At 39.6% G+C, this 72,089-nt stretch overlaps 1 long non-coding RNA gene and 1 pseudogene across 2 annotated transcripts; one reads left to right on the plus strand and one right to left on the minus strand.

Annotated features, from left to right (window-relative positions):
* Positions 1–20,856: 20,856 nt before the first annotated feature.
* Positions 20,857–51,269, plus strand: LOC105498098 (uncharacterized). Of its 2 annotated transcripts, XR_011615828.1 has the most exons (4): positions 20,857–21,003; positions 22,148–22,260; positions 25,392–27,505; positions 51,214–51,269. It is a non-coding gene; the product is annotated as an uncharacterized lncRNA (long non-coding RNA). The 2 variants fall into 2 exon arrangements; XR_011615823.1 differs by lacking the exon at positions 51,214–51,269 and having other exon boundaries at positions 25,392–27,792.
* Positions 51,270–71,361: 20,092 nt separating this feature from the next.
* Positions 71,362–71,844, minus strand: LOC105498097 (small ribosomal subunit protein bS21m pseudogene; annotated as a pseudogene).
* Positions 71,845–72,089: the final 245 nt, after the last annotated feature.

Genomic DNA, 72,089 nt, shown 5'->3' on the forward strand with positions numbered 1-72,089 from the left:
CTTTCTTCTCTGTTTGCACAGGAAGAGGGCAGGTCTGTTCAGGGGAGCGCTGAGGTGTCAGAGACCACAGTCGACTCGACTCTCTAATCTGCTGAGAGAGAGCTTCAACCTCTATGCTGGTGAGAACACTTTTCCAGGAGTGACAATGGTAAAGGAAAGTGAGGAGAAATGTGATGAAGGAAAATTACGAGAGCCTACAATAAGGAGGTAATATAGATGCTGTTCTTACTGACTGGCAGTAAAGAAGGGGAAGTGACAGAATGTTGAAATCTATGACAGAAATAGGACATGAGGAAGGGAACTAGTTCTGTGGAAGAAGAGATTTTTGATTTTAGATGGATTGAGTTGAAGTAACCATGGAACAGAAATCTCTAGTAGTGGAAAAGTTTTAAACCTGAAGCTCGGGATGGAGCTCTAATAAGCACCATGCATTGTGACTGTAGTTAACAATTGTATTGCATACTTGAAATTTGATAAAAGAGTAGCTCTTAAGTGTTCTAACCAAAAAAAAAGAAGAAAAAAAAGATAACTATGTAAGGTGACATAGTATGTTAACTACTTTCATTTGATTACTGTTTGATGGTGATTATTTCACAATGTACATGTACATTAAAACATCAAGTTGCCCACCTTACATATATACAATTTTTATTTGTCAGTATACTTCGATAAAGCTCTTTTTAAAAAAACCAACCTGGAGCCCAGAAGAGGAGATACAGATTTTTGAATTATTTTCTTGGAAGCCATAGTTAAAGCTTTGTACTGATGTGATTCTTGGGAGTAGAAAAGTTAGAGGGAAGAATGAAGTCCTGAGAAACACTTAATGCAAAGGGACAAAGAAGCCCAAGGAGGACAGAGCAAATATGGGGTCAGAGTGAGATTGACCCCTGACTGTGGGAGCTGAGGAGAAAAGTCACTAGGAAAGTTGAGGATGCAAACTAAGTCAATCGCTGCAGAGAAGGAAATCATGGGGCCTGTATCAGACTCCTGTAGTCAGACATTAGGTGCTCATGAGTAAGCTTTAAATTGGCCAAAGAAGACATAATAGAAGAGGCCTGTTATGGGCTGAGTTTTATGCTCCCAGAATTCATGTGTTGAAGTCCTAATACCCCACTTTCTCAGAATGCGACTGTATTTGGGGATAAGGTCTTTAAAGAGGTGATTAAGTTAAAATGAAGTCATTAAAGTGGGCCCTAATCCAATATGATTGATATCTTGATAAAAAGAGGAGATTAAGACACAGATACCCACAGAGGGAAGACCACGTAAAGACACTGGGAGAAGGTTACCATCAACAAGCCAAAAAGAGAGGCCTCTGAAGAAGCTGTCAACCTAAATAACAAATAGAGAGAGATTTCTAAAAGTACTGAATTTAGTTGGGAATAAGCAGAAGGATTGCAATGTGGAACACGTGTGCCATAGTAAACTGGCGTATTTGAGGAGGTTGAGGCAAGGGGAGGCTTTTAAAGGCAAAAGGAGGAGTATATGTACATCACAGGAGCTGACACCAGTTCATTAGTGGAGACAGTGTGTCAGGCAAGTGTTCCTGTGGATCTTGCACGCTGTCCTTGTGACTCATGTAGCAAGCTGCAGTTTAGAAAGTCCTTCCCAAAAACTCCAGAAAGCCTTTGTGCTAGTTCTTGTCACAGACGTGTGTGTGAAGGTCTTCCATTCCTAACCTCTTGACTTTTTGTTTGGGTGAACTAAGTGACTTCATTTTGATATTGACAACTTTCACAAAATCAACCCTGCCAACATCTTGATCTTGAACTTTCAGTCTCCAGAATTGTGAGAAAAAAAAATTATATTGTTTAAGCCAGCCTATCCCTGGTGCTTTGTTATGGTAGCTCTAGCAATTAGATAAAATACCAAACATAATTTACTCATCATTTTTATTCTGGGATCCAAAGAAAATAGGAATATCAGTAGCAGAGAGGAAGATCATAATGAACATGGCCACCTTTCTTCACGGGGGCAACAATCAATGCAGGGGGCCTGTAAGACTAAGGCAGTAGTTTTCAGTTTGTCTGAATACTGTAATAACCTGAGGGTTAACTTGAAGGAAAAAAATCTTGATGCTCCAGCATCACCTCAGACTCCTAGAGAATTTGGAAGTAGAACCCCGACATCAGGACTTCAAAAAATTCCTCAGGTGATTCCAATGTGCAGCAAAATTGAGAATCAGCAATCTAAAGAAAAATGCATCCACCAAAGGCCAGAGGAAACAGTCTGTGGAAGTCCATCAGGCAGCAAAGGCCCAGCCACACTGGGAAGTCCACAAGGAACAGAAGCCTGTGAGATGCAGACTTCTAAGGGCTCTTTGGGTGGGCTTGAGGACTGCACACAGAAGACCATGGCTTGGTCTTGCATGATACAGGATATGCACCTTTTGTTGTCTCCCAGAATGTGGTGAAGTCCTGAGAAGTTGTCAGGAGGAAAGGATATGAGGTATGGATAGAGCAATAAAGATATTACTCAATCCTTGCTACCCTCTAGGAGAACCAAAAATTTGTGGAAAAGAAAGGGAACAAATACTTAGTAAGGGAAGTTTATGGGTTTACATTTAAGTCCATCTCCCATTCAACGAAATAGGAATTAATATGCTCATGTCATAAAAGAGAAAGCTGAGGGGCTCTGCAAGATTTGTAAATTTTCCTAAAGACGTATATCTGGCAGAGTTGTATGTTGAACCCAAGTCTATCTGACTACTATATTTCATGATATTGCCATCACATCATGCTTTCTCCCCGTGAAAGTTGAGTAGCGGTAGGGTAGGATAGGAGGTATGCTGGACTCTGGACTTCTATTGTGTCAATTTAGCTAAACTGGAAATACATTTCCTAGAATTCCCTGCCCGGCATAGTTCCAAATTACTGTGGGTCACAAGAGACATTTTAGTGCAAGATTTGGAAGGTGGAAGTGATGTGAAAGCCATATTCTTGTTTTTCCTGGAGAGTCCTCAACACCGAAGGCCCTGTTGCAGTTCACTCTTATAGCTTATTTTCTGGCTCACTGTGCTGGCGTGGGGTAGCAGCCTGCAGCGACTCAAGCTTCTGCAGGCTCTTCAGCTTCTCTGACTCCTGGCCTCATTCATGTCTTGCTTAGTGATGAAAGGTGCCACCTTCATTCTCATCATTAATGAGGACATCCTCATTGTCCTCATTGATAAGCAGGACATCCTCATCATTGAAGCTGCCAGCTGGAGATGCTGAGAGACCAGTGCAGGTTCAAGCTCATCTTCATGGGTTGCACTAATTCTTGCAGGTTTCAGGTTATCCTTCCTTTTCCCAAATGCCTGTCATTTGGACTTCAGGCTGCCACACCAGACACAGAAGAAGCAGCCTTCTGTAGACTGTTTAACCATTTCTCACAATTATGTAATGCCAAATCCCTACAATAAATCCCTTATTATTTATATTGCCTAGTAAGTCTGTTTCTTTTATTGAGATCAGACTGACATAGGAAGCATGGTTAGGGAAACTGTTTTTTTTTTTTTTTTTTTGAGACAGTCTTGCTTGGTCACCTAGGCTGGGGTGCAGTGGCACAATCAGGCCACTGCAGCTTCGACTTCCCAGGCTTAAGATCCTTATGGAAACTTTGTGAGAGCACAAAGTAGAACCACCATGCTGAGAAATTCTGTCCCTAGATATCCCACACCCAGGTACCTCATCAGAAACACTGTTACATATTCTGGAATCAGAAAGCCATTTTGAGCCACGAGGTTGGAGTGTATATTTCAGTTCAGTGGCTTATGGCCCATGGCAGGTGAACAGCAAATTAGTGACAAAGAGTGCCTCACTGTGCTGGGTCCTGGGGCCATTGTTGGCTTCACAGGAGTAGTTTTCAGAACGCTCTGTAGTCAGAAAGAGGTTGAAGGATGCTTCTCTTCCAGAGGGGGCTGAGCCCAAGGGCACTGCCCTGTGATAAAAGCAGTTCAGGGGCTCACGCCTATAATCCTAGCACTTTGGAAGGCCGAGGCAAGTGGACTGCCTGAGCTCAGGAGTTTGAGACCACCCTGGGCAACATAGCGAAACCCCATCTCTACTAAAATACAAAAAATTAGCCAAGCATGGTGGAAGGTGCCTGTAATCCCAGCTATTCAGGAGGCTGAGGCACAAGAATCGCTTCAGCCGGAGAGGTGGGGGTTGCAGTGAGCCAAGACCTTGCTGCTGCACTCCAGCCTGTGCAACAGGGTGAGACTCTGTCTCTAAAAGTAAAAACAAAATTTAAAAAAACATGGTTCGGGATTGGGAGATCCTCTATAGGCCTCACAGTGAAGCTCTACCATTTCCCCCATGTCAGCCTGGACCTCAGGAGCTCTGAGGGTGGGGGGTAGTCAGACACTGGAAATGACAGAGAAAAAGGGACTGTCAGAGAAGGCCCCTGCTGCTTCCACCGTCCTCCCATCTGTCCATCTACTCAAGGAGGCTAGAACAGGTAAACAGCCCATTCTCATATCTAACATCCCCACATTCCTGCTCTTATGTTCAGAGGAATCATCCCCAGAGCTGTTTTGAAGAATTTTGAGCAACATTCTGTACACCTGTCCTGAATCCTGAGTTCCCATAAATTCCTCATGGTTATCCTTCTAGGACCCTGTAGTACCTTCATCATCACCATCACCAAAAGCAATAGCAACACCATGGAGCTGGCAAGTTATCTCCCAGGCTCTGCCACAAGAAGTGGCTAATTGTGCTCCCTAGGGTTGGCTTCTGGGTCCTCTTGAAACATTCTCATGATGCCTCTGGGGATATTGAGCATACTTTGAGATTTGCTGGTTGAGATGAATGAAGGTAAATATCCTTCTTATGTTGATATTTACCTGCCCCCTAAACATACAGCCTTGGCTGTTCACAGCTGAAGAGCATCACCCCCACTCACAACACAGGTCATCTGTTTACTCTCTGGGAATGTTTAGTGCTCTTTTCCAAACGTTCCCTGTGCCTTCTCTGTATCAGGAGAATGTGGTGTCCTCTGGGACCTCAGACACCAAGGAGACAAAGAAGAGCATTATTCAATCACTCACCCTACTCTAGGGAGGGAAAAGGGCTGGGACTCAGGGTCAATGTAAATATGGGAACCCCTGAGTGAACACAAGATATCACAGGCTGTGTTTCCAGGAAGGCAGATGCTGAGACAGAAATGAACATGTAGGAAATCTATTATGGAGTGATCTCTGTATCACAAACTGTAGAAAGGAAGGAAACAACTTTGTGTAGAAGGAGAAGCTGGGCTTTGATGCAGTCTCCACAAAAGTCTCAGCCAACCCCTAGACAGCCTGAGTCTAGGATTATCTTTCAAAGTAGTCCTGAGTTGAGATTTAGGAACCCTGCCTTTATACCCTAGTGTGGACAGCTACTGGATACAATGCTCTGGAAAGGGAGGATGACTCTGGATGGAGTGGACAAAGCCTTTGCCAAGAGGCTAATAACAGGATTATCTGCTGGCAGCAATTCTAGCAGCTGGGGGAGTAAGTCCATTCCTGACAGGAGATCTGGGTGGTGCATCACAGAATCCACTACGCAAAATGGGAGTCAATTTTGAGCATATTTCTGTGGAGGAGGGCAAAATCCCTGCCTCCTCATGCAGGAGCATGTGGCCTCCAGATGCAGATCGCTTTGGGAACTCAGAAAGGTTAGGGTGGGCGAATCCTGAGACATCATAGGGCATGTGTCTGAGGGCTCACTGGGTAGCTCTTAGGGAGGATACTGGAGGATATTAACCCTGACTTGAAGGTCACTATTGAAGATCATAAATCAGCTTTTCTTCTAATGTTTACAGACTTATCTCAAGTTTAATATAGTTTCCCTGACACTGTCTTCTCTCAGCTCCAGCCCATACTAATCTCTCTCTTTTGCACTGTTCCAGGTTTGTAGACCATGTTTCCCAGTTGTTTATCAGTTCCGTGTCAGAAGAGATCAGTTCACTTACCCTGCTGACTTCCCCTACAACCTCTACGGCTAGCTGATGGGCGCCCCATAATTACCTAGTATAAATATTTGGTGGTTTTACCAACTGAAAGAACAAGGATACAGAGATGTAGAGGCCTTATACAGCTTGGGATTTATGGAATATCATGATAACCCTCCCAGTTGTTTGCACCATTGGGAAATAGGGGAGACCAGGATGACTGATGGACCTAGCTGCTTTCAAGAGGAACCCTGTTTCTAGGAACAAAAGAGAAAAGCAGAGACAAACATCTGTCCCCTTCCTTTCTGCTTAGTCTTCAAACTGGCAGACAGGTCCCTCTGACACTCACTATTTACTTGAATCTGGGGTTGTTGACTTTCTTCCTATACCCTGTGACCTTCGTATTCAGTACACACAGAACCTTTAATTTTTTCCTGTCTCCAGAGTGTGAAGCTCTTGGGCTTGTATTAGCTTTGCTCTAGAGCTCTGCCATTTCTAAAAAAGCAGAAATGAAGCTGAGTCTCTCATATTTGGAAGAATTTGGTCCCTGAGCTCTCCTCCATGGGATACTAGTATCTGGCTTTTGGGACAGAAGGTTGAATAAGCTCTAGAGAAGATTCAAATACATTTCCCAGGGTAATGAGCTCAAATTTCTGGTAAGAAGTGCATTGTGTTCTCAGCACTAGAACATGGGACATACAGCCCGTGGGACATGAAGACCCATGGCCCACATATCTCTTTAGGAGACTAGTCTGGCAGAGTGCTAATCAAAGGGCTTTCTCTCGTCAGCACTTTCTCTTTCTCCATAAACCAATCCACTCCCTCTTCCAGCTCAGGCCCATAAAGAGAGTTAACCTTGCCCTAAGCTTTAAGCCTCATTGTTTAGAAGGTGTTGAGATTCTGAGATGTCCTGCAGTGGTACTTGAGTATGTTACTGGAGTCTGTGATTGACTTGTCAAAGCCTGAGTTTTTTTTTTTTTTTTTACTAAAATAAAAACTCTTTCTTTCATCTTAAGGAAGTCAGAGTAGTTCATAACTTTTCCTCATCCAAGCATCCAGGTATCACAGAGCTGCGGTGTCTCCATCAGAGATAGACTGTGTGGTCCTGAGATCAATCTGTTCACTTTTTTCAAGTTCTTCTTATTTGAGTCTATAGGAGAAGAAGCCACAGCCCTAAACATGCCTGAAGATGTTCTGCTTCCACATTAGCCACAGGAACCATCTGCCTGACCACTTCTCTGTCTGGAGACCCATCTGCCTGACCACTTTTCATGGGATGCCACAACTCCCATGGACACTTATGCTTTTCCTCTCCAAGTTCATTCTTCATTCAGAAGTGAGTTTTATCTTGAGTTTCCTCTTTTACTTGGAGGAACTGGCAAATATGCAGGGTTCTTCAAGGATTAATCTGCATTCTCTAGTAAGACTCACTTGAATTCTATTTGAAAGAGATTCTTTATTCCATCATCCCTCCCTATCCTCACTGTCCCAACATATTCTCTTTTATTCAAGGGAGAGAAATTCTTTGCATGTTGTATTGACCCTGGGCTTCTTTGCCCTCAGATCCATTTTCTACCTTCCCCTTGCACTGCTCTTTGTCATAGGGGATAATAATGGAGTGCTTCTGTGCATGCCAACAGTTTGGTTTACTAAGTCAGATAATACCACTTCATTTAGAATGAATTTAGAATTTAGACAGCTAAGGTCACATGCGACTTTGTGGCCCATGGCCAAGGGTTCAGTCTCTATTAGGACTTAGTAGCAAGTCAGAAGCTAGTTTTCAAAAGGAGACCAGTTATCTACAAAGGTGGACATGGTTGTGCTACAAAACATGTCCTTCACTCTGGGAAATATGTTTTGATATGTCTAAGAACACTGGACAACCAGAAATTTCACCAAAATTGGATTTATTTACCACTCCCTGGCATGTATATGTCCTACCAAGATGTCTAGAGTTGCTGCTTTGTGCTCAGTTGGTCTAATCCGTATGATGCCATTGATATAGTGGATGAGTGTGCAATGTCCTATAAAGAGGAGAAACTCATCAAGGTCTTTGTGATTCTATGACAGAGGGCTGAAAAGCTGATATAGCTCAAAGTTAGGACAATAAAGTGTATCGTAAATGCTTCTGGTGGTCTCAATTAACAGGAATTGAGGTTAAAAAAAAGGCATTTTCCAGGTCAAAAGCTGCATGGTGAGTGCTAGTAGCAAGACGATTTGCTCTGTCAAACAAAAGCACATCTGGAGCAGCCACCACAATTGTTGTTCTTCAAAATATACCTGTCATTTGCACAAACCAAATAAATGAGTTGAATGGAGGATGTGATAGGAATCAATCTCTGTGTATCTTTCAAATTAATCTATAAATGTAATAAAATCACAATAAAAAGTTCACCTGGATCTTTTTTAGCCATTTAATATACTTACCCTAAAATTTTACAGAATAATACAAATCTATGAAAGGCCAGGTTAACTTTGATAAAAAAAGAACAAAGAGCGGTTTTATATTATCAGATACTAAGGTAGATCAGATGTCCAGGGCAATTAAATCAGTACAATGTATGTGTAAGATCAAATAAATAAATCAATGGAACAGAGTAATCATAAATAGACCTTGGGTGCTCACACACACACACACACATAAACTTAAGGCTGACATCACAAAATAATGCGGAGTGCATGGCCTATTTAGTACATGGTGCTAGATTACTCTAAGGAGAAAACAATTTGGACTTACACCTAATATCAAATATAAAGTTGGACTCCAAAAGATCCAAAGCATAAAAAGTAAAACTATAAAATTAAGAGAAGAAAATTGAAGATATCATTGCGATTTTGGAGTCAAGGACTAAACAAAACTCTAAAAATAAATGTTAAAAGCAAAAATTGGACGAGTTTTATAGCATATATATATATATATATTTTTTTGTTGTTGTTGTTTGGTTTTTTTTTTTTTTTTGAGATGGAGTCTCACTCTGTTACCAGGCTGGAGTGCGGTGGCATGATCTCGGCTCGCTGCAACCTCCGCCTCCTGGGTTCAAGTGATTCTCCTGCCTCAGCCTCCTGAGTAGCTGAGACTACAGGCGTGCGCCACCACACCTGGCTAATTTTTGTATTTTTAGTAGAGACGGGGTTTCATCAGATTGGCCAGGATGGTCTTGAACTCCTAACCTCGTGATCCACCCACCTTGGCCTCCCAAAGTGTTGGGATTACAGGCATGAGCCACCGCACCAGGCTTATAGCTTAATTTAAAAAAAATCTGCTCAATAAAAGACACTATGGACAAAGTTGACTGATGGTAGAGTAGGAGGTAATGTTTGCAAAGTCTAAAACAAGCAAGAAACTTATATAGAAAAAGCAGTAGCTCCTATATGCCAAATAAAAAAACCCAGAAATTATATTAACAAAATGAGCAAAGGACACAACATGGTTATTTCATAGAGGAGGAAACTCAAGAGGCTAACAAACACATGCAAAGATGCTTATGCTTATTGATAATTAGAAAAATGGAAACAAAACACCAATTAGATCTCTGAGATCTCTCTTTATCCTCATCTGATTGGCAAAGTTAGAATGCTAAACGGTTGAGTGGGATGTGGGGTTAGGGAATGTTCTTGCCCTGTTGGGGTCACTAGTAACTTTGGGGACCACTCAGCATTACTTGTTCCATCAATCACTCTCTTCGGTATATATCCAGAGATATTCTCACACAGGTCTATGATGAGACATTAAAAAGCAAGTGTCAGTGTTGGTAGTAGTAACAAGTTGGGGACAATCTAGGTATCTATCACTGGGATTAGATAAGGGTAGCGTGGTGGAATAACCTGCAGAAGTTAGGAGCAATGGGCTAGATGTACACATAACAACATGGGTGGGTCAAAACATAGTGCCAAGAGAAAAATGCCCAGTAACATATGTAAATTAAAAAGGCTCAAGGAAAATGATACATGTATGTGGAGGAAATACACCAACACATGAAAATGATTGGGAGGCTGGGAAATGGAAATAGTAAGTAAAGACACAAGGAAATAAATAAACCAGAGAAAAAATTCATATGGACCAACAAAGTGAGTGAGCCATGAATTGAGGGATTAACTCTGTGTCTGAGGTTACAAAATGAAGAGTAAGAAAAACAAAACAAACAAAAAACAAAGGAAGCATTAAGAAGAGAACAGATAACACAGAATATAAAAGCAAGCACACTTAATAAAATAAAATAATTTTATATTCAGTACAAAAACAAAACTCAACTCTACATTATGTATAAGGGGCATATCTCAAAGAAAGTGGCTCAGGAAAGTTAAAAGTAAAAGAATGGAAGGCTGGGCATGGTGGCTCACACCTGTAATCCTAGCACTTTGGAAGGTTGAGGTGGGCGAATCATTTGCGGTCAGGAGTTTGAGACCAGCTTGGCCAACGTGGTGAAACCCCATCTCTACTAAAAATACAAAAAAATAAAATAAAATAAAAATTAGCCAGATGTGGTGGTGCACACCTGCAATCCTAGCTACGTGGGAGGCTGAAGTGGGAGGATTTCTTGAACCCGGGAGGCAGAGGTTTCAGTAAGCCGAGTTCACATCACTGCACTCCAGCCTGGGTGACAGAGCAAGACTCTGTCTCTAAAGAAAAAAAAAAAAAAAAAGAATGGACAAAGCCATATCAAGGCAAAAAGCACCAAATGAAAGTGGAGGAGGTTAAAATATATGAGAAGTCTCTAAGCCCCATAAATCTTTGGAATTGAATATCTTGGCATCAAAATGCCTGACACACAGACTAGAGGAAACAAAAAAGAAACAAACTCAAGCACAATGACAATAACAAATGACACCTGTAGACCTAGAAGATCCAGTGGATAAAAAATAAGGAAGCATATGATTTGAGTGATATGATTAATAAGTTCCTAATACATACATATTGAACAATAGATCCTAGCAACAGAGAATTCACTTTCTTTTTTTTTTTTTTTTGAGACGGAGTCTTGCTCTATCACCCAGGCCGGAGTGCAGTGGCACAATCTGGGCTCACTGCAAGCTCTGCCTCCCAGGTTCACGCCATTCTCCTGCCTCAGCCTCCCCAGTAGCTGGGACTACAGGCGCCCGCCAGCACACCCGGCTAATTTTTTGTATTTTTAGTAGAGATGGGTTTTCACCGTGTTAACCAGGATGGTCTCGATCTCCTGACCTCATGATTTGCCCACCTGGCGCCCACCTCGGCCTCCCAAAGTGCTGGGATTATAGGTGTGAGCCACCACACCTGGCTGAATTCACTTTCTTTTAAGTACTCATGGATCACCTACAAAAACTAGCCATATTTTAGGTCACAAAGAAAATGTTTAAAAATTACAAATGCAATGAATTTTTTTAAATCACAAAATTAGGGGAAAAGATTATCTATCGCCAGCTAATTAAAAAAAAAATCCCTTTTTAAGGATCAGGAAAAATAACTACTGGGTACTAGACTTAATACCTGGGTAACAACATAATCTGTACAACAAACACCCATGACACGCTCTTACCTATATAACAAACCTGCACATATACCCCTGAACTTAAAATAAAAGTTAAGAAAAAAACAAATAAAATAAAAAATAAAAAATACTTCTTTAAATCAACTTTGAGATCAAAGAAGAACATAAAATTGATGTCGCAGACTGAAAATAATAGTAACCAAAACACTACATATCCAAACCTGAAGGATATGACTAAAATATGTTCTCAGGAAAATTAATGAAACAGTTGGAATGAGTACCAAGAAAAAATGGAAATAAATGAACCCAGCATTAATCTTAAGAACTTATAAAAATGCCAACAAAACAATTCAGATGAAGGCACAGACATTAATGAGTAAAATAAAAAAACTCTCACAATGAAGAATATGAATAAACTCAAAAGCTTTTCCATGAAAAGCAAATTGATCAAGAAAGGAGCAGCAATGAATAAATATACATCTGAGCACCCACATTGAATGGATAATTTTCTAGAAAAATATAAATTACTAAATTTTATGTAAGAAGAGACAGTTAAATAAAAAAGTAGTAGTCATGAAAAAATTGAAACACTGTTAGAGAGCCACACCTCTAAACATATCAGGGCAAATGGTTTCACACTAACTTTTTTTTTTTTTTTTTTTTTTTTTTTGAGACAGTCTCACTTACTGCAACCTCCGCCTCCTGGGTTCAAGCAATTCTCCTGCCTCAGCCTCCCAAGTTGCTGGGATTATAGGCACCTACCACCATGCTCAGCTAATTTTTATATTTGTAGTAGAGACAGGGTTTCACCATGTTGGCGAGGCTGGTCTCAAACGCCTGATCTGAAGTGGTCTGCCTACCTCGGCTTCCCAATATGCTGGGATTACAGGTGTAAGCCACCGCTCCTGGCCTCATGGTAACTTTTTAAAAATCTTCAAGGGAAATGATAAAATTTAGTAGCATTCAAATTGTTTTTAAGCATAAAGAAACCTTTTAACATAATAAGAAACCAATATGGCATTGATATCAAAGTTTTTCAAAGAAAGAATGAAAGGCTACAGACAAATCCTCATTATAAATATCTGTGTTAAAGTCTTATATAAGATACTACCAAAGAGAATTCAACAGGATGTTAATATACATCACAGCCAGGTAGGGTTGAAATAATTATTTATTATTAGGAGATGTTAATGTAATCCACCATATTGTTAAAAGGAAAAAAAATAACACTGGGAAGATGTTTTAAAAATTCAACATGTACCTCTGATTAAACAGTAAATGAGTTTTGATGACTCATAGAGTGTGTTGCATCATGAAGCATGTGGCTTCTACCTTCCCTTAAGTCTGCACTCCCAAATCTAGTAAAGGGCCTTTTTGAATCAATATTTATCTTCTTGAGAGGGAAGTGTTATATACATACATACATACATATATACATATATGTGCAGGTGGTATGTATTTTCTATATCTATGGAATGTCTGTTAATGTTGCCTTGTTAAATTGAATAAGCACTATAAAATAATATATATATAGATTATGGTACAATAAATTCAAATATATGCATTAATATATGTTTATATATTGTTTTACTGAAGAATATATAAATGATATTTTCATTCCTTATATGACTTTCAGAAAGTTTCAGTATATTAACAGCAGTTACTTCTCAGTGTTAGAATTTTGACTGACTTTTATTTTCTTTCTTGTATACCACTTCTTTTCCAACGTGTTTTACCAATGTGATTTTTTAAAAATTGAAAAAATAACTTTTTTCAAACCTAGTTTCTTTCCAAGTCATTAAGAAAGGAGATTAAATGCCCTTAATTTTATCTGTTTTACATGTCCACATTTCTACCAGATGTAGGGCCCATTTCAGGTTATTTCTTGCTTGTTCCATCTCAGGCTGCCAAGAAGACAGTAACTGAGATTCCCAGCCAGGCACTTCCGGGAAAGACTAGAAAAGCCTGCTTGGCCAAGATGCCAATGTGGGGGACAATTTCACCAAACTCAGCTTCCTTAGCAGTTGGGTTTTTCCCTTAATGCAGGTGGGGCTGAGACTTTGGCTCAGGAAAGTGGTGTTTACAGTCCTGCAGAGGGGATGAGAGAGCCGCAGGTAAAGTCTTAAAAGTCCATCTGGGGTTGTGGGGCTCTCCAGGCCTGTGAGGTCAATGAGGATATGGGCCTGTTGATCCCCAGTCTCCAGATCTTCAAAAAGTATTAGGCAAGAATGCTATAGAGAAAAGGGGGAGAGGTGGTAAGGTGGGGAGATCCAGTAAAGTACTCTTCAGAGAAGCTCATAAGATCTCCCAGGAGAAGAGAGGCCCAGATTAAGGATGGAGCCCAGCCCCAAGCCTCAGACTGGCTCCCCTCATCCAGACCATCCCAAAGCAGCTCAGAGACTTCTTCCCAGACTTTGTTCCACAAGAGGTCTTTATGAGTGTGTTTTGCTTTATCTTGTCCTACTCTATGAGGAAGTTTGGCTAGATGCTATCCCACTTTTCTAACAAAGATAACAAGTTTTGGAGAAGTTTGCTACCTACATGGCTGGCAAATCAGGGAGGTAAACCTCTAAATTTACTGTTTAGTAAACTGTGCTCTGCACAGTTTACTCCAAATCTTGGATCCTTGCTAGTGCCCAATACTGAGTCCATTTCCTCGAACAAATCACAGGTTCTTACTAGGTCCTAAAGCTTAGCCTTGGCCTAGTGTTTTAAAGACTTTTCTTCTCACCAAGGACCTCTGAAAGGCCACTGCACTCCAACCTGGATGACAGAGCGACTCCGTCAAAAAAAAAGAAGAAGAAGAGGAAGGAGAAGGAGAAGGAGAAGGAAAGAAGAAAGAAGAAAGAAGAAAGAAGAAGAAGAAGAAGAAGAAAATACTAAGGTCAACATTACATGACAAATTTGAAAATCTAGAGAAAATCCCCAACTTTTTGAGTGAAGGGATTCCAACTGTGTTTTAAAAGGGTGAAAAATTTGAAAAAAGCGAATAAAAAACGATTTGACAATGGAGAGAGAAATATACCAGGCTCACAAAGTTTTCTGGGCTAGTTCCAAAGACTAAGTAGCAGATAATTCCAATATTGTTTTCAATTGTTGCGGAGCACAGCAACTATGGAAACTTCTGAAATTATTCTTATGAGGCTAACCTATCCCTGAAACCTAAACTAGATGAGTATAATTTAGAAAAGAAAACTCACTTATAAACAAAATGCTAAAATTTAAAATAAAACATTAGCAAGTTTTATGTAGTTACTACCTGCAATGACTAAGAAGGGTTTATAGGGGAAATTCAAGGATTGCTCCATATTAGGACATCTATTAATACAGTTCTCCACAATAATGGATTAAAGAAAAAAATGTATAGAACGGTCGTAATATATTAACATGGTGGCTAGGAGCACAGGTTCTTCATTTTGGCATCCCTGACCTAAAGTTCCATCTTTGTACCTATTTGCTATGTAAACTTGGGCAAGTTACTTAATCTAAATTTATTTCCTCATTTGTAAAACAAGAGTTGCTATGGAGATTAAGTGAGATAATTCTAGTAAAATTTAAAATCCCAGAATCTGGTCTGTTCACGGTTTTTCTACCTGTATTTACAAGGATTAGTTGTATCTCCTCACTCCCTGGAGCTCTGCATGTGCAAGATACTTCCTCATTTTTCTCAGGGAAGTCTTCCTCCTTTCTTCTTGCCTTACCGACCTGACTCCCAACGCTGACTTGACCCTAGCACAGTGCCCAACACCCAGTATCTATTTCACACGTTTTACTGGTTAAGTGAAAGGGAACAGGAGAGACCAGGGGTTGGCCAGTGATGCTGCTGTTAAGACCAGTTACAGAAGGCTGGGTACGGTGGCTCATGCCTGTAATCCCAGCACTTTTGGGAGGCCGAGGTTGGTGGATCACCTGAGATCAGGAGTTTGAGACCAGCCTGGGCAACATGACGAAACCCTGTTTCTACTAAAAATACAAAAATTAGCCGGGAATAGTGGTGGGTGCCTGTAATCCCAGCTACTCAGGAGGCTGAAGCAGGAGAATAGCTTGAACCCGGGAGGCGGAGGTTGCAGTGAGCCGAGATTGCCCCATTGAACTCCAGCCTGGGAGACAGAGCGAGTCTCAGTCTCAAAACAAACAAACAAAAACCAAACAAGCAACCCCCGCCCCCAAAAAAAACAAAAACAAAAACAAAAAACAATTACAGGGAGAGCCCTGGAGCATTGAGGTGCTTTCTAGAGGAACTGATTCCTAGAGAGGCAGAAATTTCGGAAGGAAAGGAAGCACCAGCCATTGCTTGGTATAATTGCAACCGGCTCTCTGGAAGGAGCTGTTTGCCATGTCCCACCTGTGACCGTGAGTGTCACCACCTCACTGCGCCGTGGGTCCCCAGCCATTGTCGGCCTCACAGGAGTAGTTCCCAGAATGCTCTGCGGCGACGGAGAGGTTGAAGGACGCTCCTCCTCCAGAAGGTGCTGAGGCGTTCCCCAGAGTCACTTTTTCATGGTAAAACCAAAACAGAATGGGTGCAGACGCTCTCCTGTCTTCACAGTGAAGCTCCACCACATCGCCAATGAAGGCCAGGGCGCCAGGAGCACTGAAGCTGAGAAGACGCGGCACCGGAACTGAGAGGCCGTAGGGTCCCTCAGCGAGGCTGGTCCCAACTCACAACCCACCCTGTCCTCGGCTCAGGACGTCCTCGCCTCACAGCACCCCGCCGGCCCTGCACTCTTTCCCACGTCTCACCTCCTGGTCTAACACTGCAGGGGTGCTTCCTGCAGAGCTGTGCTGCGCTCTGGTGAAGAGCTCGGGATACATGGCCCCGCGTCCACCTTCTCACCCTCCTCTAGCTCCTTTGCCACCCTGCTGCTGCCACCACCTCCCATCATAAGACTACAGTTCCCATAGGGCCTCTTACTGTCCTCACGCCCTGTTCCTTGTCGTCACCTTGGAGCATCCTCGCTGCTACAGAAGGAAACTGACCCCAGCGAGTAGCCGCCAGCTCGCCTATTCAGACCACGCGGCTCACCTCTCACAGTGACATTCAGCAGCGCGCTCTGGACCGGGCCCTAGCTGTTGTCCGCTGTCCAGTGGTATCCCCCTGCATGGCTCTCTCTGATGGCAGGGAGCTCCAGCTCTGCTCTTGGGGAACGCTGAGTTTTCCTCCCCAGACTCTCCTGCGTGTCCTCTCGGTGCCAGGAGAACGTGGTGTCCCCTGTGCCTTCAGCCACAGAGCAGAAAAGGACCAGCGTCTCCCCTTAACCGCCTGGCCCCTGAGGGCTGGGTCTCCAGGAGCACCCCAGACACAGGGATCCCTATGTAAAAATGAGACCACAGGTGGGGGCCAGGTATGAAGGAGGGCAGGGCTGGGTGGAAGCCGGTATCACCTGCTGGGCATTAAGGCAAGTGGGATTGGTGGAACTAAATGTTTGGGTAGAGGGTCCACCTCACTTGCCTGAGTGTTTTTAATAGCTAGACAGCACCCTGAGGAGCATTACACAGGACCACCTTGCTGTTTGATGCTCCATAACAATCCTACCCTGCACCTCCTCCACATTCTTTTGTCCTCTGGAATGACAGCAGCCCACCGAAATCTCATCCTCTCCTGATTTCCAGATGTACATGGGCAGCAGGAGTGGGAGGAAGAGCACAGGCTAGGGGGATGGACTCCATTACTATCTCTATCTCTGGGTCTCAATCTTGGTAAGTCAATTACTGTTTCTGGTTCTCAGTTTTCTCAAATATAAAATGTGAATAATCATGTCAACATTACAGAGTTCTCATGGAGATAAAATGTGATACAAGTACCCCTCGCTTTGGATAAATCCAGCAAATGGTAGCTATTATTGGTACCACTCTTCACTGGCATGGTTGAGATAGGCAGTATAGCAAGGTAGTTAAAAGCACATACCTGAGTGACCAGGTTCATATTCCAGCTCTATGTGTTGAGTTACCTTGGGCAAGCCACTTAACAGCTTGGTGCTTTCTCTTTCCTCATCTGTAAAATGGAGATAATAATACTACCTACTTTACAGGTGCTACTTGTAATATTCATAGTGTTGTAGAATATCATAGGGTTGCTACTAGGACTAAATGTTAAACTGCTCTGAACAGTGCCATGTACAGCTGTAAACTTTCCTTAAATCTTCTCCTCTCTAGATATTTATGAATGTCAAAGGGGTTATTCCAGAACTGAGAATAACAGCTTGGGTTCAGACCTGGCATTTAAGCCTTTTATAAAGGCTGGAATTGTTAATTGTAATTTCTATTATTATTATTATGTCATTCCTTCATTGCTCTACTTAGGTCAAGTGTGCCTCCTGGTTAGGCATCACTCCTTGCAGACAGAGACCATGATTTATTTATCTTTTGGTTCACTGAGATATCTCAGTGCCAGTTGCACAGTAAATGCTCCAGAGATTATTATTGTTTTTCTGACAGGGAGAGCAAAGCTATTGGGAAATGATGCCACTGTAGAAATAAATAGAAAAGGGTGCAGATCAGTCATTGTAGCCCCCACACCCACAGGGATAGGGGAAGCACAACTGGAAAGAAGAGTCCAAAGTCTGGCCAGGTGCCACGGTTCTTCCCTGCCCAACCCAGGCCTAGCGACCCAGTCCACTCTTACTAACTCTGTACTTGTATATAGGATTCCAGATACTGTGAGATGCTTCCAGACACTGTGAGATGCTGTCATTGCCTCACACCAGTAATATCCTGAGTCTTCTTTCCATATTGCTGAGATCAAAAGGGAGCCGAATATCACAGGACAGGGTCACTGAGCTCCTTTCTGAGAGCTAGAGCAGAGTGGAGGGTCTGGCTGTTAGCATAGGTGCTGGAAACAACTCTAGAGGGAAGAATTAAACAGAGACCACCTGTCAGTGCGATGGGGAGTTCTTGTTGAGAAAAGACTTGTTTTCTTAGCCCAGACGAGCAGGACACACAACCCACCTCTCACTTCCCCCTCCTGCGTTGTCTCCTCTGTCCTGTACCCTCAGGGCCTACACAGGCCCTACTCCTTTCCAGTCTCATCCATTTGAAAAGTGAGCCCTCACCTTGGACAGTGAGCTATATTGATCTTGTTTCTTCTGTCATATCTACAAATAAGAAAAGTTTCCTATCTTCCTTACAATAATAAGAGCCACTGTCACTGGGTCTTGCATTTGAAATGGTATAGCTTGAGGCACTATGGTAGGTAGATATCTGAGATCCATCCTTGTAGTACATTAGTCTTTTTATGTCTTTATTTTTTCCCAAGCACCTCACAACCACACGGTCTTCTTCATAGGCATTGTGTGGCATGTAAATGATCAGCCAGTCTACAAAAGATACAAAGATACCTGTAGTGATGATGCTGCTCCCTGACCCAGCACTTTAACTTCTGTTCATAAGGGAAGGGGATAGTGCTGTACATGAGTCAGGAATCTGGGTATCCACAGTTGTCCTGGGACCTACTGGCCCTGTTAGCTTCCCTGCTCTGCAAAGGTGACTTTATTCCACTTAGTTTCCCTCTAAACATCCTGTTCATTTTATGTCTGTTAATGGTTTTGATGTCATTTTTCCAGGTGCCAATAGTTTTCTGGACTAAGTATGGATTTTAAAACAATCCCACTTACATCTTCTTACATCCATTTGAGGTTACTTTAAGTCCTCATGGGACCATGATTAACTTTCTCTGCATCTCTCCTTCCTTAGAGGCTCTGACCAGTGTAAAATTCAAGGACCTGCCCTTTGTCATTTACCCTAGGAGAAACAAACTAGGCCACTGAGACATCAGCCCTGAATCTACGTCTTCAAACTCTAGAGTTGCCCACTTGAAGGCTTTTATCAGAGGCTTCTGGGAATTGTTTTTGGGCCTGGATGATCCCTGTGAGAAAGGATGTGGGCTCCTCTGCTTGTTCAGGTCATTGCCTCCTCTTGGAAGATACTGGTCACTAGAAAGCTAATGAGCAGTTGGGTGTTTTGGATCTGCCCCTAGTAGGGGAAAAACCCACAATGGAATAGGAAAAAGCTTGTAGACTGTTCTCTAAAAGATTGTGCAGAAGGAAAGGAGAGCCAGCCGCCATGCTGCTCTATGACCGAGGCTGCAGGGCTGGGCTTGGGGAAATGTTTCATTTGGAAATACAGCTAGGAATTCAAGTTTGGGTCTTAATTTGGAATTGTACTATATTGGGCTAGATTTCAGGAAAAAATGTTTGTCGTTCTGATTAAAAGCCTGACCCCAGGCCTGAACCTTCGATCATTACCTTCAGTGTAATGAAAGACAGTGTCATACATGGAAGAATGGAATACAAAAAAAGGGCATGAGAGTTGTTTAGATTGTCTTCCCAGCCTATCCCTATAGCCATGAGACCATGGAGGAGGGGCGGTTCCCAGGGTCCTGTTTCAGAAGAGAGGCCGTCCTCTCACTAGATCTATATCCACAGTCCTCAAAATGGGATCCATAAGGAAGTGGGGAGAAAACATTGAGAATTTCTGGATTATATTAAACACTTCTTAATCTTAAAAGTTTCCTATTTTTGTGTGTATTTTGCCACATTCACAACATTTCAATATAGGATTTATATCAGTGTATGTATAATACATTGGAGATACATGCTCAGAATTTTTGTTCCCAATAGCACAAGTGTTCAAGTAAGTTTAAAGACAACTGTTCTACACCCTTTAACCACTTTGAAAGTTCTACCATTAGAATAGAAAGTAGGTGTGGACAGTAGGAGCCATAAGTATTGATAACGAGAAAGCCTCTTGGAGGCCAAATGTTCTCTCCCTTTATATTGAGACTGGGCAAGATTGTCAGTGAAGATGAGGAAGATGCAATCAGTTTGATTCAAGAAATATTTGAGGAATAAGATTTTTGTGACCAAGTTGATAATAACAACAGGACTAGAGATAGAGAAGAAATGCTGGCACCAGGCATTACTGAGTCTGGAACAAGGATTTGATTATAATTGCCTGGATAAGTGGCCCTTAACTTTTGACATTTACTTATAGGCTCATTCCCTAGTGGAAGGCACAATTGTGCATATACACACATTTCGTCATAATTTCAGGGAGTTTGCTGGATCTCATGACACTGCTCCAGAGACCACTCTCCCCCAGCCACTTTAAAAACACTCTTGCTTAAAATTACAAGCTAGGTACACAAGCTTCACCTCCCTTCCCTAGTATAGATTGATTAAATATATGATTAAAGAAGAAAATATAACATTCCAATCTAATATAAAACCAAGCTTTCTGTATTATATTAGAATTCCAATAAAAAAGCAAAACAAGTTAGGCATTTGATAGTTTATAATCCAAGTAAAAGATCCAGGGGCATTCTTATTTAATGCAGAGCATCTCCTTCGCTCTCTAGTTGCCACTCTAGTATAAATATGTTTCCCATCATTGCCTCCAGTACTTCCATTGGGGGCCTATGAGCACCTGCGGCCAGAACCAGGAGAATGGTTTACTTTCCCTTCATACTTATCTTCTCCTTTTCTGTCCCAGGGCCTAATAGCAAAGGGATAATTCATTGCCTTGAGAGAGTCAGGGCACGGTCTTCTTGCCCATCAAGCAGGGAGGTGGCAAAGCGGAGATGAATGTGATACTGGAGTGTCCCTGCCATGGCCAGGACTAGAGGGAGGTCAGTAAGGCACTGGACTCCAACTCTTTTCACCCTAGTTCTGGCCCAAATCCCCGCAGCCCTCAGCCAAGAGGCTGGAACTGGAAGTACCTCTCATACCTAGCAGAGTGAGTGTGATTCCTAGAGATCTAAAAGAACAAAGAGAAGAGCCACTCACCTGACTGGACGGTGACAGGAGCGATGAGGGAACAGAGTCAGAGAGATTACCACAGGACCAGGATTCTTACTCTCTTTAAAAAGTTGTAGCCCTTTGAGAATTTTCCAACAATTATCACTGCCCAACTTTGTTTCTGTTTCTTCTCCCCTCCTCCCAATATTTCTTCCCTCGTATCCTACTTCCCTTATTTCCTCTATTCTTTTCCCCTCCTTCTCTTCCTTCTTCCTTCCTTCTTTTCTTTCTTCCTTCCATCAATAACAAACAACACTCCTGCGGACCTCACTGCAACCTCCGCCTCCTGGGTTCAAGCAATTCTCCTGCCTCAGCCTCCCATGTAGCTGGGACTATAGGCACATGCCACTGTGCCTGGCTAATTTTTGTATTTTTAGTAGAGATGGGGCTTCACCATGTTGGCTAGGATGGTCTCAATTTCTTGACCTTGTGATCTGCCTGCCTCGGCCTCCCAAAGTGCTGGGATTACAGGCATGAGCTACTGTGCCCGGCCTCATCTTCTCTTTTTAAAGTTTCCCATTTTGTCTGAGATACATTGCTTGCCTGGGGGCAACGTGAAGCCCAGAAGGCCCATGAAGGAAATGAAGGTGTCCTCTCATATTTCATTGACACCATTTATCCCTCCATTCCTATTCTAGGCCTAATATTATGTTTGAGTCCATATAAGAGAGACATATTTATCAGCAGAAGCCATGATCTCATCTATGGTTAGCAAGACTTGAAGCCTCTCTAAAATCTAAGTATAGGGAGATAAGAGTTCAGCCAGAAATGTAGTAGCTTTGAGTGGAAATGGGGGTTAGGGCAGAGTAGAATTTATGTGGGCTGGACCTAGAATTCACCCTAACTGAAAATTTCTTTCATGTCCTTTTAATAAATTTTCCAGTTTTCTGAGAGATCAAAGCAGAAATGGATGTTAAACAAAAGAAAAGTAGTCAATATTTAGTAAAGGGATTCATAGTGCTTTGTTTTTCCTAGGAACCCTGCTCTGCTTAATACCCATTTGCATAGTATCTGTTGATACTGAGTGAGGAGCTGAATCCAGCAGAAAGAATGCGCTCAAGAATAGCTTCCAGGATGCCCAGGGACAGGTAATTCTGCCCACCTCAGTCCTGCTCTAGCATTCTACCCACCAACGACCAGAAGTAGTGTCCAGAGCAGCATGAGGGCTAAGGCAAGAAGTTCTACCAGCAACTGTCAGGTGCAGCTCAGGTCCTTAGGGCAGCTGTCTGTCTGCATGGACCGTGAAGCCAGGATTTGGCCCTGTGGTTTAGTAGGGATTATATAAAATAGAAAAATGGAAGTAGAAAAGCTCTGTGTCAGTCAGCATTGTCTCCACCCCCATGGATAAGGAGAAAGTAATTTGTTTCTCCTTTACAGACTTGCTCAGATGTTTGTGTATTGATCAGAAATGCTCCATAAAGTGTCAAGTGTCTTCATCCTAATTTTTAAGCTTTCCAACTCATTTTGACTTTGTGGAGAATGCTGAGTTTTGGGCCTTCTGAGATTCGAGTCACTTACTTGGTCTGCTTTAAAGGGAAAACCCCTTTACTACTCAAGATGCATGATTTGTTACACAGTTCCTCATATTGTGACACCATGTCAACACCATATCAATGCTGCTCTTCAGAGGTCTACTCAGACTACATCAAGAGACAAGCAGGCATTTGTCAGAAATGATGATGGGATTGGTATGATATTAGAGGTGTGTATGGTTCGGGGACTCAGGAAGACACAAATCTTGCCCAACTCAAGTCACCTCTGCCCATGAGATGCTCTAGCCAGATACATTCAGAAAGAGAGAGGTAATATGCACACCCTATGGCTACCTGAAGCTTTAGCTCCAAACTACAGTGCAGTGATTTAAAGGGCCTTAACATGCTCAGGAGAGATCAGGTCCAAAGTTCAAGAATAAATTTTGGAAGAGACCCCTTGTAACTGGCTGGAAATAGAATCCACCCTAGTGAATAAAAAATGACTTTAATGAAAGAACTACCTAGAATGATGTGGACAGGACTTAAATAATAGACTACAGACAGTGAGCCATCCAGAGACCAGCCACAGTGGAAAGCTGTCACCACCTTCACAGCTGAAGGAGCAAGGAGAGGAAGGACTGCTACAAAAGCCCAGTGAGAATTGGAGGGGCCACCAGGTGGAATTGTGATTGTGGAGGGCATTGCTCCTGCCAGAGAAAAGGCACCAAGCTAAGCCAACAGGTGGTGGGAGAGTGGGAAGGGGGGAAATACCTTGACCTCTTTCCTTCATGGTCCCTCATCGGTGCCTCCTATTGATAGAGCCAAACTGTAAGCCAGAGAGGCTGACTGATGCAGTCCACAGGGCATAGCCTCCTAGAGCACAGAGCAGCAGAGGATGACAGAGAATGGATGTGGTGGGGGAGTGGAATGGGGTGGCTCTAATGGAGAATATCCAGTGTAGTCCTCAATGGGGTAAAAGAGATTACACCAGTTTAGGAGCTCCTTCCCAGCAAAAGCTTTTATTTCCTCATGTTGGAATCTGCCCATTCCCACCCAGTGCTGCCAGTGTGTGGGGTGCTCAGGTGAGAATAAGATATTTAGGTCAGGCAAAATGTACTACCTTGATTATCTTCAGTCAGTCACTCTAGAAAGGAATACTGACCAAAGAATAAACAATGCAAATTAACACTTTTTCACTAGCAATTTCAGACCCAGATTTTACAGGTAGCTTTTTTAGTCTAGTCTGCAGACCTTCATGACTTGACGAACTTCTTCTCCCTCAGTCATTCTACCCCTGGAATAAAGATGTGAGCATAAGAGGTGAAGCAAACCAGAACTTGCCTAGGCTACTAGGTAAAACCTTTCTCTGCTGATGTGTTTATGTTTGGAGTCTGTGGGGAAGCAGAAGCAGGAAGGACAGCATGTGAGAGTACACACTCCAGGCTTGCCTTGCTGCATGAGTGCGAGAAGAGAGGGTACTGAAGAAATCATATCCATATGCATTTTACCTTGTAATACCTTTGTTGTTTCACCCTCTAGAACTGTGGGCAAGTAAATGTTCCCAGAAAGCTTTCAATCAGAAGTAAAGATGAAAATGGTTTAAGTCAAAGGAATGTTTGAGAAATAACAAGATTCTGTGACCAAGAATCTTCTAGTCCTGCAATGTATTCCCTTTAAATTGCAGGACTAGGAGAAGAGAATACATGATTTTACTGGAATATTTCAAACAAGAACCAAGGCTTAAACTATAAGACATGGGTCTAGCCAGCAGCAGATGGACTCCAAATTTGGTACTCTCTGGAAACATGGCTCATGATTCTGAACATGTTCCTTTGAGATTGTGTTATAATATATGGACATTTTATCCTCTCAAATACTACAAACACACAAAGGTGAAAGGTTTTTTTTTTTTTTCAGGCAATTTTGGAGGTTCAAACACTTTCAGATGTGATCCAGGGAAATCAGATAAGAGCCACTAGCCTATTTCTGTACAGCAGCAAAGACAAGGCAGGATAGAGATGGTCAATTATATTTTCAAAGGACAGGTTCTAGAAAAATATTACTTTTGTAGTGGATGGTAAAAGCTGGCTCTTTTCTTTGTTAATTATGTTAGAATTTTAAGCCATGAGGGGAAACATGGTGAGCTTTTGCCAGTTTATTAACCAAGCTGAGAACATAGGATTTCTCAGATTTCAGAGCTGCTGTGGCTTCTGTTCTCCAGACCGTTCTGCATCCTTTGGAGAGGACATCCCACTGGGGAAATCAGAAATCTTAGGGTATCTTTCAATTTGCAGTAAAGGGATTCTTCCAACATCTTTTAACTCCACAGATACCCTTTCCTCCATAGGTGTCTTGTATCCCTCCCAGCTTCGAGCTTTCCCAGGTTGAGTGAGGTTTTTTTTCACCCAGGAGAATAGGCAGGTGTCAGGGCAGGGGCTGATATATCCTCAGAGCAGGGAGATCTCACACCTGGGAAAGCAGGAGAGCTCATCTGTGAAGCCTTTGGCAAAAGGGGAAGGGTGGGCACTGGTCACTGAAGTGGGCATCTGATAGTTTTCTATCCTCTTGTACCATAGGACCCAGAGGTTCGAAAGAATAAAAAGAAGGGGAACCCATGTAACTAACTACATACACACTAGTGGGTGAAGATTCTGACATTAGCTTAGGCAGGACTTCTCATACTTTAAATTTTGCAGTCCTCTGAGAAATTTTATGCATTCCCTGCTGTGTTTCCTTCATGTCTCCAGTCTGGAGGAAATTGCCTGCAGAATGGGAAGAGTCCTGAGGTAACGTCCCTTGGCAGTGAGCCATGTTCAACAGATCTGTCATGCCTACCGGAGCGGGGAGACTGGAGCTTCAGGCAGCAAATCCAATCAAATGTGAAACAATGCTTTTCTCAGGCCCTTGGGGACCTTTGATTGGAAAAGTAATCTTTCCTAGGACCTCCAGCAGTACTGCAGGTGGCAGACTTTCTGTCTAATGTGTCTGGCCTCCAATGGTGCATCTCACTGTTGTCCTGTATCCCATATGACTGATCACTGATACTGACATAGAAAGGTTGCTAATACTGACATAGAATGATTTTCAAAGAGTGAAGTGGGCTGGTGTCTCTAGTTCTAGCACAGCCTGTGAAGGATCAGCCTAGAATCTGTGGTACATTTGGCAGGTGGGTGATGGTCATGCTGGACATCTCCCAGCTGTATGCTAGGTCTGGCCATCAGCCTACAGTGCATATGGAGAGAGCCAGGGTGCAGTTAGTGACTATAACTGGATCATATTCATGACCACAATTTAGTAATATCCTAAATCATCAATGTTCTGATGTTCCTTTGCACTAACAGGAACTCGTGTCTTGCCCCAGGACTGAGAATGATCAGGAAAATGTGCAAGTATAAGCACAAAGACTCTGATTCAGGCTGCAGAAGCAGGTGCATATATTGATTACCCAGGGAGTTGAGGTCGTTTTGGAACAGGGAGTACCCAAGCACCACTCCCAAGAGTAGAGATACCCAACACAAAGTTAAAGTATTTAAACTGGCATTCATGGCTATCTTTCTGCTGCCAGGGAGGGTAAATGGGAACATGTCAGCAAGTTGCCGCTGTCTGGGAAATGACCCCTTAGTTCTTAAAAAACCCCTAACATCTATATGGGGAATGCCCCATTCTAGCATTTCATTATGCTGATTTAGACCCCCATCAAATAAAAAAGTCAACTCAGGCAATACAAAAGTTCTACCAGGACTGGTAGAGCCATAGGGAAATATGGAAGTCAAGATTTCAGGAAGCTATGTCATGTGATACTAGACACGCGGCTACTGTAATTTTCAGTGTTCTTTGTTACTAAAATCTGGTCTGATTCCATCACAAGGCCTGAGGTTATGGCCTCTGGGGATTAAATACTGAGTCTTACACAGACCCAGGCTCAATTCTGGTGAGTTTTAAATGTGAGGAGATTTTGAAAGCAAAGGAAGACTTTGGCTCAAGGGAATGAGTCAATGACAAGCCCCAGGTGACTGGGTGGAGTAAGCAGGGCCTCCCCCAGGTGGATCTAAATTTTGCTTTGGCAGTGGCAAAAACTTGAACTGCTTAACTGATATGCTGCTAAAAGATACAGGGCCCAGTTTAAACAATGAATGATTCTGTTCCAAATGCAATATTTCCCAGCTCAGAGAGAATTACCTGGATATTATGGGGAGGAGGGAACCCTAAAACTTAAAACCCCCATATTTACCAGTGCAAGATTTTTATAAGGACACCAGAAATCTAAATGTGAGATGGGCTTCTGCTTCTGGGAAGACAGAGTAGATATACTTCTTTCTATTCTTACAAAATGCAACTAAAAACCCTGGATACGATAATCACAAGCAGACTGAAATATGGAGAAAAGAAGGAAGACCAGCTAGGAATCTCCATATCCAAAAAACAACATGGTGCTGAGTTCCCTGGGTTGTTTTGTTGTTGTTCTTGTATATTCGACACTTGGAACTGAAAACTCCATGCAACCTGTAACACCCATGGGTGCAGATAAAAAGGCCTCAATAATAGCCTGTGCTCTAGCCAAAGGGTGAGAAAAAGGACAGCCAACCAAGACAGAAAACTTTCAAACAATAACAACTCTACTCCAACCAAACACTACAGAAAAAACTGTGGGCCCATTCCCACCTATGCTAACAAGACAGGAGTGGAGAGCCTGTACTTCCACCCTTGTAAGCCAGTATCATCGAAGTGACTCTACCCCTCCCAGGAGTAGTGTCAGAGAAGCCTGAGTAGGGCGCAGAAACTTTCATCACTGGTGGTTCGTGGGTGTCAATGGAGACCTTGTGATGAGCCTGGACTTCCACCCCTGCCTGGCAGTAAGGAGGTGCCTCCCTTTCTTTTTTGTGTGTGTTCATTTACTATATAGTGACTTAATTTAGTCACTCTTTATAAAATCTTTCTGTTTTTATTGTGGCAAAAATAAACATAACAAAACTTATTTTACCATTTTTAACTGTACAGTTCAGTGACATTTAGCACCTTGACCTTGTGCAACCATCACCATCCATCTCCCAAACTTTTTCATCTTCACCAGCTGAACCTCTGAGCTCATTAAACAGCTTCTCACTTTCCCCTCTCCCAGCCCCTGGCAACCGCCATTCTACCTTCCATCTCTATGAATTTGACTACTTTAGGTACCTCATATAAGCAGATCATACAAAATTTGTCTTTTTGTGTCTGGCTTATTTCACTTGGCATAATGTCAAGATTCGTCCATCTTGTGGAATTTCCTTCCCTCCCTATCTCAAGATGTTGCATTCCCAGCACACATTCTACAGTTATTCTGAGAACAAGAAGAGGGAAAAAGCTTGGTTGGCCAAGGCTGTCTGAGGACCGTCTTGTAATATCCAGAAGTGGAACTACTGGATCACAAGGTAATTCTATGTTCAGTTTTTGGAGAACTTTCCATATTATTTTCAATAGCTGCTGTGCCATTTTACATTCCCACCAACAATGCAAAAGGGTTCTAGTTTCTTCTCATTCTTGCCAATGCTTGTTAATTTCTGTTTTGTTTTCATTTTTTTTATAATAGCCATTCTCATTAATGAAGTGGTCTTATTGAGGTTTTAATTTGCATTTCCCTAATTATTAGTGATATTGAGCATCTTTTCATGTACTAACTGGTCATATGTATATCTTCTTGGGAGAAATGCCTATTTAAATTATTTGCTCATTTTTAAATTGCATTGTTCATTTTATGTTAAATTGTAAGAGTTATATATATATTCTGGATATTAATTCCTTATCAGATATACAATTTGCAAACATCTTCTCTCATTCCATGAGTTGTCTTTTCACTGTTGATTGTGACCTTTGAGGTATAGAAATTTTAAACTTCGATGTACTGTAATTTATCTTTATTCTTTTGTTGCCTGTGCTTTTGGTGTCATATCCAAGAATTATTGACACATCCAATGTAATTAAGCTTTTTTCCTATATACTAGGATTTTTGGTAATTTTAGTTCTTATGTTTAAGTCTTTGATCAATTTTGAATTATTTTTTGTATATGTTGTAATGATCTAACTTCATTATTTATGTATGGATATCTAGTTTTTCAATATCATTTGTTAAACAGAGTATCTTTTCCCCACTGAATATTCTTGGCACCCTGTTGAAAGTCATTTGACTGTATATGCGAGAGTTTATTTCTGGGGTATCTATTCTATTCCATTTGTCAGTATGTCTGTGTTTATGCTCATACCATACTGTTTTGGTTGCTGATAGCTTTGTAGTAAGTTTTAAAACCAGGATATTTAAGACCTGCAACTTTGTTCTTTTTCATTGTTGTTTTGCTTTTCTGTGTCTCCAAAAAATATATCTAGGATTTTTTTGTATTTTATTTATTTTAAGACAGAGTCTTGCTCTGTCACCCAGGCTGGAGTGCAGTGGCACAATCACGGCTCATTGCAGCCTCAACTTCATGGGCTCAAGCAGTTCTCCCATCTCAGCCTCCCGAGTAGCTGGGATACCAGGTGCATGCTACCAAACTCAGTTATTTGTTTGTTTGTAGAAACACATTATCTCTATATTGCCTAGGCTAGTCTTGAACTCCTGGGCTCAAGTGATCCTCCCATCTCAGCCTCCCAAAATGCTGAGAATACAAGTATGCGCCACTGCATCCAGCCTCACTGGGATTTTGATAGGGATTGTATTGAGTCTGTAGATTGCTTTGGGTTGTATTGACATCTTAACAATACTAAGTCTTCCATTTATAAAAATGGAATGTCTCTCCATTTATTTGTGTTTTCTTTAATTTCTTTCAACAATGTTTTCTAATTTTAGCGTACAATTTTTTTGCCTCCTAGGTTTTTTATTCTTAAGTATTTTATTATTTTTGATGTTGTTGGAGTTGTGTCTTAATTTCCTTTTTGGATTGTTTATTGTTAGTATATAAAAATGCAGCTGAGGTCAGGCACAGTGGTTCATGCCTGTAATCTCAGCACTTTTAGAGGCCGAGGCAGGAGGATTGCGTGAAGGCAGGAGTTTGAGACAAGCGTGGGCAACAGAATGAGACCCTGTCTCTACAAAAAATTTTAAAAATGGGCTACGCGTGGTTGTGTGTGCCTGTTGTTCCAGCTACCAAGGAGGCTGATGTGGGAGGATTGCTTGAGCCTGGGAGTTCAAGGCTGCAGTCAACTGTGCTCACACCACTGCACTCCAGTCTGACTGACAGAGCAAGAGCCTATCTCCTCCCACAAAAAAAGAAAACAAAAAAAAAGCAACCGGTATTTGCATATTGATTTTGTATCCTGTAACTTTGTTAAATTCATTTATTAGTTCTAACTTTTTTTTTTTTTTGTAAAATCCTTAGGATTTTGTATACATATAACGTCAGAGAACAGAGATAATTTTACTTCTTCCTTTCTGATTTAGATGCCCTTTATGTCTTTCTAGTGCTTAATTACTCTGGCTATGATTTTCAATACTATGTTAAATAGAAGTGGTAAAAATGGACATCTTTGCCTTGTTCCTGATCTTAGAGGAAAAGCTGTCAGTTATTTACCGTTGAGTGTGATGTTAGTTGTGGGCTTTTAACACACGGCCTTTATTATATTGTGGTAGGTTTTTTCTATTTCTAGTTTGTTAAATGTTTGTTTTCATCATAAAAGTATGTTAAATTTCACTAATGCTTTTTCTGCATCATTTGAGATGATCATGAGGTGTTTTTCCCTGCTTTATTCTGTTAATGTGGCATATTATATGGATGGTTTTCATTTGTTGAACTATCCTTCCAGGAATAAATCCCACTTGGAAGTGGTGTATAATTCTTGTAGTGTGCTGTTGAATTCGATCTGCTAGTGTTTTGTTGAAAATTTTTGCATCAATCTTGATAAGAGATATTGGTCTGTAGTTTTCTTTTCTTGCAGTGTCTTTGTTTGGCTTTGATATTAGAGTAATACTGGCCTTAGAATGAGTTAAGAAGCTTTCCTTCCTCTTCAACTATTTGGAATATTTTGAGAAGTCTTTCTTCTTTTTCAATGTAGACATTTACAGCTATAAATTTCTCTCTGAAGACTGTGTTCACTGCATCCCATGCATTTTGGTATGTTACATTGTTCTTTTTATTAATCTCAAAGTATTTTCTAATTCCTTTGTGATTTCTTCTTTAATCCTTTAGTTGTTTAATAGTGTGTTGTTTAACTTGTTCATATATTTTCCATTTTTCTTGTTATCGATTCCTAACTTCATCCTGAGGTAGTTGGAGGAGATACTTCATATGGTATTTATATTTTAAAATCTATAGAGTCTTGGCATATGGTTTATTCTAGATAATGTTCATGGGCATTTGAGGAGAATGTGTATTCTGCTTTTGTTGTTTGCTCTGTATATGTCTGTATATGTCTGTTAGCTGTAGTTGGTTTATTGTGTTGTTCAATCACTCTGTTTCCTTATCTATCTCTTGTCTGTTTTATCCATTATAGAAAATGCATTATTGCAGTTTACAACTATTAAGTAGAACAATTTATATCTTCCTTCATTTCTGTCAATTTTGGCTTCATATGTTTTGACAGTCTATTATTAGGTGCACAAAATGTTTAACATGGTTATATCTTCTTGCTTTATCATACAATGTCCTCATTTTTCCCTTGTAAACCTTAAAAATTTAACATCTATGTTTTGTGATATTAGTGTAGCTGCCCTAGCTCTCTTTTGATAACTATTTTCATGGAGTATCTTTCCTCATCCTTTCGCTTTCAAACTATTTACATCTTCAGTTTTAAAGTGAGTCTTTTGTAGACAGCATATAGTTGGATTATTTTTTATTCCATTCTGCCATTTTTTGTCTTTTGATTGGAGATTGTCTTAGTCTATTTAGTGTTGCTACAACAGAATACCTGAGGTTGAATGATTTATAAAGAAAAGAGATTTATTTGGCTTATAACTGTGGTGGCTGAAAAGTCCAAGTACATCATGCCAGAATTTGTTTGACTTCTGGTGAGGGCCTTGTGCGGCATAATAACATGGTAGAGAAGCAGAAGGATAGACAGGCATGTGCGAAGAAGGTAAACATAAGAGGCAGCTTCACCTTATAACAATCCCCTGTCGTGGTAACTAATTCAGTCACACAAGAGTGAGAACTCATTCCTGCAAGACAGCATTCACCCATTAATGAGTGATCTGCACCCCTGACCCAAACACTACCTGCTATTCCTCACCTCCCAGCACTGCTGCATTGATATGAATATGGAACATATCATATTTAAACCAATGCATTTGCCCTCACCCCCAAAAAACTTACATTCTTCTTAAAATGCAAAACACATTCATCCCATCCCAATAGTACCCAAAGTTTTAACTCATTCAAGGACCAACTTAAAAGTCCAAAGTCCAGAGTCTCATCTGAGACTCAAGGCTAGTTCCTTCCACCTGTGAGCCTATAAAATAGAAAATCAAGTTATTTACTTTCAAGATACAATGGTAGCATAGATATTGGGTTAACATTCCTACTTCAAAAAGGGGTAAAAGGCCCAAAGAAAGGAGTAACTGGCCCAAAGCAAATTTGAAACCCAGCAAGTAGATGTTAAATCTTAAAGCTCTAAAATAAGTTTTCACTTCATGTGCCACCTGATGGACATACTGAGATGGGAGTTGGGCCCCCAGTGCCTCAGGCAGCCCTACCCCTATGGCTTTGCTGGGTGCAGCTTATGTGGCTGCTTGTACACCTTGGAGTCCAGTGCCTGTAGCTTTTCCCAGTAGGCATTGAATGCTGCTGGTGGCATTCTGGGGTCTTGAGGGCAGTAGCCCCACTCCCACATTTCCACTAGGCGTTGCCTTGGTAAGGACTTTCTGTGGAAGCTTTATCCCTGGTGGGAAGCTTCTGCCTGGGCACCCAGGCTTTCTGCAGCATCCTTTGAAATATTGGTGGAGGCAGCCATGCCTCCACTGCTCTTGCTTTATGCACACCTGCGAAATTAGCACCACACGGATGTAGATGTTTCCAAGGCTTTATGCACCCTTTAGAGTGGTGGCCTAAGCCATATCTGGGGCTGCTTGTGCCATTGCTGGAGTAGCCAGAATGGCCAAGATATGGGGAGCAGCATCCCAAGGCAACCCTGGGCAGCAAATCTATGGAAGGTGCCTCAGGCCCATCTCCCAAAGCCATTCTGTCCTCTTATGCCTCTGGGTCTGTGGTGGGAGGGGCAACCTCTAAGATTTCTGAAATACTTTTGGGGCCTTTTTCCCATTGTCTTCACAATTAGCAATTGGCTTTTTTTCTATCAGCAGTAATCCCTTTAACAACCAGTTGCTCAGCTGCACTGTTGGATTCTTCTCCTAAATATGCTCTTTCATTCTCTACCACATGTCCAGGCTGAGAATTTTCCAAATTTTTATGTTGTTTCCCTTTTAAGTGCACATTTTGCCTGTAGATTATCCTTTGCTCCTGTAACTCATTGTAAGCAGTTAAAAATAACCATGCAGCTTCTTGCATGCTTTGCTGCTTAGATATTCCTTCCTCCAGATATACTAGCTCATCACTCTTAAATTCTGCCTTCTGTAAAGCCCTAGGGGATGGAGACAATGCATCCAAGGTTTTTTTGTTTTGTTTGTTTGTTTTTTTGTTTTTGTTTTTGTTTTGTTTTGTTTTGTTTTTACAAATGTATAACAAGAGTGCCTTTTACTGCAGTTTCCAATAAGATATTTCCATTTCCATCTGAGATCTCATAAGAATGGACTTTACTTTCCATTATTTCTATCAGCATTTTGGTCACAACCACTTAACCAATCTCTAAGAAGTTCCAGACTTTCTCTACTCTTCTTGTCTTCTAAGCCTTCATTAGAATCTAGGCTTTTTCTAGCCTGTTCCTCTTTCAACCTCTACTAATTGTCAATTCTAAAGCTACTCCACATTTTTAGATATCGAATAGCAACACCTCACTCCTCAGTACCAATTTTCTGTCTTTTTTTAGTGTTGCTATAACTAAACACCTGTGGCTAGGTAGCCTATAAAGAAAAGAGATTTATTTGGCTCACGATTCTGATGGCTGGAAAGTCCAAAAGCGTGGAACTGGCTGGCATCTGCTGGGCTTCTGGTGAAGGCCACAAGTTGTGTCACAATATGATGGTGAAGCAGAAAGTAGGCAGACATGTGCGAAAAGTGCAAATATGAGAGGCAGCCTTGCTTTACAGCAACCCACTCTCATGGTAACTGATCCAGTCCCATGAGAGTGAGAGCTCATTTCCAAGATATGGCATGCTATTTATGAGGGATCCACTCCCATGAACCAAACATTTCCTAGTAGGCTTCACCTCCCAACAATATCGCATTGAAGATCAAGCCTCACCATGAGTTTTGGTGGGGGAGAAAACTATATTCAAACCATAGCAGAGAGTTTAATCTACTTACACTAGAAGTTATTACTTATAAGGAGAGACCTCTGCTCTTTTGCAATTTGTTTCCTATGTGCCTGTAGCTTTTTTGTTCCTCAGTTTCTCCATTACTGCCTTCTTCTTCATTTAGTTATTTTTTTGTATTGAACATTTGCTTCTTTCTTATTTTCTTTTCTCTATGTTCTGTAGTTTTTTTTTTTGTGGTTGTGTTTCTTGTGGTCATGTTTAACATGCAAAGTTATAAGACTAACTTGAATTTATATCAATTTAATTTCAATAGCATACAACAATTCTGCTTCAATACAAGTTTGCTCCCCTTTTCTGTTATTGATGCCACAGATTACATCTTTATATATTGTACACCCAGAAACATAGATTAGTGATTTTTTTGCATCTGTATTTTAAATTATGTGGAAGATGAAAAGTAAAATTACAAACCAAAATTACAAGAATATTAGCTTTTATAAATGCCCATGTATTTACAATTACCAAAGACCTTTTTTTCTTTAAACTGTCAAGTTACTGTGTAGTATCCTTTCATATCAACCTGAAGGACTCCCTTCAGCATTTCTTACAGGGCAGGTATTTTAGTAACAAATTCCCCCAGCTTTTCTTCATCTGGGTATGTCTTAATTTCTCCATCATTTCTGAAGGACAATTTTGCTGAAAATAGAATTCTGACTTGACTTTTTTTTTTTCTTCAAGCACTTTGAATATATCTATCTACTTTCTTCTGCTCTCTAAGATTTCTGATAAAAAATTGGCTGGTAATCTAAGATTCTTGTACATTATGAGTTGCTTCCCCCTTGGTGCATTCAAGATTCTGTCCTTTTGAGGAAAGAAACTGAATAGACATTTTCCCAAAGAAGACACACAAATGGCCAACAGGCACATGAAAAAAATTTCGGTATAACCAAACATCAGGAAAATGCAAATTTAAAAAAAATGAGATATCACCTCATATCTGTTAGGATAGCTATTCCCCAAAAGACAAAAAATAACAAGTGTTGGTGAGGACAGAGAAAAGGGAACCCTTGTACTGTTTGTGAAAATGTAAATTGGTTATAGCTGTTATTGAAAACAGTATGGAAATTCCTCAAAAAATTAAAAGTAGAGCTACCATATGATCGAACAATTCCACTTCTGGGTACATATCCAAAGGAAATGAAATGATAACTACATAAAGTGAAGGATATGTTAATTAGTTTGATTATAGTAATTATATTACAATGTATGTATAAAACATCAAATTATATTTCAGTAAAGCTGTTACTTAAAAATTAAAAAATAAAATTATTCTCTCCATGTTAGCCAGGATGATCTTGATCTCCTGACCTCCCGATTCACCCACCTTAGCCTCCCAAAGTGCTGGGATTACAGGTGTGAGCCACCGTGGCCGGCTGTTCTCTCATTGTCTTTGGTTTTTGATAGTTTGATTATAGTATTTCCTATTGTGGGTCTTTTTAAGTTTATCCTGCTTGGAGTTTGTTGAGCTTCTTGGACTTGTAGATTCATATATTTCATCATTTTGGGAATTTCTCAGTCATTACTTTAAAATCTATTCTTTCTGACTCCTTTTCTCTCTCTTCTCTTTTTGGAACTCAAGCAGTAGACATATTGGTTTATTTCATGATGTCTCACATGTTCCTTAGGCTCTACTTATATTTCTTTTTTCTTTCTATTTTTCAGACTCAATAATTTTAATTGTCTCATCTTAAAGTATTCTCATTCTTTCTTTTGCCTATTCAAATCTGCTTTTTAGCTCCTCTAGCAAATTTTTCATTTCAGTTATCTTACTTTTCAGCTCCAGGATTTCTTTTTCATTTTGGTTATTATATCTTTCAGCTTCAGAATTTCCTTTTAGCTATTTAAAAGAATAATTTCTATTATTATTAACATTCTTATTTTGTTCATACCTTGTTTTCCTGTCTTTTAAAATGTTTTTTCTTTTTTAGATCTTTGAGCATCTTTAAAACAGTTGTTTTAAAATTATTGTCTAGTAAGTCTAGTGTCTTTTGATTTGTTTTGTTCGTTTGAATGAACCATACTTTTCTGATTTTTTGTTTGTCTTGCGATTTTTTTGTTGAAAGCTGAATATTTAAATTATATAATGTGGTAACTCTGGAAAGCAGATTGTCCCCTTTTCATAGGGTTTGTTGTTTTATTAAAAAAATTATTGCAGGGTGTCTCTGTGCCAGGCCTCAGTTTGAGGTGAGGACTTAAGGTATTCTCAGGTATTTTCTGAGATCATATCTTCCTCTGGGCATGTGTGATGGCTTTCTAAATTCTTTCATATATGTGATTGCACTTGAATATCCCAACTTGCATGTCAACAATCAAAAGCCATAATCTGCAATCAGAACATAGAACTCAATATTTGTAGGGAAAGGTCTTTATTGCCCACTCAGGCTCCAGAAAGCTATACTAAGAATATGGGCTTTCATACTCACAGCTAACTGGTACAGAATTGGAGACTGGGAGGCAGTAGACACCACTGAAGGAAAGCTAAGAGTGATAGAATTTAACTGCAATTTAGCAGCTGATCTTTCTTCTGGAAGCTGCAAGCATTCAAATTCACGTCAGCGTTCAGAAATAGTTACTTCAGACAGTTTCTGCTAGTAGAATTGTTGCCTAGGTGGACAGACAGATTCCTGGTGCTTCCTACTTCACCATTTCCTTGATATCCCCAACTGTTTTTGACAAAGTGCAAAAGCAATTTGGTTGAGAAAAGGAAGCCTTTTAAACCAATGGTAGTGGGACAATTGGACATCCATAGGAAAAACAATAAATCTCAATCTAAGTCTGACACCTTATACAAAAATTAACTTAAAATGGATCATGGCTGTTATTGTAAAGTGTAAAACTATAAAACCTATAGAAAAAAACTAGGAGGAAATTTTCAGAATGTAGGGCTAGGCAAAGAGTTCTTAGACTTGTTACCAAAAACATGATCTATATGAAAACAAAATGATAAATTGAACATCAGAATTTAAAAATTTAGCTCTGCAAAATACTTTACTTAAATGATGCAAAGATGAACTATAGACTGAGAGAAAATATTTGAAAAACAAATATCTAACAAAAGCCAGTATCTAGAGTATATAAATGACTCTCAAATTCAAGAGTTAAAAAAAAACTGAAACAATCCAACTTAAAATTGGCAAAAGATATGAAGAGATATTTCAGCAAAGAGGATATAAGATGGCAAGTAAGCAATGAAAAGATGTTCAACATTATTACCCATTAGTGAAATTCAAATTAAAATCATCGTGACATATCATTACATACCTATTGAAATGGCTACAATAAAAAACAGTGACAGTATCAAATGTACCAATTTACATTCATAAATTGATGGTAGAAATGTAAAATGATACAGCCACTCTGGAAACCAGCTTGGCAGTTTCTTAAAATCTAAATATGTTACTTATATATGACCCAGAAATTGCACTATTGGTCACTTATCCCAGACAAATACTTAAGTTTACATAAAAAACTTTACAGGAATGTTTATAGCAGCCTTATTTGTAACAGCCTTAAATTGGAAATAACCTAGATGTCCTTCAACAAATGAATGGTTAGTGGTACATAGTAAAGTACTTAGTCCATATGGTTTGGCTGTGTCCCCACCCAAATCTCAACTTGAACTGTGTCTTCCAGAATTCGCACAGGTTGTGGGAGGGACCCAGCTGGAGGAGGTAATTGAAGCATGGGAGCTGGTCTTTCCTGTGCTATTCTCATAATAGTGAATAAGTGTCATGAGATCTGATGGGTTTATCAAAGGCTTTCACTTTTGATTCTTCCTCATTTTTCTTTTGCTGCCGCCATGTAAGAAGTGTCTTTTGCTTCCCACCATGACTCTGAGGCCTTCCCAGCCATGTGGAACTGTAAGTCCAATTAAACCTCTTTTTGTTCCCAGTTTTGGGTATGTCTTTATCAGCAACCTGAAAAAGAATTAATTCAGTAAATTGGTACCAGTGCAGTGGGGTGTCACTGAAAAGATACCCAAAAATGTGGAAGCAACTTTGGAAGTGGGTAACAGGCAGAGGTTGGAACAGTTTGGAGGGCTCAGGAAGACAGGAAAATGTGGGAAAGTCTGGAACTTCTTAGAGACTTATTGAGTGGCTCTGACAAAAATGCTGATAGTGACATGAACAATAAGGTCCAGGCTGAGGTGGTCTCAGATGAAGATAAGAAACTTGTTGGGAACTGGAGCAAAGGTGATTTTTGTTGTTTTCGCAAAGAGACTGGTGGCATTTTGCCCCTGCACTAGAGATTTGTGGAACTTTGAACTTGAGAGAGATGATTTAGGGTATCTGGTGGAAGAAATTTCTAAGCAGCAAAGCATTCAAAAGGTGACTTATGTGCTGTTAAAAGCATTCCATTTTAAAAGGGAAACAGAGCATAAAGGTTCAGAAAATTTGCAGCCTGATGCTGCAGTAGAAAAGAAACACCCATTTTTTGAGGAGAAATTCAAGCCAGCTGCAGAAATTTGCATAAGTAGCAAGGAGCCTAATGTTAATCCCCAAGACCATGGGGAAAATGTATCCAGGTGATGTCAGAGACCTTCACAGCAGCTCCTCCCATCACAGGACCAGAGGACCAGGAGGAAAAAGTGGTTTCATGGGCTGCGCTCAGGGTCCCTGTACTGTGTGCAGCTAAGGGACTTGGTGCCCTATGTCTCAGTTGCTCCAGCCATGTCTGAAAGAGGCAAACATAGAGCTTGAGCTGTGACTTCAGAGAGTGGAAGCCCAAAGCCTTGGCAGTTTCCACGTGGTGTTGAAACTGCAGGTGCACAGAAATAGAGAAGTAGAGAATTGAGGTTTGGGAACTTCCACCTAGATTTCAGAAGATGTATGGAAATGCCTGGATGCCCAGGCAAAAGTTTGCTGCAGTGGTAGGGCACTCATGGAGAACTTTGGCTAGGGCAGTGTGGAAGGGAAATGTGGGATCAGAGCCCCCACACAGAGTCCCTACTGGGGCACTGCCTAGTGGAGCTGTGAGAGGAGGGCCACCATCCTCCAGACCCCAGAATGGTAAATCCATTACCATTGCACCATGAACCTGGAAAAGCCACAGGCACTCAGTGCCGGCCTATGAAATCAGCCAAGAGAGAGGCTGTACCCTGCAAAGCCACAGGGGTGGAGCTGCCCAAGACCATGGGAACCCACCTCTCACATCAGTGTGACCTGGCTGTGAGACCTGGGGTCAAAGGAGATCATTCTGGAACTTTAAAATTTGACTGTCCCACTCGATTTTGGACTTGCATAGGCCCTGTAATGCCTTTGTTTTGGCCAATTTCTCCCATTTGAAATGGCTGTATTTACCCAATACCTGTACCTCCATTGTATCTAGGAAGTAACTAGCTTGCTTTTCATTTTACAGGCTCATAGGCAGAAGGGACTTGCCTAGTCTCAGATAAGACTTTGAGTGGAATTTTGGGTTAATGCTGAAATTAGTTAAGACTTTGGGGGACTGTTGGGAAGGCATGATTGGTTTTGAAAAGTGAGGACATGAAATTTGGAGTTTGGTTTGGCTGTGTCCCCAACCAAATTTCAACTTGAACTATATCTCCCAGAATTCCCACATGTTGTGGGAGGGACCCAGGGGGAGTTAATTAAATCAGGTGGGCCAGTGTTTCCCAGGCTATTCTCATGATAGTGAATAAGTCTCAGGAGATCTGATGGGTTTATCAGGGGTTTCCACTTTTGCTTCTTCCTTAGTTTTCTCTTGTGGCCGCCATGTAGGATGTGCCTTTTGCCTTCTGCTGTGATTCTGAGGCTTCCCCAGCCATGTGAAACTGTAAGTCCAGTTAAACCTCCTTTTGTTCTGGTTTTGGGTATGTCTTTGTCAGCAGCATGAAAATGAACTCATACATTAGTAATAAAAAAAACCTATTCATGCAAGTGCAACATGGATGAATTGCCAGACAATTATGTTGAATAAAGAGAAAACATCCAAATAATTACAAAATACATGATTCTATTTATGTAACATTTTTGAAATGACAGAACTATAGAAATGGAAAATACATTTGTATTACCAAGCATTAAAGAGGAGGTTTACAAGAGGGAGGTGAGTGTGGCTACAAAAGAACAACTTGAGGGATCCTTGTGGGGAAGGATATATTGTGGTTTTTGACTGTATCTATGTCAGTATCTTGGCTGTATATTGTACTGTAGTTTAGCAAGATGTTACAATTGAGGAAAACTGGGTAAAAAGGAGATGGGATTGATGCAGGGCACACGAGCACCAAAATTGGAGCTTAGCCTAGGAGAGTTCTTGGCTTTGCCCAGGAAAAGAATTCAAGGGTGAGCTGGAGGTGTTAAACAGCAACTTTCACAGTGGCAGTGTACAGCAGCACCACAGGTACTGCTCCTTATGGAGAAGGGCTACCCCATAGGCAGTTTACCTGGAGTAGCAGCTCAAAGTCAGTTGTGCAGTCATATTTATACTGACTTTTAATTACATGCAAATTAAGGGGTGGTTTATGCAGCAATTCCTAGGAAAAAGGCAGTGACTTCCAGGTCATCTGATCATTGCCATGGAAAGGGTGGTACCTTCTGGGTGTTGCCATGGCAATGGCAAATTGACGTGGCACACTGGTGGCCATGTCCTATGGAAAGTTGCTTCCCCCCAGTGTCTATTTTCCTCAATTTGATTCCATGTCCAAGCCCTGACTCTGGAGTCAAGTCTCTGTTCCTGTCTCAGGATCTCTCTATATTATTATTTTTGACTGCATGAGAATCTACAGCTATCTCAAAATAAAATTTAATTAAAAAGTACAAATGTGAGAATTTTGCCTATTTCTAAAAAGGTAGCCTACGTGGACGTACTTCCTAGAGCTGGTGTTTATAATATTCTCTTGGATACTAAATAGCAGAATCATTAAGAGCATATTTGTGTTGGCTAATCAATTTACTTATGAATTCCAAGTTTATTCTTACAGGGAACAAAGGCATCTAGAGTTACAGGAAAAAAATCCCATACTTTCCATTCTAAAAGTTTCCCATTTGAATTAACTCAAATATAGGGAGATATTTTTAGACTTGGCCAGAATATGCAGTTTTACAATAGCTGAGGCATGGAAGCCTCTATGATCCCTAGGGAGACAGACAGCCTCAGGAATTTATACAGCATATTGGGGAAATTGAAGCTTGAAAAATAGATCAGAGGTGCCAGCAGCTAGCATTCAGTGGTAAAGAGCAATGATTTTGAAGCTGAAATGTGAATCTTGCCTTTGCTGCTTAACAGCTGTGTGACTTAAGGCAAATTGCTTAACCTCTCTGGGCCCAGAGGTTAAGCTCTAGGAAGTGCTTCCATGTAGGCTTCCTTGAGGTAGGAACAGGGATTTTTAATTATATGCAAATTAAGGGGTGGTTTATGCAGAAATTCCTAGGAAGAAGGCAGTAACTTCCAGGTCATCCGGTCATTGCCATGGAAAGCAAAACTCAGGCAAAGATGCCACTGGCTACAGAGTTTCTGGCTGGCGAAGTCACACTCCAAGGATCCTGTAACATGATCTCCCTCCGATATCTGGTCAGGGGTCATGAAGCCCTGGTGCCAACCTGAACTGTCTGGTTTCTTTAAGCAGCTGAGCCTGTAAATGAGGGACTAAAGAGAAACAATAAGAAAAATAATTTTTCCAGCTATTTTGTCAGGGCTGTCCTGGTAATATTTTAATATTTAAAAATGCTTAAAATAGTGTTTGACATATCATAAGCCACTATGTGAATATTTATTAACTTACTAAATAATAGAATAACATACTATGAGAAATAATGTTACTGGCTTTACCCTCAATTTTGAAGTGTTGAGAAGGACCTTGACTGTCCACTGATATCTGTTTTTAGGGAGTTGTTGGATTGGGAATTTGAGGGACTGCACCAAGTATGCTGCTACTCTGATAAGAACCCTAATCTTCGAACACTTTTGAATAATAGGGGGAGACAAAAGGAGCTGAAAGAATGGGACTGCAGTCAAGAGTGTTGTTTGATTGCCAAAATTCATCTCCCTTTCCCCTCTGTAGCATAGACTCAATTCTTTTGGCACATTTGTGCCCCTCCACAATGCCAGGCACACAGAAAAGTAATCCACTCAATCCCTCACCAGGAAGGTAGGTTTGATTTAATATTAGCCAGTCAGTCAGTCAAAGCAGTTCCATTTCTCTTGCTTCAATGCTATTGATCACACAGACCAATCCTGCTACAGTATGTGGGAGGTGAGTACAAAAGGGTATGAATACCAAATGTCAAGAGTTATCAAGGATCATCTTGGAGACTGACTACTCCACCAGCATTTTAAAAAAATTGTTTTTGTCATTAAATATATGTCTCTGCATTCATAGCTTAAAATTTTTGAATTTTACTTAGAAAGACGGATTCCATCTTAGATTATTTAAAAAAATCTGTCATACTTTTTTCTCGTATTTGTATAGTTTCTGTTCGTATGTTAATTTTTCATCCACTTGGAGTTCATTTCTGTTAACTATTGAGTAGGAATCTAGATTTATTTTTGTAAATGACTAGTCATTTGTCCCAAGACCTTTAGAGAGCAGTCAATTTTCTTTCCACCAAGTTGAGTTGCTGCTTTTTAAATTATTAACATATATTACTTCATCATTTGTATGTTAAAATGTGTTTCTGGAATTTCTATTTGGGTTCATTGATGTGTCTACTCATGTTCTAACACCAAAGTTAATTGCCATCATTTTATATTTTGTTGTTTTTACTTTTTATTTAGAAATAATTATAGATTTCTACAAAATTGCAAAGAAAGCACAGGAAGGTCCCATGCATCCTTTGTCCAACTTTCACCAATGTTAACATAATTATAGTACCTATTAATACCAGAAAATTGGCAGTGGTATAAACCACTGGTATTCAGATTTCACCAGTTAAACATGCAACTATTTGTGTGTGTGTGTGTGTGTGTGTGTGTGTGTGTGTGTGTATGTGTGTGTAGGGGTGTGTGTGTAGCTCTATGCAATTGTATCTCCTGTGCAGATTTTTGTAATTACTACCAAGTGTTACTTCATTCTTTTACGGCTAAAAGGAAATACGTGAAATTGGGCAATTTATAAAGGAAAGGCGTTTAATTTGCTCCTGGTTCCATAGGCTGCATAGGAAGCATAATGCTGGCATCTGCTCAGGGAGGCCTCAGGAACTTACAATCATGGCAGAAGGGAAAGGGGAAGCAGGCATGTCTTACATGGCTGGAAGAAGAGGAAGTGGGGGGTGGTGCCACACATTTTTAAACAACCAGATATTGTGAGAGCTCTATCTCAAGACAACACTAGGGGGGTGGTGCTAAACCATTAGAAACCCCCTCCACGAGTGAATCACCTCCCACCAGGCCCCACTTCCAACACTGGGGATTATAATTTAACATGAGGTTTGGATGGGGACACAGATCCAAACCATATCATACCATAATCAAGATACCTCCAGTACTGTCACCACGGGATCCCTGGTACAATTCATTTCTAGCTGCCAACTCTGCATCCATTCCCGTGCCACTGGCAAAAACTAGCTTGTTTTCTATCTGTAGATTTCTGTCATTTCACAAATACTGTATAAATGAAATTGTGTAGTGTGTATCCTTTTGAGATTGGATTTTTTTTATTCAGCATAATTTCTTTGAAGTTCATCAAAGTTTTTGCCTATATGAATTGTCTATTCCTTTTTAATCACAGAATGCAGCACTGTTTAACCATTCACCCATTAAAGGATATTTGCATAGTTTATAGGTTTTGGCTGTTATGAATAAAGCTGCTTTAAACATTTTTGTGTGAGTTTCTGCTTGAAAATAAGTTTTTTCCTCTGTGCAAGAGTCCAAGTGCTGTATTATATGGTAAGCCCATTTTAAATATATATACTTTTTAAAAAACTACCAAACTGTTTCCCACAGTGGATGTACCATTTTACGTTCCCATTTGCAATGAAACTGTAAGTAATACTATTTCTCCACATTTTTACCAGCATTTTATTACCACTATTTTTGTGTTTTTTTTTTAAAAACATAGCCATTTTGATTGGTGTGTGATGATAGCTCACTGTGGTTTTGATATTTCTCTAGTAGCTAACTGTGTTGTGTGCATTTTCATGGGCTTAATTTCTATTTGTATAGCCTCTTCAAAGAAATATCTTTTCATGTTTTTTGCTCGTTTAAAAAATTGTGAGAATTTATGTATTTTAATTAACAAATAAAAATTGTATATATTTATTGCATACAACTTGTTTTGAAATATGCGTACACTGAAGGATGACTAAATCAAGGTAATTAACATATGCATTATCTCACCTGCTTTTTGTGGTGAGAACACTTAAAATCTATTCTCTTAGCAATTTTCAAAAACATAATATGTTGTTACTAACTATAGTCATCATGCTGTGCAATAGAACTCTTGAACTTATTCCTTTATCTAACTGAAGTTTTGTATACCTTTACCAGCATCTCCCCAAGTTTCTCCTCCTCCACACCCAGTCCCTGGTAATCATCATTATGCTCTCCAATTCTACGAGTTTAACTCTTTTAGAGTTCACATATAAGTAGATCATGCAGTATTTGTCTTTCTGTGCCTGGCTTATTTCACTTAATAAATGTCTTCCAGGTTCATCTTGTTGCAAATGATAGTAATTCCTTCTTTCTAAAGGCTGAATGGTATTCCATTGTATATTTATACCACATTTTAAAATCTATTCATCCATTGGTAGACACTTAGGTTAATTTCATATCTTGGATATTATAAATAAGGCTGCAATGAACATGGGAGTGCAGGTAACACCTCAATGTGCCGATTTTATTTTCTTTGGATATATACCCAGTAGTGGAATTGCCGGATAATATGGTAGTTCTATTTTTAATTTTCTGAGGAACTTCCACACTGTTTTCTATAATGGCTGTACTAATTCATTTTCCCACCAACAGTGTAGAGGGCTTCTTTTGTCTCCACGTGCTCACCAACACTTGTTATCTTTCATCTTTTTGATAATAGCCATTCTAACAGGTGCGAAATGATATCTCATTATGGTTTTAATTTGCGTTTTTGTGATGATTAATGATTTTGAGCACTTGTAATATACCTCTTGGCCATTTGTATATCTTCTTTTGAGAAATGTCTATTCAGATTATTTGTTCATTGTTTTAATTGAGTTACTTGTTTTCTTACTATTTCGTTGTTTGAGTTCCTTATATATGTTAGATATTAATCCCTTATCAGATGAATGATTCACAGATATTTTTGTCATACCATATGTTGTTTTTCACTCTGTTGTTTCTTTGGGTGTGCAGAAGTTTTAGTGTGATGTAATCTCATTCATCTACGTTTGCTTTTGTTGCCTGTGCTTGTTGTTTATATCATGTCTTTTGCCCATTTTTAAAATGGATTTTTCATTTTTCTCATATTGAGTTTTGGAGTTTTAAAAATATATTCTAGATGCTTGTATTTTGTTGGATATGTGATTCACAAATATTCTTTCCCAGTCTGGAGCTTGTATTTTTATTCTTTTAACAATATCCTTTGCAAAACAAAAGTTTTAAATTTTTATGAGGTCTAAGTTGTCAATTTTTTCTTTTGTAAATTGTGTTTTTAGTATCAACTTTAAGATTTCTTTCCTAGCTGTAGGTCCTTAACGTTTTACTCTACCTTTTCTTCTAGAAGTTTTATGGTTTTACTTTTATATTTAACTCCATAATTCATTTTGAGTTACTTTTTGTGTAAGTTGTATGACTTAGGTTGAGGGTCATTTTTTTTTTGGCCTATGAATGTCATTTTAAAGACTATTCCTTCTCTTTCAATTTTCTGTTCCTTTATCAAATATTAATTGGACATATTGGTTTGGGTCTATTTCTGGGTTCTGTATTCTGTTCCACCACTTTATGTGTCCATTCCTCTGCAATTTCATGCTGTCTTATTTACTATAGCTATAAAAAAAACCCCTTAACACTGGGAGGAGTGATTCCTTCCACCTTATTCTTCAAAACTGTGTTTGGCTCTTCTAAAGCCTTTCCCTTTTCACACAAATTTTAGAACAATCTTGTCTATGTCTACCAAAAACCCTTTCAGAGATATTGATAGCAATTTTGTTAAACCTATAGATCAATGTCGGAAGAAATGAAATTTTTCTTATGCTGAGTCTTCTAGTCCATAAACATAATAGGTCTTGCCAAGTAGGTAGGTTTTCTTGAATTTATTTCATCAGCATTTTGTATCTTTTAGTGTATATATTATGTATATATTTTGTTAGATTAATACCTATTTTCTTTGAAGCAATTATTAATAGCTTTGTGTTTTAAAATTTGATTTCCACTTGTTTGTTGCCAACATACATAAATGAAACTAATTTTTTTGTGGCTAATCTTGTATTTTTTTGACCTTACTGAATTCATTTAGTAACACCAAGAGGTTTTTTTTTTTTTTTTTTTTGGTAGATTCTTAGAATTTTCTATGTAGTCAATCATGTCATTTGCAAATGACACTGTTTTATTTTTTCCTTCCTAACTTCCACGTCTTTTTGGTTCTTGCCTTATTGCAGTAGTTAAAATTTCCAGTATTATTGAATAAGAATGATTAGGGCAGATAACCTTGTTTTGTTCCCAATCTTAAGGGAGAAACAGTTTTTCACCATTATGTATGATGTTAGTTGAAAGTTTTTATAAACGTCCTTTGTGACATTGAGGCTAGTATGTTGTTTAAGTTTCACTTCTTTGAAGATGTTACTCTTCTGTTATTTATTCTAGTTTTTTTCTGTTCTGATCAGAGAACATATTCTGCATGATTTCAATTATTTAAAATTTGTTAAGGCTTGTTTCATAACTCAAAAATAGTGTATCTTGGTGTATGTTGCATAATTACTTGAAAAGAATGCCTATTCTGCAGTCGTTTAGTGTTGTAAGTGTTGTGTTCTACAAATGTCAGTTAGAGCCTGTTGATTGACAGTGCTTATCAGTTCTTCTGTATGTTATTTTCTGTTTAGCAGTTCTGTCAACTGATGACAGTGGGGCATTGAAGTCTTCAACTTTAATTGTGGGTTAATTCTCATGAGTTTAAATACACTGTTATATATCGCAGGGTTTGTACTCCTAAGTGCTCTTTCAGATTTTCTCTCATCACCATTATAAGTTTGTTTCTTCATATGAAGTTTAGAATGGGGCTTGTCAAGTACAAAATAGCAAAATTATTGTTACGTTTTTGCTGGAATCAGAGTGAATCTGCAGATGTAAATAATTAATACATAATAAATAAAATAAATTACTATATAAATAATATGCATGAAAATAAATGCATATTTAACATACATATAATATTGAGACTAAGAATATAGTTTGCATTATTATTTGAATCTTATTTTGTTCATGAGAGTATAAATTTTTTTTATGTTTATTCTTCAATGTTTTGCTAGCCTTATTCCTGGATATATTATCATTATATTTTTCTATTTTATTTGTAGGATATTTTTTCTATTACAATTTCTTATTAGTGGTTGGTCTTGGACATTGTAAGGCTCTTAATCTATTTTGTCAAATTGCTTAATTAAACAATTTTACAATTACACGTTACCTTACTTTAAGACTCTACTCAGGTAGTTGAACATGGATTGAAAAAGATTTTGTTAGCTTTGTCTTCAACACCTGTATCAGTCAGGGTTCTCTAGAGGGACAGAACTAAGAGGATATACACATCAAGGGGAGTTCATTAAGTAATATTAACTCACATGATCACAAGGTCCTACAATAGGCCATCTGGAAGTTGAGCAGCAAGGAAGCCAGTCTGAGTCCCAAAGCTGAAGAACTTGGAGTCTGATGTTCGAGGACAGGAAGCATCCTGCATGGGAGAAAGTTGTAGGCTGGGATGCTAAGCCAGCCTAGCCTTTTCACATTTTATTTTTTCTGCCTGCTTTATATCCTGGCTGCACTGGTAGCTGGTTATAAGGTGCCTACCCAGATTAAGGGTGGGTCTGGCTTTCCCAGCCCACTGACTGAAATTTAATCTACTTTGGCAACACTCTCACAGACACACCCAGGATCAGTACTTTGCATCCTTCAATCCAATCAAGTTGACACTCAGAATTCAACTCCTTAACAACTTGAACCCATACACATCTCCTCAGATCATACATAATCTTCAAATAAAGAAAATAATAAAGTCATAATTACACGTAATATAATACAGCTCTCCTTCATACAACTGGAAATGCACCAATCCCTAAATGCTATTACATAAAGTTAACAATATTTAAATACTGATATGAAGTCAATAAATATCTCACATGATAAAGGAAAGAGGAAATAAAATCAAGATATTTTCTTAGTACAAATGTATACATGCATAAACATGCTTTTAACAAAAGAGGGAGGAAATACTCATGATAATTACAGTGCTCATTTCTGCAGCTGGTCATGTGGTCATAGCTGGTATTGATGACTACCTTCCTCTGCCACCCTTTCTGTATTTCCTTTGCCTTCAGCATGCACCTCAGCAGGTTGTGTGTTTTTTTTTTTTTTCCTGGTGGAGTGACCCAAATCTTCATTCCTGAAGGGTCTGGGCCATTTGTATTCCTGCCTGGATTGGGCTGTTGTAGTTTCCCATTGGCCTTAATCACAGGGCATGGGAATACTAACAGGTGCCCTGATGGATCTCCTGTATTCCATGCATACTCTTTCTTACCTTCCTTGGGGAGTAGTAAACTGATTTCATTTTGATAGTCTGGGTCTATAACCCCCACCAACACTGTAACTCCTTTCTTAGCCTGTTGACTTAAAGGTAGGAGAAGCCCCAAATGTCCAGGTGGCAATCTCAGCTTCCAGTTTAATGGAATCATTGTTGTGTCTCCTGGTGCCAGTGTTCCTCCCTCTGGAACTAAGACCTCTAGACCAGCAGAACGTAATGTCACAGGAACAGGAAGCAAAAATTTTGCTAGTGGATCACTAGGGGTGATGATGAGTGGTGCCACTTTCACTTTCACCCCTTGATTTCTGGACCCATGAATCCTGGCTATGAGAGAAACCGTACCATATACTGGATGCTGATTCAGAGCATACAAGGCCTTCTGGAGAAATTTTCCCCAGCTCTGCAAAGCATTGTCACCTAATTGGCGTTGTAATTGTGATTTCAAAAGGCCATTTCACCATTCTATCAAGCCAGCTGCTCCAGAATGCTGGGGAACATGGTAAGACCAGTGAATTTCATGAACATGAGCCCACTGCCACACTTTTTTAGCCATAAAGTGAGTGGCTCTGTCAGAGGCAATGCTGTGTGAAATACCATGATGGTGCATAAGGCATTCTATGAGTTCATGAATGGTTGTCTTGGCAGATGTATTGCATGCAGGATAGGCAAACCCAAATCCGGAGTGTCTATTCCAGTGAAGACAAACCTCTGCTTTTTCCATGATGGAAGAGGTCCAATATAATTGACCTGACACCGAGTAGCTAACTGATCACCCCAAGGAATGGTGCCGTATTGAGGGCTCATTGTTGATCTCTGTTGCTGGTGAATTGACCACTCAGCAGTGGCCACAGCCAGGTCAGCTTTAGTGAATGGAAGTCTAGGTTGCTGAGCCCATGTGTCACATCCATCCTTTTCACCACAGCCACTTTGTTAATGCGCCCATTGGGCAATGACAGGGATGTCTGGGGAAAGAGGTTGAGTGATGTCCACAGAATGGATCATCCTATCCACTTGATTACTAAAATCCTCCTTTGCTGAGGTTACCCGTTGGTGAGCACTCACATGGGATACAAATGTCTTCACAGTTTTTGACCACTCAGAGAGGTTCATCCACACACCTCTTCCCCAAATTTCTTTGTCACCAGTTTTCCAATAATGCTTCTTCCAAGTCCCTGACCATCCAGTCAAACCATTGGCTACAGCACATGGATCAGTATATAATTGCACATCTGGTCATTTCTCCTTCCATGCCAAGTGCACAGTCAGGTGCACTGCTCAAAGTTCTGCCCACTGGGAAGATTTCTCTTTACTGCTGTCCTTCAGGGATGTCCTAGAAAGGGGCTGTAGTGCTGCGTTGTCCACATTTGGGTGGTGCCTGCATATCATGCAGAACCATCTGTGAACCAGGCCCTAGTCTTGTCTTTCTCTGTCTACTGATCATAGAGAATGCTCCATAAGGCTATTGGTGCAGATGGGGGGAGAGAATGCAGAGTGGCAGGAGTGTAGACCATGGGCATTTGAGCCACTTCTTCATGTAACTTACTTGTACTTTCAGGACCCACTCAAGCCCAATCATATACATACCACTTTCAGGCCTCCGCTATTTCACCTATGGGGTGAAATACCCCTGACTGAAATGTTAATCTACTTTGGCAACACCCTTGAAGACACACCTAGGATTAATACTTTGCATCCTTCATTCCAATCAAGTTGACACTCAGTATTAACCATCACAACACTCCATCTCAATGATTTTCCGTCTCATATTAGAGTAAAAGCCTAAATTGTTTCACAGTAGTCTCCCAGGTCCTACTTACATTATTTGGCTACCCAGGCTACTTTTTGGACCTCATTCCTTACTGCTTTTTTTTCTGCTTTCAGCTATAGCCACAGTAGCCTTCCTGGTATTCCTTGAAAACGCTTAGTGCACTTTTGCATCAGGGCCTTTGCATTAGCTATTCTCTTTGTCTGAAATAAGTTCCCTCCAGAGAACGATATGGCTCATCCCTTTATTTCTTCACATTTCTACTCAACTCTTACCTTATTAGTAAGGTCTTGCCTGATGAACTCATATAGGAAGTAATCCTCTCCTCCACCTACTTTATTTCTTAAAATAGCATTTATCAATATATGAAACACTATATATTTTATTTATCTTTTCTTTCCCCTTTAGAATTTAAGCTACACAAGTGCAAAGACTTGCTCTTTTTCTTACTATTATGTCACCCATGCTTCATGTTGCCTGGTACATGTAAGCAGTAACTATGAGTGCAAATAATGAATACTATCAGGGCATGAGAGTGCCATCTTACTGTACTCTCACTTCAGTCACTTGCAAAGGGATCACACTTCAGCTTATATCAGGCTCCATGTTACTTTAGATCTACTGAGAAAGGGCTGTGTGTCTAGAAAGGAGAGAAGACAGTACAAATGAATTACTAGCAAAGAATAGCATGTGCAGAGGAGACCAGACTAGATTTGCAGATATCAGTTGGCTCTGTTGAAATCATTTCCTTTTCTCTACCCCTAGGAAATAAATGTGTGGATGCAGAACCAGTGAACAACTTCTGTGTTTCTGAATAAAACTGCTGTGGCTTCCCAGAAGAAGGAAGGAGATTTCTGAGTTGCAAGAGGCCATCTATGAAGGCAGAAGCCCAGGGGCCCTACAGTTCCTTTACTTCTTCCCTTTTCACTGGTAAAGAAACTATTCATGATGATCTTAGAACCAGGGTCATTGTTGGTTGAGATTGATAAATTTATTTTTAGACTGCCATCCTGGGATGGAAACCATGCCTTAGGGGAGGCATTAGTAATCAGGTGGATGGTGTTTCCAGGATGAGGTATCATTTCTTAAAGAGATACTTCTTGGGCAATTATTACAGCTTTCCCTTCATAGAAAAACACTGATTAAATGCTTGATGCTATATATAGTGTCTCTGTGTTTATAAATCCCTAACTTAAAAGTCTAAGCTACCTGTGTGTCCTACATTCAACCCCAAATCAAAATGCCCAAAATTTACCATCAAAGATGGTTGCAAAAGAATGTTCATTGTTGGGATATTAATTATACTGAAAACAATAACACTGTCAATGTTAGGGAGTTGGTTCGATTAATTATTGTATGTTTACAAAATGGAATAGTATGTAGTTATATATGAAGTAAATAAATATTTTTTGATGTAGAGAGATATACATGATAGATAGCTAAGTAAACAAAATGAGGTTATACAGTAGCATTACAGTATGATCCACTTACATGTCTATGAAGAAATTACTGTTCAAAAACGAATATCAGAAACAAAATTTATTGTAGGAAGAGAATTGCTCTTTTATTAGAGAAAAATACTTTAGTTTGTCCTATGTTAAAGAAGGTATCACCTTCCCTACCCCATGCTACCACTATATCTAGGTAGTAGCTGGTAAGATGAAGAATGGCTAAAGTTCTTCCTAGTAATAAAATAAATGAAGTCGGAAACAACATGGGAAAATAATTTTCAAAAATATTACAAGTCACTTTTTTATTGCTGTGTCTGTCAGGCTTGAACTTCCTTATATGGTGTCTGCCTGTTGGAATCATTCTCATGACATCACAGCATCCACCCAGTACTTCACAGGTACAAAGAACATTCACACCATTTGAAGTGTTGATTCTCAAAACTTCCAATAAGATGGGTGGAAGAAAACACTCTTATTGTTATCATTTGGTAAATGAAAACATCAAATCAGAGAGTTACAATGACATACTCCAAATCTCAGAGATAATAGCTTCTGAAGATTATTTGTGTATGTCTTAGATTTAACAACTCAGTTGTATTGGTGCCAGGGCTGATCCGACATGAATGAATTAGTTTTCATTATCCAGACTCACAGAAGACTCATTTATAAACCTAAAGATCAATTTTCAAAAGTTTTATGTATTGGATATATCTTTCAAGATTCAGAACACTTGGTTGACCTATGCACAATAACAGTTTTTTAGTACCAAGATAATTGACAAATAGAATTAGTTCATTTATTTACTCATTCAAAAATGTGTTTATCAACTACCTACTTTATGCTGAATTCTATTATAGAGGCTGACTCTTGAGTGATGTACAAAAATATATAATCTTTATTTCCATGGAGCTTATGATTTAATACAGGAAGACAGATATTAAAAATTGTGTTAAGTGCCTCAAATAAAATTTATAGGGTGTATAAGCAAATAAAATAGGGTAAATACTTATACTGGACTTGTAGTGGTTAGAATTCTTTATTGCAAGTGACAGAAACTCAAATTAGCTTAAGTTAAAAAAAGAGAAAATGTAAGAGAGAATGTAATGACTCTTTTGGTCTCAGTTTTCTAGAAATCAGAGTCTGAGACAGGGATTAAATTGTTGACACTTTATTTGGAATGCAAATACTCAAGTCAACACAGGCAAAAAAGAGGGGAAGTGAGAAAAGTGGAGATGTGGAGCATTGTCATGCTGGTCTTGATCATATCAAGTCATGAAGAAACACAGCAAGGGCACAAAAACAGGTGCACCACTTATCTGGAAAGTCTTCTCTGTAGAGGTTGCAATGAAGTCATGCCACAGAGCATTCCATGAGAATGAGGAAGAACAGAGAATCTGTCTCCTCCCCCAACAGCCTGTGTTGTGGTGTTTAATCCAAACACTAGAATGTTTAATGAACATAGAATCAGAGTAAAGGGCTTATAATAAGTCACTGGGGCTGTGGTAGCTCTTTGTCCCTTCTCCCCTATACAGGCATTCTTAACTCTCGTTACGCTGTGGCACACTGAACCATGTGAGATATTGATTCCCTGGGCCTTCAGTTCATTGAGATGTTGCCTGAGACTGCTGAAATCCCTGGACCATTAATCTTATACTACAGAATCCTCCCTTGGGCCTTTGGATGCCCCCCACTTTATACCAGATTGCCCAAAAATTATTATTGTGATACGAAAAACTTTGGGAAGCACTGACTGGAAGTACATACTTTTGGTACTTTGTCCTTTGTGAGCTAAGAGGGGTGTTTCTCCTCCACAGATTGTGTTGGAGACACATGGACACATGTTTGACTTCTGATTCTAGTGCAGGCAGATTCTCTAAGGCTGAAGCAGGGTGGAGTTAAGTGACCTGAGGGTGTGTATCAATGCTGGTCATCAGAATCTGGAGGCAGCAGATTTTTAAAAATGTGTTGGAATGTGTTGGTCTTCTTGGAAGCTCAGGGAGACTAATTTGCTCTCTTCTTTTTTTTCATCTTCTACCTGCTATATTCCTTTGCCCATCCCTGCCACATCCAATTAATTGAGAAAAACTTCTCTAGTTATAGTGAGCTTTGGTGCCTGATTGGAGCAGATGATATCCATCAAAAGTTTTAGAGAGAAATGATGGCTAAGCATCATTAATGATTAATCTTACTTTTAAAGTTCTCCTTTTATATCATAGTTTCCAAGGTGATAGCTCACTGATTGCCACCTTATTACTTTCTACTCCTTGTTGGGAATTGGGAGCTACCAAGACTTATCAAAACAAATCTATAAATAATTCTTTTGGATGGGTTACTCCTGTCGGGAAGAACTAGGCCATGGCATATTCCCTCTATCATTTGTTGAATCAGTTTTGCGGTACTTTATTTTTCTTTAAATCCTGTGGCTGCATCCTATGTGTACAGCTTCCAAAATGATTTTGGCTATAAATCAGATGTAATGTTTATGATACCCTCTGTTACCTCATGTCACAGTGCACTGTTTCAAACATCTTGGTAGATTTTGACATTTATTTTCCTCTTAGGGGTATATTTCTAAAATGGGATTACTGAGTCAGAAAGAATTTGAACAGATCTTATCATATATTGTGAAATTATTTTTCTAAAAAAAACTATCATTTTTCAATGTCATGAGCAATATACTTATTTCCAAATAACCTACTACAATTGCATTTTATCCTTTATGCTTACTTTTGTTAATTTAACTACATTGTGCCCAGAAAAATATATAAATATAAATATACAGCCTTTTCTCCTGTTTCTCTTTATAAATATATGTCTTCGCTTGCTCTGTTCAGTGTCTGGACATGATTGAGATAATAGGAAGAAAACTAGAAGCTGAGAATGAAGTGATTCATTTCCATAAGAAAGGACACAGAAGTAGCTACAAAAGAAAAATATTTTAAGCAAAAGAGAGAAGGAGGTTAGAAGTAGGAGAGGAGGTAATGCAATAAGAAAGCTAGAATATTGAAAGAGATTTTAAAAATGTGTTGGAAGTAATAGGTGCTGTGCTGAATGCATTTTTGGGAGAAAAGGTGTAAAAAAAAGATACTGAGGAAATTTGGTTTTGTGTTGTCTGATAAGATTTCTTCTTTTCTAATACAGTTAGGAAGGAGGTAACTTTCACTAGGACTACCACACTCTGGCTTATGGCATAAATAAGTAGGAATATATCCCCATGATATTATGTTCCTGAAAATACTCCCCCTACCCCGCACAAAGTTAGAGATACTGTGAAGAAAACTGTGACATCTTAATAATGCCCATTGAGGAAATAACGCAGTTTTGACCTGGGTATTTCGGACGGAGAACCAGACTTAGAGCATTAGTTGAGTTCATTGATACGGGGAAAAAAAATAACTCCCCCTACAGGTCTTTCCTTTCCCCTTTCCTTTCCTTTCCTTTCCTCTCCTCTCCTCTCCTCTCCTCTCCTCTCCTCTCCTCTCCTCTCCTCTCCTCTCCTCTCCTTTCCTTTCCTCTCCTTTCCTCTCCTTTCCTTTCCTTCTTTCTCTCTTTCCTTTTCTTTCTTTCTCTTTCTTTCTTTCTTTCTTTCTTTCTTTCTTTCTTTCTTTCTTTCTTTCTTTCTTTCTTTCTTTCTTTCTTTCTTTCTTTCTTTCTTTCCTTCTTTCCTTCTTTCCTTCTTTTTCTTTCCTTTCTTTCTTTTTATCTTTTAAAAAAAAACCAAACAAACCACAACCTCCATGAATATCCAATTTCCCAATAAATTAGAGTCTTTCCTAGGAGAAAAGCTCTGGGTAGCCCCCTGCCCTATACTAGCACCAAAGACAGGGCCTTGTAGGGACTGAATGACTGTTGTGAGGCATGCCATTAAATAAATTTTGAAACCACAATTAGAGGTCATGTGCTACCATAAGTGAGAAAAACTCATGGGGGTTCTAGCAGTGATGGTAGAGGAAGACACAAAGTTGTGAGCACACTCCTGAAGATTACAGGTTGATCAACGTGGGAGGTCCGTTATTGGAGATTAAATGAGATCCTGAAAGGTCCAGTTGATGCCTACACCGTTCCCCATGGATGGCACAGACTTGATCACAAATCCAGGATTTCACAGGGTTTGAGAAGGCAAGGATACCCTAGGCACCGATCTTAGTTATGGAGAAGAGTGACATCTGGTGGCGCTCATTAAGAAAAAAGCTCTGTGAACATGCCTCACTTATCAAGAGGCATGATATAGGCGGATGTTCCTATGATAGCAGCCAGATCTGCTGATGTATTTTCCATCAGGACTGTTACAAATTTCCAAAATATAAAGTTCTAAAAAGAATTCTGGCAAACATATGTAGGCTGAGCCAGGTAAAATCACTCCAAAGGGCTGCAGGGAGGAGCCATGCAAACCAGTAAGAACAAAATAATATCAAGGATGAGCATAAACTTTGAAGTTGCAGGGGTCCTAAGTGACCCAATTAAATTTCAAAAACCTCTTTGAAAAGATTACAATAATTTCCCTGGATAAAAAGTTGACAGGGACAAAAGCAAAAGTGTTTTATATTCTGTATTTCCTCTATCCTTGTCTTTTGTGGAAAATTCTTTGTTTGTACTGCTCAGTTGGACTGATTCACATAACCAAAGGAGAGTGTCAGTGTGAAGTTTGGAGTGTATTTGAGGGTGGCTTGGAGGCACATACAAGGCTTTTCAGATGCTTACAGTTTAAAGTAATACTTCCAAATATGAGTTTACAAGAATGAAAATTTAGCAAGTATTTTGAAAAGGAAATTTTTAAATATCTTAGTTAAATTTCCTAGACACTTTCAACTGCATTTTTATTTTATTTTTTTATTATTATACTTTAAGTTCTAGGGTACATGTGCACCATGTGCAGGTTTGTTACATAAGTATACATGTGCCATGTTGGTTTGCTGCACCTATCAACTCGTCATTTCATTAGGTATTTCTCCTAATGCTATCCCTCCCCCAGCCCCTCACCCCCTGACAGGCCCCGATGTGTGATGTCCCCCTCCCTGTATTCATGTGTTCTCATTGTTCAACTCCCACTTATGAGTGAGAATATGTGGTGTTTGGTGTTCTGTCCTTGTGACAGTTTGCTTAGAATGATGGTTTCCAGCTTCATCCATGTCCCTGAAAAGGCCATGAACTCATCCTTTTAATGGCTGCATAGTATTCCATGGTATATATGTGCCACATTTTCTTTTTCCAGTCTATTATCAATGGACATTTGGGTTAGTTCCAAGTCTTTGCTATTGTGAATAGTGCCACAATAAACTGTGTTTTTAAATCTAATGCACTGTCTTTGATTTCGTTTTCCAGTAAATTGTCTAACAAATCTTCTCATGTACTCAAGCAATCACAAATGAAATAACTTGCACTTATAAATATGGTGACTATTAAGTTCTCCTCAATTATGTTTACAAACTGAATAAAATTCTCTTATAAATTTTAACTTCAAACCACAGTTCTATGGGACAAATTTTTTCTCAACCATCCAGTGGTTTGGTTTATTTAATTGGTCACTTAAGAGGCCAGGTCATGAAAATAGACAGGTGTGCTGTGATTCCTCTAAATCAGTGGTTAGGAGATAGAGCATCATCAAGATGGGCTGGTATAATTACATGCTGCTACAATAATGCTTGCCTGTGTTTTTAACCAAAGAAGTTTCCTATCAGAGGTTTGGAGTTCTGACAGTCTTAGTTATGATACTTGTTTCTCTTGAGGGTCCTTTGCTCTTCAATATTTAATGCATTTGGCAAGTTGTTTGCTGTGCATACCACTGGGCATTTTTATAAACACAGAGATAAGATTTTTGCACTTATTGAATTTGGTTATTCTATTCTTTGTTATACTAAACAGAAAAATGAGAGCTGTATAAATTATTAAATGAAGAGGAAAAAGAGAACCAAAAGGAAGATAAACATAAAAAATAAGAATCATAAATTTAAGATGATCAGATTGAAGCCATGGAGTATTATGAAAACATACTATCTTCAAGAAAATATGCTGATAATTTGGAGTATTTAGGACTGTTTCACTAGGATACAATGAAAATTCCTTCTTAATTAGAAAACATGTGCAAAACATATTAGAGCTCAAATAAATGTTGATTGTTTTTCCTCTCAATTTCCCCCAACGATTCTAAATAACTTACTTGTTACACATTTTAAAAATTGGAATCTCATGGTTAATTTATTAGATACTATAATATTGCACATTATCTTAATTTATATATTCAAAACACCAAATATACAAAGGTCACTTTTCAATAAGTAGAAAAATATTAATATGTGTTTACTTCATCATCTCAATTCTTATTTTCACCTTCATTGAAATAAGCCCCTTAATCATTAAAAAAACAATTTTAGCATCTCGATGTAATTTTGAGTTACTAAATATTAGGAATTTGCTTAATTGCTAGTTACAAAAACCTGAAATGATGATGGCTTAAATGTTAGGAACTTGTTTTTCTTTCACCTAAAAGATATCTATTCATGCAAAGATTGAATCATTTCAAAGAGATTCACAAAAGCTTTCCCAGAAGTACCACCCAACAACTTCAACCTACATATCCTTGTGCATAATGCAGTCATGTGGCTACCCCTATCTGCAAAGAGGTGGATGGGAAATCTGGATGTTCATCTGGTCGCATGGCTGTCCTCTGCATTTACCAAATAAGAAGGGGGGATTGAATAATTGATGTGCAACTGGAAGTCTCTATCATAACCAGCCAGGCACCTTGACTTTACAGTGTCAGTGCACTGATGCTGCATAGAGAACCGAACTTTGGGTTGAGGCATGAGATCTAGAGCAAGACTTCTGGGATTGTTTTTTACAAAACTGTGAAAAAATAAGTTGAGGTTTGTTTTATAGTTTCTGTGCCAATAGAGACTTCAAATCCATGTCCTATAAATGAAATGGACTTGCAGCTCAGTGTCCTTGGATTTGAAGGGCATCTTAACAACATTTCGAGTCTGATTTGAGGCTATGAGCACCCCTCACCAATCTCCCACTAGGCCTCCACCACTAGACTGGGTTCTAATAATTATTTGCTTTTCAAATTCTCCTTATATTTTAGCTGGCAGGAGCACAACTCTAATAGATATTTACTTAGCATATTATTGAATGCAGTATATTTTACATGTCAGCTCCTGGATTTGAAGTAGCAGCTTTTAGGGTCTTTCTAATGAAGAGAGGGAACTTGAAGGATCACAAAGACAAAATATAAAAGAAAGCTCTGGCAAGTGAGAGGAGGGGCAAGAGAGTAAGGAAATTGGGATAAGAGGTCTAAAGTGAGACAAGGAAGCTGAAAACTTAGGAAAAATAAGAGATTTAGGGTGAGCTGGTGCAATGATGACAACGTTTGACAAGAGATATTTCTAAAGGACAATATAAAAAAGTTTTTTAATGTACCGTGTATTATAATATCCATCATGTCACTCCCTGAACTTTCTGTCTCCTCAAGAGATAGTCTATAAAAGTCTGTGTTACTGTTCAAAACTTTTGGAGGTTGAATTTTGGTATTTTTGAAAGTGCTACCTTGTCAAAATGGATGTTGATGAGAAAGCAGAACCTTATTTATTGGTATCCAGGAGTGTCATGACATGTGATACCCAATCTCTGTTTTAAGAAATTCAAAGAAGTGTGGGTGTCAGATTCCACTCAACCTTCAGATAAGTTGTGGGAAATCCAAATTCATACTTGCTTTATATACAGAGCTCTGGACAACAAGAAATCCTCTATTCTGCCAGGACTTAGAAACAGGTTAGAGATTGCTATGTGGGGGAACCAAGGAACAAAGAGTCTATCAATCAGCAGACATTTACTGAATCTGTATTATGTTCTAGGTATTATGCTACAAACTGGGAGAACAATGGTGTACAACGTAGGTGGCATCTCTGTCCCTAAGGAATTTATATTTAGTGAGCCTGAAGGAGCCCCACAAAATCTCCTCTGGGGGCCATATTTGGGGCAAGGAAGCAAATTGCATGGAATGACCTGCAGGGTTATGGACATCTTAACAGGTATCAACCTGGAGAAATGATCTAGCCTGGAGGCCAAAAGACATGCTTCAGTCGCCTACACGGATAGAAAGTGATACCTAAGGACCTGATCCCCAGCGTGTGCCTTTCTGCACTGCATGTATGCCCCTTTATTCTAGAGTCATTTTCAGAGAAAAGGGGGAGAGGGAAATATCAGGCTGAGTGAGAAAACCCTGACATAATTGAAGTTAACCTGATTTGGCAAGATTAATGTCTATTTACTTATTTGGCAGTAGGCAGAATGGAGATTAGAGATAGAAATTAAATTTAATTATACACATAGAAAAGTTATAATTTTTATACACTTTAGTTTATGTTTTTTGTATATTTTTATCCAGTACATCTGGTTACAAATCGAATTGAACAGAAATTATCTAGAAACAACTTTGAAGTCAATATGTTGCATGGTAACTAAAATTAGTATTTGGGTTGGCATTAAAATATGTTTTAGGAGATGTACCCAAGTACCTGGGTCATTAGAAAGTTTTTCCATGTGATTTTGGATTAAATAGATACAGTATTAAAATGGATTCACTTTTGTGTTTCTGACAACATTTGTGGGAGTTTTGGCATTAGAGTCATAATCGGGTGTAGGTCTAGAATACCTTTGGTTTAGGATTGATATCTTGAGATTTGAGTGTTTATGAAACATTTGGCTTCAATTTAAGGCTAGGGATGAAGAGTAAGTGCAGGTTTTGATTCCATCAGGGTTTGCACTGACAGTAACAAAGTACAGATGGAGACGTTCCCTTTTTTGCCTTCTTGAGGATGTGCTGAGGTAAAGAGGGTTAAAAGACAGATTGTTACATAATCAAATACCTGACAAGTTAGGCTATGGTTAAGAGACCAACTCAAGTTGTTTACCATGGATCAGGATTAGAGAAGATCAGCAAATGGTCAGTTAAAAAAATGGAAATAGAAACAAGTTAGGGGATAGGGGACCTCAATGAAAAGAGCTGGGAAAAAGAAAGTGTTAGAAAGCTCAGGAAATGAGAAGCTATGTTCAGAGGTTTGGCTGGTGCATTTCATATTTCAGAGGAGAAGCAGTTCTGGCAATGATGAGGTCCAAGACAGAGGAATAGAAGAGAGGGAAGGTGGAAGTTGTAGAAGCCAAGGTGTTCAGGGAATTGAGATGAGGTTAGTAACAGGAGACTCCGCCAGCTGAGACAAGTGGTGCAGGATTTTAGGGAAAGAGCCCAAAGCTGTCTGGAAGTAGACAGTTTTCTGAAGAACATTGATGTAAGACACACACTGAAGGCTAGAAGACACCCTGCAGTCTACTCTAATGAAAAGTGAGCCCCATGTCCTGTTTGTTTGGCATCATTGTGAAGCCCCTGTCCCCGAGGCTCTTTGAATAGTTTCCAAAGTTTCAGTCCTCAGGAGCTCCACTGGCCCAAACTTGGGATGAGCTAATGTTATTTCTCCCAGTGAACTTTTCTTTTGTTGTTGTTGCTATGTGATTGCCTAATTAACAGTAACCTAAAGGTGGTGGGGGGCTTACAGAGTCCTGTAAGCACAGTTTCTTTCACCTGAATTTCTATGGATCGCATAGGTCAATTACTAGGCTGTGGACTCTGAAAGTAGGAAACCATCCAAGTTGTTCCCCCTTATAATCCCAGTGCTTGGCATGCAATAAATGGTTACTGAATCAATGAATGCTTGAATGAAGGTATTATCTGTGAAAGAACATCACAGAGCCTTTAGACTCACCAGAAATGCCAACTTTGCCTCTGCTTCTTGTCCGTTATGTCCACATTGTCTTGTGTGGGCTGGGGGATAAGGCAATAGTGTCTTCAGGAGGAACAACTGGCAGGAAATAAGTACTCTGTCAAGATAGAGTTTGGATCATCAAAGATGTGAGAGCTAATAGGTTTCAGGTCGTTCAGGAGGCCCACCACCATAATATTAGTCCAGGAAGATTCATTTCAGTCCTTATTGGCCAAGATGAGGCTCTTAATGTGCACTTGTCTTGCTTAGGATTGATTGGCCTTGGAGCTGGGTGGGGCCCACCAGTGAGAGTCACTGGGGGTATGCTTTCTAGGTTAGAGAAGGAAAAACCTGATGTTCTGAGATAGTTATCAGAATGATTCGGCCTCTCCTAGGCTGCTATATGCTTTCTATGAGCTATAGATCTAGATTCTTGTGGGTTTGGTTGCTCTTTCCTGTGTACATCTGCAAACACTTGTAGATAGTAGCTTTGATTCTCGTCTGTTGTTCTCATTTTTTCACCTACCTCCATCCCTCACAGTGACCAGGATGAAGCAGCAGCTCCACATTATGTCACATGAGGAACAGATCCAGGACTTAAGGTTCAGGGAACATGATCACCATCTTTAGACACTTAGATTAAATTTGCTCTGTGCAATTCCTGAGGAGAAATCTCTACCTATATATGGAAATTACAGGAAAACATTTTTCTGTCAACTCATCAGAAGAAAAAACTGAGGATAGAATAAGTTGACCCAGATACCATGAACTCTCTATGACTGTAAATGTTTAGTTACATTGCCTGTTTACAGATACTCCATTACTGATGGCTGATTATTATTAATACTTTTTCAATTCACAAAATCTCAGGGTTGATTAGTGCAGAAAATTTCTGATCACTCACAGGAAGGAGGTCCTAAGGACTTAGTAGTTAAACCTCCAGCACCGACCCTGTCAGTCTGGGCCCTTGTGGATGCTGCAGGGCAGACAGGACACCTGCATTGTGGCCTCCCTCAGGGTCATGACAGAATCACAATGATTTTCCTTTCTTTAAGTATCTGCAATGAGGAATCCAAGAGGACATAGAACAGGTTATGGCAGCCCAAAGACTGGAGTCCACAGGGAGGAAACTCAGCGAGCCTGCCTGTCCAGGGTGCCCTGGCTGAACCCGGACTGGTTGCCCACATCCTGCTGGCAGCAAAACCATCCCTAGCTGTCCTTGTGTCCCTGGTGTGCTCTGCCGTAGAACTTCTACCCGTGCTTTTCTGGACTTTCCTGGAACAATATTTAAAAAGCAGCATTGGCCTTGCACGATGGCTCACACCTGTAATCCCAGCACTTTGGGAGGCCGAGGCAGGCAGATCACCTGAAGTCAAGAGTTCAAGACCAGCCTGATTAACATGGTGAAACCCTGTCTCTACTAAAAATACAAAAATTAGCTGGGCACAGTGGTGGGTGCCTGTAATTCCAGTACTCGCGTCGCTGAGGCAGGAGAATCGCTTGAACCTGGGAGGTGAAGGTTGCAGTGATTGCACTCCAGCCTGGGTGACAGAGTGATCTAAAAAAAAAAAAAAAAAAAAAAGGGCAGCATTATAGTTCAGAGGCTAAGAGCACGAGTTTTGGGTTTTCGAGGCAGGTAGACCTAGTTCTAATTCCCACTCTGTCACTTACTAGCTGTGTGGCCTTGAACAACATATATTGGCTCTTTACTGGTAGTTCTGTTGATTAGATTTATGCTTTTTAAATTTTGCTAGGGGGATCAGTTTTCATTTCCACCTTTTATTAAATATTTAAGTAGCCTTGCTTAATCCACGTTCATGTTCCTCTTTTAAATGGGAAATCAAAAGTGACAGTAAAGCAAGTAGCTTACGGAGTCACACCTCAGAGGAGCACTAAGTAGGGAGGCCAGCTTGCTTCCTACTGCTTATTAGCCTTAATTAGCCCTTCTGTGATTCAAAGCTTATTCCCTGGACATCTCTGATTCTAAACCTAGGCCCTGTGAAAGATAGAAATTTCCATGTTCAAAGCCCTTATTCTGTTAATGTCAAAATAAATGAGTCAGTATGGGGCTCACAAGAAGAGAGTAAAGCAGAGCTACCTGAAGAGGTGATGTTATGTTAATGGTGAAATAAGTGCTCTGTAAGGAGACACATATACAGTTTACTCATGAGCACTCTCTACTTAGCCTTGGGAATATTGTACTGTGCAACTTCAATCCTTCCTCATCCAGGAGATAATTTTTTAATCTACGTGATTGAGAGAACCATCTGTTCTATTCAGCCCGTTTCTCTTCTTCAGGTTCTGCCAGACTTCTCTGTGTATCCACATGTGTTTCCTCCATATTGTCTGGGCAGAGGAATATGTTTTCTTTTTTCAAGGTCTTAGTTTCTCTTTTATCAATTGGAGTATGCTGCCTCTTGAAAAGAGGCTGGAAATGGTATAAAGAGATAATAATTATCTAATCTATCACCTGTATTGTGATTTTGTTAATTGACCCAATAATGATTTTTATAGCATTTTTTCCTCCTGGATCCAGTGGAGGATACAGTCTACAGTAATTTAACTGTTATGTCTCTTAGGCTCCTTTAATCTGGAGCGTTTCCACAGGTGTGTGTGTGTGTGTGTATGTGTGTGTGTGTGTGTGTATATATATATATATATTTGGTACATTTTTCCTTTGACTCTGTTTTTTAAGAAAAGGGTGTTTCTCATTTTGAATCTGTCTGATGCTTCTCATGAATTCCCAGCAAGAAAATGACATATGTGATGCTGTTGCCTTAGTGTATCACAAGTCAAGGCTCAAGATGTCCATCTGCCCCTCACTGACAGTGTCAGTTTCCATTATGTAGTCAAGGTGGGGTCTTTTTTTCTCCTCACTGTAGTTACACTTTCTCCCACTTGCACCGAGTAAGAAATTTGTGAGGAGACACTTTAATACCAAACAAGTATCCTGCTTCTCATCAAACTTTCATCCCACAGGTATTCCACTGATTTCCTGAGCCGATTTTTAATGCAATAGTGAAAAAGGATGATTTTCCCCCTCCAGCACTCCCTAAACACTCTCCACTGCCATTTACCATTCCACTGTAAGCACAAGTCCTCTCTTCTCCCTTGTAAGAACTTTAGTGGGAATTTGTCTAGCTTGATGATGCCTAACCAAAAATAAGAATGTCTTTCCACTTGTTCCAGTGTACTTTTGTGATTTTAGGTTTTGAGCATCTCTTGTGTAAATCAAAAATAAAATTCGAATCCCTCCCCCACAACCAACCAACTAAATGGAGCCCTCCTCTTGGCCAAAGACATTCCAAAGTTAACCCTAAACATGAGTATAAACCATGATGGGAATGGGGGGTCAGATGTGTCTCATTATGCCCTCCTGCCTTTGGAATTCAGGCACAGCTGACCAGCATTAACATTAAAACAGAGACCTTAGGACTGACAAAGCAGACTCTTTATAGCAATATGATAACAACATGACAGATAATAGTCCCTAAAAGAAATCAAAGTGTTTTACCCCAAAATATATCTATTTTTTTACATATTTATTTTTATTTTATTTTTTAGCATTTGGAATAATTTTCTTTATTATTGCTAATGTCGTTATAGTAATATATGCCCGTGGAAAAATCTGGTCTCTGGCACCATAAAGGTTGGGGACTGCTGTACTGATTGATGTCTTATGTCTCCCTAAAATATATAAAACCAAACTATAATCTGACTGCCTTGGGCGCATGTTCTCAGGACTTCCCCAGAGTATATGGTGAGTATGTCCTTAACCTTGGCAAAATAAACTTCTAAATTGATTGAGACCTGTCTCAGATACTTTTGGTATACATGTTAAGTTTATTTCTAAGTATGTGTTTTTATTGCTGTTTACATTTTTTTGTCGAATGTTTTTAATAACATAATTCCAACAATACGTGTCAGTATTTGGATATATAAATTTTATTAATTTTGCAGGTTAATTTTATATCTTGGTACTTTCTTAAATTATTTTATTGTGTTATCTTTACCATTTATCCTTAATGTTTTCCAGATGTACTATAATGTTATCCTTAGATATCAATAGCCTTTTTTTCTTGTTTATTTCGTATACACCTAACTGTTTTCTCTATTTAAACTACTTTGAATAATGCCTCCAGAACAATGGTAAATAGTGAGAATTCTTGCCTTTTTTATGACTTTAGTGGAACTACTTTTAATATTTTCTCATTAAATATGATTCTCGTTTTAGATTTTAGGTAAATATGCTTGTAACATGTTAAGGAAGCATCTATGAATTCCTGTTTTCTTAAGAGACTTTTACGAGAAATGGCTGTTGAGTTTCATCAGACTTTTTCAGCATTTATGAAGGCAATTATATTTATCTCCTTGTACCTATTAATACAGTAAATTATATTAACATATTTTCCAATGTCAAACCGCCCTCAAATTCCTGATATAAAACCCGACTTTGTCATGGTGTATTCAGGTTATTTATTAATCTTGATGGCCTAAGCCCCTGCTGTACCCTAAGTGGGTTCTTTGACCGGCCTTAATCTAAATGTAGACCTTATTTAAGATAGTCATTCTCGTGTTAAAAAGCTCCTGTTCTGGTTACTCCAGAATAAACTATTTAGTACAGGGGCTCATGAGAGGAAAGAAAAAAGCAAATAGGGCTCTTTTACAGGACTGAGATGTGTCACAGGTGTTGTCAGGTCTTATGTCAATATTATGCCCCTCCAGTGAAAGAATTCATTACAAGTGGTTAAATCTATGATCTGTAATGAGATGTATATAGAGTAATTCAAATATATCTTTTATGTAGCAACTAAGAATATGATACAGTAGTTTCTGATGCTTAATTCCAGTCTTTCTTTGCTAAGAAAATGGTGATTTTCCTTACTCACATTAACAAAGAGAATACTTTCTGTTCTAATCCTATCTGAAGTCCACTTCTTCCAGATTCTTCAGGTCATCTTCTGTGTACCTACACTATTATTATTCCATATAGTTTGGGCTGGAGTTGTCACTTTCCTGTATCAGGACTTTCTCTACCATTTTCAGGGCATGCCACCACTTTTTGAAATGAGGAATAAAGAGATGAAATCAAATGAATTGTAGGCTGAAAATATGTGGAGGAGATCCTAGTGTTTTTTATATACACGAAAGAATAAATGTAGAAAGAAAATTTAAGATTTAAGGTGAAAAAGACAAAGAATATGCTCTCTCTCTTTTCCTTCCTAATTTTCTCGATACTTAGAATAAGTCTCCTTTTATTTTTATTCAAACACCATTAATTTAGTCAACATATATTTGTTGATTATCAACTGTGTGTGAATCACTGTGCTAGGCTCTATGGAAAGAGAGCAACAGGATACTCATGAATGAACCATGATTCTTCTGTCAGGATAAAGAATCCATAGAGAGAGGCGGAACTTAGTAATGCTACAGTGTAGGTATAATGAGAGGAAAATAATTTATTTATAGCCCCCTTGTACCCTTGTAAATTTTAGTGTAAATAAATAATTCATCCTTCCTTAAAATACTTAAAAACAGAGCATTTATTAAGGCTATGTAAAACTGGCATATCAGTTATCTATTGTTATGTAGCCAACTACTTTAAAATTTAGCAACTAACAACAACTGCTGTTTGTTTAACTCATAACTCTATAGGTCAGCAATCTGAACTGGGCTCAGTTGGACAGTTCTGGTCTCAGCTGGACTCACTCATGGGTCTGTGGTCAGCTGTAGGACAGTCAGGTACCTCTCCTGGGGTGACAGGTGGTGGGCAACATGTCTCTCATCATCCAGTAGTTAGCTTGGGCTTGTTCACATCACAGCAGAGTTTCCCAGAGCAGCAAGAAGGCAAGCCTGAAATGGGAAAATGCTTTCCAAAGCTCTGCTTGCAACATGTCCACTACCATCCTGTTGGCCAAGGCAAGTTATTAAAGCAGCCCAGATTCTAGGAGTGAAGAAAAATTCCATCTTTTGAAGGGAGAAGCTGTAAAGATGTTGCACATGATGAAGGAATATATTTTTATTTCTGCAATCTATCATGAGTGGCAATTAAAGCTGATGAAAAATTATCTACCACCCTATCTCTCTATTATCTATTTATCTATCTATCTATCTATCTATCTATCTATCTATCATCTATCTACTTACCTATGTATCTGTCATCTGTTTGTCAAGCTTAGGGTCAAGGCTTGTTTTACATCACATTGTGAAGGAGAATATTAGGGAGAACCAAAATGTTCAATGAGTATTTATTTTGGCATATGTTATGGGTGGAGGTGGTGTAATACTCTCCTATATTTTCCTTATTATTAATAAAATATATATTACTGTCATAAAATTTTAATTGTGATTTTTATTGTGTGCAGTACTGAGGTTTTGGCACACCTAGAAAAATAAGTACCAGACCAAATGTGCAAGAAAATACATTATAGACCATTTGTTTCGGAAATGCTAAGAGATTGGAAGACTGCTTTTGCCATATGAGCCTCTAGATTTTTAAGAGAAGGAAAATAATTTTCTAAGAATAGATTGGTAGTAAGGAATTACTTTTAAAAGAGTTTTTTATATGTTACATCATCTTCCACCCTCTTCTCTCAAACAAAATGATGGAGGTTACAGAAAATCTCTTACAAAGCTGACTGCGTTCTTTCTGGAGTTGGGAAGGCCCTGATACTGGTATCTGACTTACATTTGAAAGGGTCTAAACGTGAGCAACTGGATGAAGCTCCCTGTAATAACAGAATGCAAAGATGAAACTGCATCAGGAATAACCTGCTCACTCAGAGTTTGGCAGGAAAGGCGCATGTTTCCTATGGTTCACTGTGAACCAGACTGGATCATCTTGAAAGTGACCTTGTCCACAAGGATGCAGGATGAGGTGACCTCAGCAGAGGGCATGTTGAGGGGAAGTCCACTGGAAGTCAAGGGATAAGGGGAATGTTCTAAGTAGCTGGCTATAGCCGGCTTCATCAATGTCAGGAGATCCTAAGTGAAAGATCCTGGTGGGGAAATCTGTGAAGAAACCACAAAAATGCTGCCCCAAAGAAGGAAGCAGCAGGTGGACACTGGTCACACAGAGTGTGGCTGTGGACAGTGAAGACCTTTTCTATTTCATCTAGGTTATGGAATGTGTTGACATAAAGTTGTTTACAATGATTCCTTATTATCCTTTTTACATCCATAGCTCTGGGCATTCTTACATTCGTATGATAGTGCATTAGTAATTTGTGAATTTTTTCTTTTTTGGTTTTGCTGGAAATTTGTTAATTTTAGTTATCTTTACAATTTTAGATTTACTATGATTTTCTATTGTTGTTTTGCTCTATTTAATTGATACCAACTTTTATTATCTTTATTGTTACCATTCTATTATTTTGGGTTTACTTGAACTTTCACTACGTTAAGGTAGAATTTTAGATAATAAATTCTAGCAATCTTTTCTGTTTATAAACATTTAAAACTGTGAAATTTCCTTTTAGTACCATTTTAGCGGCTTTCCACAAATTTTTGACATGTGTTTTTAATTTCTAACTCACCTTGAGCTTTTTTTTTTGATCCATGCATTATTAAGAACTGTGGGCTTGGTGCGGTTTGGTAGCTCAGGCCTGTATTCCCAGCTCTTTGGGAGGCTGAGGTGGGCAGATCACCTGAAGTCAGGAGTTCAAGACCAGCCTGGCCAACGTGGTGAAACCCGTTCTCTACTAAAAATACAAAAAATTAGCAGGGCATGATGGCGGGAGCCTGTAGTCCCAGTTACTTGGGAGGCTGAGCCAGGAGAATGACGTGAACCCAGGAGGCGGAGCTTGCAGTGAGCCGAGATCGTGCCACTGCGCTTCAGCCTGGGCAACAGAATGAGACAAATCTCCTTTGTAGGAAATTTGGTTAAAATCCTTTGATACTTACTTAATGGACCATAAAAATAAATGTGTCTTGAATATATTCTGTATGCATTTGAAATATACATTCTACATTTGCTGAATGTAGTGTTACATAGATACCTATTAGGCAAAGTTAACTGATAGTACTGTTCACATTTCTACATCCTTATTGATTTTTTGTCTTCCTTTTTTACATGGACTAATTAGTTCTGTGAAGGTGAAATGAAGAAGAATGATACAACAGAGAGAACAGCATGTGTTTAGATTATAAAGAGGAATAAAGTGTGTAAATAGACTTCTGTCTCATCACTCCACTGGAAATGCCAGTTAGCTGAATCCCAGCAGTGGGCACAGGTTAACTTCTTAGCCAAGAAGCTCTTCAAACACTATACAAAATCAGCATCTGAAGGGATGTCCCACTAGCTCTTCAGTCTCAGTGTACCTAAGCAGAGCTTGCCATACATTTCTACCCTTTATCTGATCTATCTACTCTACTAAAGTCCCTATCTGATTGGAATGGGAACTTTCTCCAGTGCCGTATCTCATCACATTCTCCATATAATTGCTACATCTTAGCATAGTCGAAGGCACCTAACAGGTGCTGAATTAATGCTGAATGAAATCATGAAGCACTGCCCACTTACCTAAGTCATTGGCCGTGACCCATTCAGACTGCTCCCCAGAAGAAACATTCCTGAAATCCTATCTATAGCAAGAACCTGGATAGTTTGACAAGCCTGTGGAAGCAGGCTGATCACAAGAAGACTGTAATACCTGAAAGCAATCTTGTCCAGGTGGGAGAGCTAGGACTCCAGGCCTTGCAAAGGATTGGGACCCGAACAGGAGGAGACACACACGGAAAACTCAGGTAGTGACTAGGCCTGACTCACTGTTCTTCTTTGTCCTCATTCACAATAGGGGTAGCCTCAGAACACCATATTCTGCTGTGCGGTTTGTGCCATGTACACCTCCTAGGGAAGTTGGGGTAGGTACCATTCACATTGTGCTCAGTGGGACTGACTGCCTCTGCTGGAGTTGTGCAGTGTACAACCAGGATGATCCTGTATGGATCACCTAGGAAAAGGGGCAAAGTAATAACCAGCAGGAGCCCTCACCTGGGTGGGTCAGCAGCTGAGCTTTCTCTTTCAAAGAAAAAAATAAGGTTTATCTATAACAGCAGAGGGCATTCCACTCTAATGGATCCTTGAACTTACTATGAGAGGCAGAGCCAACTTTTCAGAAATGAATTTACACCATCCTATCAGCTATGGAGGACTTTTTTTTTTTTTTTTTTTTACTTTCAACAAATTTTTCATTGTAGTAAAACATAAAATTTACCATCTTAACCATTTAAGTATACAGTTCAGTGGCATTAAACACATTCACCTTTTTGTGCAACCACCGTCACCATCCATCATCCATCTCCTGTTTTTTTTTGTGTGTGTGGAGTTTCACTCTGTCACCTGAGCTAGAGTGCAGTGGCATGGCCTTGGCTTACTGCAACCTCTGCCTCCCAGGTTCAGGTGATTCTCCTGCCTCAGCCTCCTAAGTAGCTGGGACTACAGGCACCTGCCACTATGCCTGGCTATTTTTTTTTTTTTTTTGTATTTTTAGTAGAGATGAGGCTTCCCCATATGGGCCAGGCTGGTTTCTTGAACTCCTGGTCTTAAGTAGTCTGCCCGCCTTAGTCTTCCAAAGTGCTGAGATTACAGGCGTGAGCCACCATGCCCGGTCATCATCTCCTAAACTTTTTTATCTTCCCAAACTGAAACTCTGTGCCTATTAAACAATAACTCCTCATTGCCCCCTCCTCCAGCCCTAGCAAATACCATTCTACTCCTAGACTACTTTCAGACTCAGTTTCTTCTTTCACTTAATAAAAGACAGGGTTCACTGCTGACTAATGGGATTGTTTCTATATGTGGAGGCCTTCTTGCAAACATATGATTAAGTTTATTGCAGAGAACGGTAATAGGAAATGAGATTGTAGAAAGAAAAGAGATGGAGACAAAATTGGATGAGGGTTTCATACTGGGTGTCCCATCCACAGGCCTCAGCAACCCTGCCACAGATCTGCCTGATTCTTTCGCATCAAGAAGTTGATCTTGGAGCCATTTCCATGTTGTAGATCTGCTGGCACCTTGCATAGCTTTCCCTCTGTCACTGGTGGCATGGCTTCTCATTATACTGTGGACGTTTAGTGTCCTCAAGGAGCCCATCCATAGTGAGGATTCTGTTTAGGGTCCTGTATGCACCTTCCACATTTCCTTCCTGTACCATCACAGCACTGGTGATGAACTTCAGATGTTTTGCCATGACCTTGGATTTAAATCTCCACTCTGCAGAGCCTGGCATGCTCAGTACCTAGTCGACCCTGGCTATGGAGGATTTTAAGTTGCTTAGAAATATGTGTGTTTGCCTGTTGGTGGGACTGTAAACTAGTTCAACCATTGTGGAAGACAGTGTGGCGATTCCTCAAGGACCTCGAGCTAGAAATACCAGTTGACCCAGCCATCCCATTACTGGGTATATACCCAAAAGATTATAAATCATGCTGCTAT

This window comes from Macaca nemestrina, chromosome 1 (assembly GCF_043159975.1).
Source record: "Macaca nemestrina isolate mMacNem1 chromosome 1, mMacNem.hap1, whole genome shotgun sequence".
NCBI lineage: Eukaryota > Metazoa > Chordata > Mammalia > Primates > Cercopithecidae > Macaca > Macaca nemestrina.